The sequence below is a fragment of the Phragmites australis genome, chromosome 8, assembly GCF_958298935.1.
Source record: "Phragmites australis chromosome 8, lpPhrAust1.1, whole genome shotgun sequence".
In the NCBI taxonomy this organism is placed as follows: Eukaryota; Viridiplantae; Streptophyta; class Magnoliopsida; order Poales; family Poaceae; genus Phragmites; species Phragmites australis.
This window is the reverse complement of record NC_084928.1, coordinates 31,431,539-31,501,912: the sequence shown is the minus strand read 5'-3', so window position 1 is coordinate 31,501,912 and position 70,374 is coordinate 31,431,539. Positions and strand designations below refer to the sequence as shown.

The following is a 70,374-nucleotide window of genomic DNA, read 5'->3' as shown; positions in this document are numbered from 1 at the left end:
TGAAATGCATTGATATTATTTATCATTGTATATTCTCAAGAACTCGGAAACAGAAGTAACATAATTTCTCCCTCGACCTTTTTTTCCTTTTCTTTTTCTTTTTGCATCGGCACTGCTTTGACCATTGTCATAATAATTGTGATTTGTGAACTTATTTTCTAGCCAATCTGGCTAGATTGCTGGTAATTTGAATAATTTTGTAAATGTGACCTCTGGAAGCCTGCTGACCTGAGACCATCTGCGGGGCATGCTATGACAAAATATAACATCTTTGTAACAGAAATAATCACGAATTTTTCTCGAGAATACACAGGAGACCTGTGTATTAATATATTACAATGAAAAATAAGTTTACAACCACAACAAATACACAAATAGAGGGTTTCTAAACTGGGAAAGTAATAGGAATCCCTACCGCGCAAGAACGACAAACTAAAACTATTCTACCGGCCAGAAAACGAAATTATGGATTGCTAAGTTTGTAATGTATGTGAGAAAATTCCCAGTATTTCCCCTGCAACTAGCAGAAGGAAAACAAAGACAAATGAGAAATTTGTAGACCATTGCACTTGGCTGCAGTTATAAGCATATTTTGTAGTTGACATTTGGTAGTTGGTACCAGTTTACTGTTGGAACTTGTGCACCTCTCAGGATTCCATGCATGATGCATGTAAAGAATTTGGTAAGTTGGGGAAGCAGTTTTACTGAATTAGGAGGAATTAAAATCAGACGGTTCCACGGTTGACCTTGTGGTTTCTGTGTTCCACCCAGAATCTGAGATGGCTATGAGTGTGTGAGAACAGGGAATAAATCTGAAAATTTTGCTCATGTCCGGATGTCTTGCTATGGGCCATTTCTTGATCCTGGCCTATGAAAGAATCTTGAACTGTGGTCAAGCTTGTTTCCAGTAATAATAATAGAAGAAGAATGGTGGTCGGGTTTGTGGTAATTTTTTATCGTATTTAACATACCTATAAAGTATAAAGTATAAACACATCCATTTTGGGAGTTATAGGAGTTGTCCAATATATTATTTGGTGGAAGGAGCTTTTGTGCATCTTATCCTTAATTTATTAACTTCTTTCACTGAATTTGCATGTTCGTTTTGGTTGCTTTTGCTGTTATATCATCTTAATGCAATTTGTGTTCACCAAATAAATGCAGGATGTATCCTGTATCAAAGAATTGACGACGTTGTATGAAAGCGCCACGATTGAGGACTTGTATCTTGCATATGAGCATCTGAAAGTTGACGAATCTTCTTTGTTTGCCTGTATTGGGATTGCTGGCGCCGAATCTGGTGAAGACACAAATGGTACTAAGCTACCAATGCTAAGTTTTACCTTGGATCCAAAATAGATGTCGTCCTATAATATGTATGCAATTAAGATTTGAAATTTAGACCACTAATATACATCAAATTATTTAGGTTTACCATTTATCACATGAGAATGATATTAATAGATTCATTATAAAAAATACTTCTGTATCATTATAGTTTTTTTACCAATAGATACTTGAAAAAATTTGATGGTCAAAAGATGTGCGTAGAAGGCTGTTCGTGTCCTAAGCAAGTAAAATGAACCCGAGGTTACTAACAATAGCTCCTAACCTTATTTACTCCACATTGTAAATAAATTTGCATAGGCATTTTATATAGAAACTTGATAAAATGGGAGGTATAAGGGGGATGCTATTGATCAGGCTACTGAATTTTTTCAGTCTGTTCAGTCGACAAAGACGAAGCAGGGCCCTTGGATCTCCATCGTGCGGTCATCCTCTTTTTTTCTTCCTCTAGCAACTCACACACTATCTCTTTGAAGTGACAGGGCACCTCGCTCCCCCATGCCATCCGCCTCCTCCCATCTATGGGATCTGCTCCCGCCGCCCGCTGCCTCGCTAACCAATCCATTTTTGTGCTCCCCCGTCGCCAGTACCACCCACCGGTTATCCTCTGCAACCTGTGGCCGGTGGCGTCCCCGCCGTCCCACCCACCTCCTCAGCCGGGCTAGGTCTGCCTCCCAAGGACCTCCCTCTAAGCCCAACATCCATGGAACACCACTCCAACCCCGAAACCCCTCCTCCCTAAGGCGGGCGTTCGAAAGCTCATCGACTCAGTCGCCTGAGCAATAGGAAGTGTGGTGGTATAAAAAGAAAGATTGTGACTTTTTTCCTCGAAAAAGTGGAAATGGTGTTGATCCTGTTAAAGGAGTAGGAAAACCAAGTTCTAGTTTAGTTGTTCCTTCCTAGGATTGAGCTCGTCAGTGATCTTTTCCAAGGTGTCTAGAGAAACCTGCTTTGAACATGACATTCGCTGAACAACATAGATTTGTGAACACTTGAAGAATCTAGAATGACATTTTTGAACGGAGGTAGTACATAGAACTAGTCCTAGGCCGTAAGCATATCGTCCAATTGAGAATGGATATGGGGTTAATCAGCATTATGGGGTGTAATTTATCGAAGTTGTGGCTTTATCCATTATTTTGTCACAGTTTTTTTTTAATGTTAATGCTGTTGTTGAACTGCAGATGATGAGCCTGATATGGACCTTCATGGTATGGCTCCCATGGGAGGCCGGGGTCTATCAACAATGACCAGACCAACCACATGATATCTACCTTTTCAGGCGCCAACCCTTCCAAGGTGTGCTATATTCAGTGCTCTATGTTATTGTGCTTTTGACAAAATTTGCTGAAATTTCCTCATCTAATTGTAAATAGGAATCAACCTAGCTCCTGAAGAGAGGAGTCGTGTGATCCTATGAAGACAACATGTTGATGGCCGTTTTTCAGGAATATACCCGTTAAAGACCGTTGATGCACTGGATCAGCCCAATTATTATTCGTGTGCATTTTAACAGAAAGTTTGGTAGTTGCATTTTTCCGGAGAAATAGTGAGTTGATTGCTGGCAAGGGTGGATTTATTGAAGGCCATGTAGCTTCAGATGTATAGTAAAGAAAGTTGATTCGTGCAGATTTCTGATTTGTTGTAACTAGGTCCTTCAGGGCATTTCAAAAATCAGAAGATAGGATGACAGTAGAATCACAGATAAATTGTGCAGCGTCTAAGCACAGGGCATATGCAACACAATAATGAAACGTAAGCTTGTAACATTTTGATGCCATTATTTTCCCCAGATGATGTATAATTTTGTTATTCATAATAAATAGATTCACAGTTTTGTTGATTATGCACAACTGTTTATTTCCTTTTTGAGTAAATTATAGAGGCAAGCCAGGCGTTGCAAGAAGATCGTTCGATCCAATTTGCTGGCGAGCCTTGTTACTCATTTGAAATGTAAACATAGACATCACAGCTGCTGTAACAATGATCACTGTTTCTGGAGAGGTGGAGGGAGTTGTTTCCAGAATGGTTGTTACGAACTGTTGGCTATTGAACAAGTCCTGGGAACAACCAGGTGTAGGAATTGAAAGGCTGACCAAATCGCACTCATGTATGGTTGTGAATCAATCTGAGAAACCAAGTTGAAATATAATTTGATTTATTTTTATGAGTGATTGACACTATTTTTTATTTGGTTTAATGATCTTCGGTTTTGTATTAGTTTTGATGTGATTTGAATTGATTTGAGATTTTATTTGAGTATATTGATTATGGACTAATTGGAATTGGAGTTGGAGATATGTGTTTGCTTGTCTTATGGTGTGCAGGTGATGGATACAATTTAGTGATCGACGGTGGGATGATCGGGACCAAGCGGAGTGCTTGGTGCCAGACGATTAAGGAGGCCGGACGAAGTCAAGGGTGATACTAGCTGAACAAATGGAGGTTAAGAAAAGCATTGAAGGCGGATGAAAACGGTGTGTTGATAAAGTCAAGCGAAGGAGATGTCGGTGCAAGTGACAAGGCGACCCAAGAGATCGAGAGCGGGAGAGACTTGCTGGCGGTCAGGATCGCATGACGGAGTACACGCGTTGATATCGAAGCGCTTGCTTAAGTTGTAAGCAAGACGGTGAGTCACGTTTTGAGAAACGTGCAGGTGGTTTCGCGGTTTGGTCTCAAAACCGTGGGAAGACTAGAGGAGTATGTGGTACCATCGCGAAGCTTGCGTCGAGGTAAAGTTAAGTCGTGAAGGCGCCGCGACCGTCCAATGAATGAAGAAGAAAATGAATCAAAATACCTTCGGTGGTAGGTAGGAGTGTACTATAAGATAGGAGTATTTTGGGAAAAAGCTAGGAAACTTAGGGGTGAAGTTTTCTAGGTCTATAAATAGAGGGGTAAGGCTATGAGAGAGTTTGAACCAGCCGCTTGAGCCCCCTTTATCATCTATTTGAGAGTCTTAGAGCTAGGTTTTTAGAGTAGAGAAGGATGGATTTTTAGAGCAGAGAAGGATGAATGCTTTGCTTATGTAATAGGTGAGAGTTTTGAGAGATAAATCTTTGTAATCTGTCTAAAATAGAGCTAACCTCTTTGAGTAATAAAGTTTTTTTTTTTTGCATATGCTTGAATTTTCTCCTTCTAGTTTCCCTCTATTGGTTCCCTTGCAAGTTTGCAAGTTTTTTGGTTTTGATTTTCGTTTTGGTTTTTGGGCTGAAATTTCAGCACCTTGTGAGGTCATTCTTCTTATTGCTAGAGGCATAAAAACTCACATACGAGTATATGCTCATGAGTCTTGAGTACCTTTGCCTCTAGATCATCAACTTAGAGAGATTTTTTATCCGGTGATCTTTTATTTGAGCTGCAGTTTTTCATCTTTGCAGGGTTATTTTTCTTGATGCTAGTGGCTTAAACACCCACATACTCATGTATTTGAGTGATTCTTAAATCTCTTACCCCTAGACTATCATCTTATAAGATAACCTTGTCTGGTATCCATCTTCTCTAGTTTTTCTTGAAAGTTACGAGTTTTTTTTGCACAAAGACAAATGGAATGATCTTGAATGGAACCTATGATTCATATTCTATCTGTGGAGTTATGTTGTCATGAAACTAGTCTTCTTACTTTGTCTCTTTAATTCTTTTGCTTCCGCTTGCATTTTGAGGTACGTTGGGTGAGAAATAGGAAAATGTTATCTATTTCGAAAGAAATTTATTAATGTGCATATTCACCTGTTCTAGTCACCATTCTCGTTCCTACGCAATCACAACCACGGTCGAGACCAGATTTCTTGTATAGTACTTCCCTTGAATCAGTGCCTGCCATTGCCATATATTCATGTGAAACGAATGCCTTTTCTAGAATACAGGTCGCAGGATCGTGACCCTAGCCATCTTTGGTTCGCTGAGTCCTTGAATTGCCTGAACAAAGTGGAACCACATGATTGCTGCGGAAAGCCTTCAGAGGCATGAAGTTCTCTGCATCATTTTCTTTGGGAATTTAGCTCCATCAAGCGGTGAATCCGATGTAGTCGCTGACAAATGGCAACCACCTCGAGGAAACTATGCTTGAATCCACCTCGAGGAAACTATGCTTGAATCCGATGTAGTCGCTGACAAATTTGGCTACGGTGGTGCTGGTGACACCATCAAATAGCGGAGTATCGACGTCGTCACCGTACTGCAACACAGCCATCCCGTACAAGCTCCACGCAACAGGGCGCAGCCAATAATACCATCTCCTCCGGATAGGAATTTTCTGAACGTAGTGTTGAAACAAAACAGATGAGCTAGCTGTTAAGTCTGACAGTTCGATTTTTTGAAGTAAGTCGTTCAAAATGCAGTAGCCAGTAAGAGAGTAGGGTGAACTCACAGTTCCAGGGATAAAAAAACCAGAGAAGAGATTCCATGTGGTGTAGCACGAGGCGGTTACAATGGATGCTACGTCGTGGTTCGTGTCAACCCAATCGCCATCTACAATGGGGCTGTTTGGTTCTGGCCACTAAGAAGCTAAGTTAAAATTTAGTCACGTCTCGAAAATTTAGTTTCAATTTAGATCAAGGTTAAATTTTGGTCGTGTTTTGAAAATTTTAGCTAGTTAAATTTTTTCTATAACAAAACTAAGTAAAATTTTAACACCTAAAATGGCCGCTAATTTTTAGCTGGCTAAAATTTTAATTTGATATCAAATTAAATCCTACTTGATATGATCCTAATTTTAATATGATCAAATTTTGACTTGGCTTTGTAGGGGCAAAAACCAAACAACCGTAGCAACTGCCCGTTAGAACCTGATCATGGTACGCACTATCGCCCCATATATGCAATTCTGAACCGATGTGTAGGAGAGCTCAATTAAAACCTGCAGGAGAGACAGACTGGTGTGACGAACCTGTTCAAATGCATATGGGAAAGCTGAGTACATGCTGCAGCTCTTTCCCGGTTAAAGACCGTTCGCTCGACGGACACCAATGGCTGAACTGATGCGAAGTTGCGCACGCCAATGGTTAGAACAGACCCCATGGCGTCGAACAGGTCTTGTGGTTTCTCCCTGGATCAACAGGTCTTGTCGCTCCCCGTCTCCGTGGAGGTGTATTTTTTTTATAACGAAAACTTTTATTAAACTCTTGAAGTCACATCAAACTAATATAACTGAAAAAATCACATTCGACATCTATATAACTAAGATGCATATAGCTAAATAAAAACAAAAATAAAAAACAAACAAAACCCGAACACTACCACTCGAAACAGATAAGGAAAACACAAAAGAGCAGCTCTAAGTTGTTGATGCATCTATCCGAAGTCTAGACTGTCACCCAAACCAAATAAAGAGCATTCTGACCGTCCGCTCTAAGTGTGCACATGCAGTAGCCACCATAGTTCGTCGCTCCTATCGCTGCAGAATAGACCGAGAGCGGAGCCAGCGTATACAAGAGTAGATAACCTATAAAGAAGAGGAAAAAATACTTCTTGTTAGAGATAATCTCATTTCTACATAGCATATATATCAACATAAGGCGGCTACAACCATCATTAAGTCGGCTTTCTACTATTTACTCAGACCATGGAGCCAATTCCCAAACAAGTTGGTAGTGGTTCATGGTGGGTAAATATTGAAGGTCACATGGACTATAAACTATGTTGATCGAGCAAAATGACAGTTAAATAAGAGGTGTTAAATCGTCTCGTTCTGATGACAGAAGTAACACTTTTAACTTCCTTGCCTCTATATTTTGGCTAGGTTATCCTTGGTTAAGTGAACTATTTTGTGCAGGTACCACGCAAGCAGCAAGCGGGGGAGACTCAAGTCAAAATTTTGATTTTTAGGGTACCTTTGTAACACCCCAGACACCGTGAAAGCCTGGAATGTTACTAAAAACTACTCTACTTGACTTGCCAAAATTATAAAATTTCGGCAGCACCTCCTCTAAACTCGAGATAAAGCGGAAGCAACAACATAGATATAGGGTGCTTAAATAAAACCGCACACTAACACATAAGTATCCTAGCAAAACCAATGCATTAAGACATTAAATTTTTGACCTCCAACAAAGCAAACTAAAACAAGTTTACCAACGCTAAGCAACACTAGGAGCTAAACAACTCCAACACTTACATTATTATTACAACACCACTACTGCATTAATATGTGTGATTATAACATGTAGAAGTGCTGCTACTCCCATCCCGTCCAAGCAAGCAAGCATCAAGCACCTGAAAAGGTTATTAAGAGGAGTGAGATATAAAATCTCAGCAAGCAAACTGCTTTAATAAGCTATTTAAACTACAAGTTCATTAGACATCGATTTAAAAGAGAGTAACAATAGTATAAAAACAAACCAAGTTAGACATCCAAGATTATCATAAACCTCATCTAAAAGATTAAGCCACATCCTTATATCTTCTGGAGAGGCATTCGCTTCTCAACATCCACTTCAAGAATAGGAAATAATTCAATTAAGTATTGCAAAATGCAAATGCAATGCAAATGCATGTCCACTGCCTTTACACCCAACAAGGTGTAAAGCTGCACCGTACCCCTCCTCGGGTAACGTACGGCGCGTACCGGTACAAGTCACGGCCAGCAAACGGCGACATATTACTTCATATGAGGTGCAATGCAAATGAATGCATATGAAACTGTAAATACCACATCACCTCATAGCCTTCATCAACCACATACACCACCATAATAACAATCTTCATGGATATGAGAGCATAAGGCAACATAACCACATATAAACAAGTAATCGTGTCTCACCTCATCAAAACATCAATTAATCAGTTCATATTAATTGGATCATGGTTCTGAACATAAAATTTAGGTGGAGGTAGAATGAATAGCAAGTTAAAGCTAGAAGCAAAGCAACCTCTACGTTTACTTGCCTTTTTTCGATACAACCGACAGCCTTCAAACACGATCAGGAGCACCACCACCTGATTATGAATCACACATCAGCAAAATATTCATACAAGCATGCACATACAATAGGAAACACGATCCTAACACCCCAAGCCGTCGCTCAAAAGAGAACCACAAAAACAGCATATACATCCTTCTACTGATAAAGCAGTAGGGCTTCACATTTTCATATCCTTTTTTTTCTGCAACTGATATCATAGCAAAAAAATATACTTCTGGAAACTACACAACACTGGCTAAATCTTTCGTGGAGAAACCATATTTTTATCAGGTCAATATGAGCCTCTAATCTGCTGTTGAAAACAGCATTGAAAACTGTCCCGAAAAGTCTGACAGAAACCTTCACATTTTTCCTGTAATTAATACACAAATCCAAAAATTCTAAAAAGTTCACAGAAGCTATAAAACTCCATTGTCTACCACTTTCTAGTCATAGCTTTTTGTATTTGAAGCACCTAAGGTGGCAAAAACACACACTGAACATGACTGAACTTTCTGACGATGAAACAACAACAGCAACGTTTAAGAGGCCATAACTGGAGTTCTACTCATCCTATGACAACGTTCTCTACGCTGTTGGAAATATTATGAAAAACTCTATAACCTTTCTTCAGATCAAATCCTAAAAATATTCCAATATGATAGCAAAAAAACTGGTTTGATCTACTACTGTCCAGATTCTTGACAGAGAAAATCAGTCAAGTTGAAACGATGATATATCTCAAAATACAGATGCTATGAGGGTAATCTTGGTGTCAAAAGAAAGCTATTGAAGTCTCCTACAACTTTGTCCATGGTGGGAATTTTTTTTTCAGAAGCTAACATGCCCAAAAATGATGTTGAACAGGGACTGCACAAAACTGACGGTTTTCAGAACAGGGAGGAAACAGATTTCGACCAAACCTCAACCTAAGCCCCCTCTAAACTCGAGATCTAAACCACAAAAATCAACCCAAAAGGAGGGAATTAGGGTGGAGAATCCTCACCTAGAGCAACCACGAGCAACTTGACAAGAGCTCAGGATTTTTCTCTTTCTTCTCCTCCTTCTCCTTCCCTTCTTCTTCCCTTCTCCCTTTCTCCTCCTCCCTTGCTGCTGCACAGACCAGCAGCTCCACAATCCACAAGATGCAGATGAGAGGGGATGGGGAGGAGCTCAGCACAAGAAAAATAGGAGAGGAATTCCTACCTGGGTGAGAGGGGCACCGGCCCCCTTCTTCCTCCTCCTGATCTCCTCCCCCTTCTTTCTTATTTTCCCTTCTCTTTCTTCCTTCTACATGCAGTATAGAAAAAGGTAGTGTGGCTGCTGCTGTGGGGAGGGAGAGAGCAGGACTCTAGGGTTAAGAAGAAAAGGATGGTCTCTGTTTTTTTTCTCTTTGAATCTCAAGCGTCCAATTCGCAGTTTCATGTTCTGAAGTCCGAAGATAACATGTGAGTAGTCAAACGTAATCGTTTCGACGAGCCCTACGCATCCGTGGTCTCCGATCGTCCATCCGAGTGACGGGTCAAAAGGTTAACCTTTTGCATCTTCTTTAAAATGTTCGATCAACACTTATTTATATGATTTTTGGGGGCATTACAACCTTGAGTTTTCATATATGCTTATTCTGGGGTGGAGTATAGTTATGAAGCAAAGCCCGGTATAAGGAGCTAACACGGAAGTTTCCAGATTGTGTTAGATTTCACCGGAACTCATCACGCCCTTGTGACAATTTAATGAAGTTTAGTCAATGGATTAGATCATTCTAAGCTAACAACTTGGGACCCACCAGGCTCCTCTGAAAAGAAAAGTTTGGTGGGTTTGAAATTAGAACATTGGATACCGCATCCTCTTTTTCACGTAATATGTAGAGGCAGGGGTACTGCTCACGCAAAGGAGAATTTTGCATCCATCGATCCTCCCAGAATCTGATTAGGAACCATCTTTAATAATGAACAAGCCAAAGTGGAAAAAGGATGTGGTTCACCTTCATCAGCCCCGCCCAAAAGTACGAGTTTCCTGGTTTCAAAGCAACCTGAGCAAGAGGTTTGGAACCAATGTATTTGCTCTGCAACAACTCTTGCTAGGTCCCCTCTCTTATCTCCAATTTGTAAAGCCATTTGCACAAGAGGGCCTAATTTTGCACGTCAAGATCTCCGATCTTTCGGCTAGCACATGAGGCTCCACTTTGCTAGGTGATATTTTTTCTTTTGACTATCACTTTACTAGTAAAACCTAGAGTGAAAGTAGTTAAGTCGCTTTAGCACCTCCCGTAGAACAAGGAAAAATGGCATCATATATGTTGGGAGGCTAATGAGGACTGAATTAAGAAGCATGAGCCGTCCACCCATGGACATATGCTTGCTCATCCAACTGGTCAGTCTTTTCTCGAAGCGTTCCACAACCCCAAACTAGTCTGAGTTCTTCAACTTTCGGTAGTGATGGGAATTCCTAGGTACCTGAAAGGACAATGATGTCGTCTAGATGGGGGTGAATAGGCGTTTTACAAAAAATTGTCTCCTTTTATCGTTAGCCTAAACTTGCAGCGAAAAATAAACTAACGGATTTTTCACAAGTGAAAATCCTAAATATGCTAGACTCAACTAGTGCACAATCACCCTAAATAAGTGTGGTGGTTATAATACTGGGGTGAGAAAGATTACTCAAATCTAGCAAAAGATATGCAAAAAAATATTAATTAAAAAATCCCGAAAACACTGTTCACCGGAGACTCCAGGTTGAGCCGGATGCTTCGGGTTCAAAGCTGATTGTACAGTATTCGAAGTTTCCAAGTTAAATCCAGAACCTCCGGGTTCAACAGAGAATGAACTCAAATTGAATTAAACAGCGTCTAAAGGGTAATAGCTCAAACCAAGTGAAGTTATGTGTTCCAAGTGATGATTTCAAGTAGATCCATGGAGAACCTACAATCAAATGCATACAAACAAGTAGATCGAGTAAAATACACAAATATTAAGCAAAAACACAAGAACATGAAAACAAAAGAGGAGACATGCGATTTGTTTCCTAAAGTTCAGACACCTTTTCTAGAGGTTTATACGTCTCCATTGAGGGGCTCAGTCACACTTAAGCTGGGTCTCTCTCAACCCTTTTTCTCGCCAAGCTCGGCCACACTTGAGCTTGAGTTTCCACTCTTGATTTCTTCCCTTTCGGAGGTGAAATCAAAGCCTTTACAAATTTTCCGTACCACATAACAACTTAGGGTGCTTGACGGTGCCGCCTAGTGAAAGTGCATCTAGGCCTCTTAAGTGGGTTTTGGTTTATTGATGACAAAATGATTAAAGAACTAACATGCTTTTTGAGTTATGAACAGGTTTAAGCATTAGTTGTGAAGATAAGTGACTCTTGACGCTCGCCGAAAACAATTGAAGAATCAACGAAGAGTACTAAAAAGGATTTACATTCTTTTATTTTTGAAATTGAGTCTAGGATAGACACTCTATTTAGAAGGTTGGATTTGATTGCTTGGTTAGTGTCTCAATGCTCAAGATATTTCTTAGAACCAACTAGTTGAGAGACACAATCACTCACGGACATCGAGTTCATTCTGAAAAAATCCACTGGGTCCGGACACTCCGGTGTTCACCGGATACTCCGGTACTCAGTATTTAGGCCGGAGTCTCCGAGGTAGACTCCGGCAAAGAGTCTCGGTTATGGTTTATTCTTTTTGGAAAAAGACCGGAGTCTCCGGTGTCTACCGGACACTCCGGTATTTTAAGGGTTAATAGATCGGAGTCTCCGAGGGAGACTCCGCCAGAGAGTATCGGTTAAGTGATTTCTTTAAAAAGGGGGGACCGGAGTCTCCGGTGTCCACCGGATACTCCGGTAATTTTTTAGTGTTAACTGGAGTCTCCGAGGGAAACTCCGGCAGAGACTCTCGGTTAGGGTTTAATCTTTTTGTTAAAAGAAAAGAGAGACCGGAGTCTCCGGTGTACACCGGATACTCCGGTACCTGGAGAGGCCGGAGGGTCCGGCTGGTCTCTGGACTTAACGTTTTTTGAAGGACTGTCAGGACCGGAGATTCCGGTAATTTAACAGAACTATAACGGCTAATTCTGACATGTTCTGTGACCGTTCTGACGCCGTTTTTGGATTTAGGACCGGATACTCCGGTAAGCTCTGACAAAAACAGTAACGGCTAGTTTGTGAGAGAGGGCTATAAATGCGTCCTCACTCCATGGCATTTAGAGCTTGCTGTGGCTGGTAAACTTTAGACCTCTTGAGCACTTTAAGAGCATTCAAAGACCCTCCAACCACCTCTAGTGCAAAGTTTGTAAATTTTTGAGAGTTTGTGTTTGGAGAGAATGCAAGCCACTTGAGCAATTGAGTTCTTCATCGAGCATCTACTGCAATCATCTCTTTTGAAGCTTTGGGCTTCTAGAAGGAAAGGAGTTGCCTGTAGAGCACCCAAAACTTGTGGTGTGCCTCGGGTAGTTTGTAAACATCTTCGAATTGAGTAAGAATTTCTAGCTTGATCTTGGTGATCGCTAGAAGAGGATAGGGTTGGAAAAGACCCGGCTCTTTGTGAGCTCCTCAACGGAGACGTAGGCACTTCTTTGTGAGGTGGTCGAACTCCGGGATAAATTCACGTGTTCTTATTTGTGCTATTTACTTTATCGTGTGAATTTTGTGACTTGTCATATAAATTGCTCTAGTGATAATCTTGCTAGTGTTAAGTGTTATTTTAGCTCTGTGATATCCAGTAGACCTAGTATAAACCTTAGACTCTAGCTGTTATCTTTAATTCACATTTATTCTGAAATTCTCATTTAGGCCGGAGACTCCGGACTAGACCGGATACCCCGGACCATACCGGAGTATCCGGCCTTCACCGGAATATCCGGCAGTTTTAATCCGCTGTTTTTAGTTTTAATTTTCAGAAAAACCTATTCACCCCCCCCCCTCTAGGCACTTTCACCTAGCCGCATATGAGCTCTAAGCTCAAAGAGTAACAAGTGCTCAAGATAGGATTTAGCTCACTTACACTCAATTTTTCAATCTCTCAACCCATCATACTTTTCTTCTCAAATCTCAAACTAAAATGAAGTGGTAGGGAGTTCTTTTGGCTCTAGAAGGTTTTTCTTTCGTACCAAACAGTAGCAACAAAGAATGGGGGTGAGTGGGTATATACCCAACCCCCAAAAATAGCTGTAACACACATTTTTTTACTGATCTGGAGTATCTAGGTCAACCTGGAGTCTCCAGTTTGGCACTAGAATGCATAACCGAGAGCCTTGGCCGGAGTATAACTCGGAGGGTTCAGAACACAGAGTCTCCCTGTAAATCCAGAATATCCGAGTGAAACACTTAGACCCTAATATACCACTCGGCTCAGAACCTCACCTGGAGACTCCGGACAACCCGGAGTATACGAGTTCAGCATAGTTAGCTCTTAAAAAACGACGATAACTTTTGATCTTGAAGTCCGATTTCAACGATTTTGAACTCTATAGAAAGATTATTCAGAGGGCTACACATCCCAACTAAATTAATGACCTCAAACACATTATATCAAATTAAGAACACTCCGAAACCAAATTCAGACACTTCCACACCGGGCTCCTTAAGCTAACTCTAACTTTGAGTTGGTTAGAAAACTCTTGACCATTGAGACACGATAAATAGCTCATGTTGCATCTTTCCTAATAGTGCGACATACCTATGCTCAATTTTAAACTTAGAGGGTTGCCAACTTTTATATTATCGTCAATCCATCTCTTCTTGATTCTTCATATCATTGATGTGAATCACCGGTAGCTTCACATAACCTCGCACAATATAGGTGCAAAGCCTTCACTCGCTCTTCACTACCGGATGGTTCACCGCAGCTAAGTCTTGCTTACTTTTCACCGTCTTACCATAAAAAACCACATTGTATTCGATATCTTCAATCAATTCACTTTATCATACATGGAGTCCAATCTTATTCTTCACTCTTGGCATATAGAATATCTCAACTCAACTTATGCCTTCTTATGGATCCTAACTCTAACTCACTCTCAAGCACAAAGCACATATGTTAGTCCATAAAACTCAATTGATAACTTTTATTCCTTAAGTTACTTGATCTTCACAAGTAACTTATTAGCCTTCATGCATATTGTCAATCTTATTGAGCTTCTTCTCCTCCTTATGAGCATCACCTAGCATCACTGAGAGCTCATTCATCTTAATACACTTTCAATTTCCCCATTTATCTAGAGCTCATACATATCTCTCCTTTATGCATCACCTATAGAACAATCTACTAACAATTCTCAACAACATTGTTAATCTATAAGTATTATCATTAATTACTAAAATCATACATAAGGGCTAGATGCACTTTTAGTACCACATAGGTAACTCTCATAGCACACCCGAAAAGCTTGGCATATTGACTCGTACATTTTTGGGCATAGCCAAAACAAAATAATTCATTTTTAAAGAAATTAATTTTCAAGCCAGATAACTGCTTGAATGCGCAAAGTAGGGCCTTCAAGTTTGGAACTAATCTATCTTCGACGAGGTGTGGAACTAATCCGGCAAGCTGACCTTCTCTCTTGCCTCTCCTGATAACTACTGGCAACATATCATCAATGATATTAAAGAATATCGGGGGAGTGGATCACCCTTGTTCAGGCCTTTTTTTTGGGAAACTTTACCTAGGTCATCATTGAATTTTACAGCTACGCCTCCAGATATGAAGGATTCTATCCCAGAACACCATTTAGACAAGAATCCCTTCATCTGCAGCGACTGCAGTAAGGAAGGTTGCTTGATTTATTCATATACCTTTTCAAAGTCAAGCTTTAGTAAGACACCACTCATCTTTTTGCCGGGTATTTCATGGATAGTCTTATGCAATATTACGAAGGATTCTATCTGGGAACACCATTTAAACGAGAATCCCTTTATCCGCAATGACTATAGTAAGAAATGCCACTTGATTTTGTTATAAGTCTTTTTAAAGTCAAGCTTTAGTAAGACACCACTTATCTTTTTGCGATGTTTCTGGGGCCATTCTAATCAGTGCGCACTGAGACGGTAACTCACGGCTCCTTCCGACAGAGCCAAAATTTTCCATTTTTGAAAAAACATTCCCCCACAAACTTTTCATTTTTGGAAAACTTGTCAAAAATACTTTCCCGTCAAACTTTTCAAGACAAAGTTTTGCCCCAAAACTTTAAAAAAAGAGTTTTGAGAAAAGTTTAGCTCACAATTTTGTGTCAAAAAGTTTGACGGATTTTTTTTGGACAAGTTTTCAAAAAAATGGAAAGTTGTGGGGGATTTTTTTTTTCAAAAATAGAAAAGTTTGGCTGTCGGAAGGTGCCGTGTGGGGGCGTGCGACCTTTAATTAGGATTTTGCATGTTTCTGCCTCCTTTCGCATGGTGCATTCACAGATTAAGGGGTTATTTGGTTTGGGGTTAAAGGGAGCAAGTCAAATTTTGGCAGTACTCTAAAAATTTGGCATCTATTTGGCTTGAGGCTAAAATTTAGTCATGTTTTAAAAAATTTGGTTGGCCAAAATTTTTTGATAGCGTTTTTGAGCAAATCTCGGACGGTCAAATTATCCATCAAAATTTTTGACCGATCAAATTTTTGCTTGATCTTAAACTAAACATTATTTTAACTATTAAAATTTAGTACTGCTCCGATTTAGTTTGTAGCTAAATTTTAACTTAGCCTGTTAGGACTAAAAACCAAACAGCTCGTAAATGCTTGCAGGAATCCCAGATTCGCTGGATGGAACGCGCGGACGCTTTTCTGAAAGCCCGCTCCCTGGCGAACTGCGAATGGCCTGAACCCAGGTCCTCTGCTGGGCACTGTGCTTGAGCCGGCAGCTGCCACTGCTGCCGTGGTTGCTGCACCGGGCTGCCCTGCTCGGCCTGGGCGACGTTGCCGTTTCTGCCACCCCTAAGCTGGCGCGCCCATGCCCCCGGACGGCCGCCCCGTTCGCTCCTCCAACTGCAAGCCCGCCGATGCACCTGATCCCAGTGGGCGAGGCCCGTGCGACGGCTGTGCTCCAGTGCATGGAGCTTCAACCAGCTCCTACAGCGGCGGTGGCTGCACCGTGGGGGTTGCTGACTCCGCGCCGGCGGCGGCGCCCGGAGTCGTCACGTTGGCGTGCAGCAACCCGGCTACAGCTTCGATGCGCCACGTGGACGTGGACCTGTGACGACGCAGCTTTTAGATCATCTCTAATCATATTCTCTTTATTTCGTTCTCTTTCCGATTTCTCTACCCATTTTTATTACTTTTATTTTCTTTTATCTTCAACAGTTTCTATTCGAAGGTATTCGTGAAGGGAAAGAAGAGAAAATCCTGTCTTAAAAGAGAATAATCTTGGAAATCTTTTCGTGACGAAAACTACAAAGAGAAACCGTCGAAACGCTAAAAAAATAAAAATCTTATCGTGAAAAGATTTCGAACCCTGATGAAAAACCGTTAGAGATGATCTTATTGCTGATTCAGAGCAAGGTTAAACCAACTGAAGCTAAACACAGTAAAAAGAAAGAACCCCACACATTCCAAGGGCGAAAATTTCATTACTCGACAAAGCACATGGAATGTGTAGCGCGAACGGGGGAATTTTGCCTTAAAAAAGAATCCGACCAGAATGTACAGAATTTTTATAGCGATTACCAGTCAAAATAGCATGTTGAAATATTAGGTTCCATGTTACACATGCAGGAACATACGAGACGAATATTAGTTCTGTGCAGTTGATGCTCCAGGTACATGACTTGATTACTACAGGTAACATTTAAATAAATTACATGGTCGTTTTACTTTGCGATTAAGCCAAAATTAGAATAAATCCAGATGCCATTTTCCATATAATACAGTTTTAATATGAATAACCTTCCAGTTTTAGACACAGTGAACAACGAAACCTGAGTTTGGCACCAGTTAGGACGATACCTTTCACAGCTATGGACAGTGCTTCAGCAACAGATATGCAGTTAAATAAATAGAACAAACAAGTTTACTATTTGAGGAACCTACAACACTGCAGAATTTTTTTTAAAATAATATTATTTTATTAAAAAATTGTAAAAATAATATTCAAAGAAATATGCGCCAGTTGGCACTCTGATTGCCGACAGACCACCTATCGGCAATCGGAATGCTGACTAGTCCCTTATGGGCAACCGGATTGCCGACGTGTAATTTCCTAGGACCTGTCGTCACTCCAATTGCCGACAAATCCTATGTCCCGTAGACGATATTTAATGAAAAAATTATTTTTTTTTTCATATAATCTCGGATGGATATAATCTTTATATGAAAATTATACTTAGCGATGATATATATAATTTTGTAGTTGAATATTTTTCATTTGAATCCTTTTATATATCCAAAAGGTAGTTATAAATTTCAGATCTGAAAAACTACTTAGATCTAAAATTTCTAGCCATTTTTTATCAATTTATCCCAAGCAAAAATGGAGCCCAACTCGAGAGAGATTTAGGAGAGAAAAATAAGGATTTTCTAAAGAATTTTTGGGTGCCTTTGTGAAACATCTTATGAATACTTCCCGACAATAAAAATGAAGTTTTTAAGATAATGTGTTGATAATCTCTAACTTTGTAGAAGTTAATTATTTCTTGACCATCATACTCGGATTTGCTTCCGGGGTCATATCTTAAGATCTGGATATCCAATTGACATGGCATTAGTCGCAAATTTTTGTCTACTTTTACATACCAATGTTTCAAGTTATTCAGGATTTTTAAAGGTTTTTTTACCATTTTGAATTTTTAATAAAAATTTTAATTATAGCTTCCGTAATCATTCAACCCCTTCTAAGAATTACCTAGTTTGTGAGCACACTTCCTCCACGATGCCAGCTCAACCATCGTCATTATCATCGCTCAGAGCACTGAGGTGAGGTGAGGTGAGGTGACTGACCCACCAATAGCAGCATCTCCTCTCTTTCCCTCGCTCTCAGCACAGAACATCTCTCAAGACTTGGACCGCTTCAAAGAAAGCTTCAGAGCTTCTGCTTTTCGCATGGACTTGACTCTTGCTTGGCAGCAAGATCGATCACTCAGCAACGACTTGTGCAGGAAGGAGCTGATCGAAGAGCTAGTCCAATTGACGTGGACGGCTCCAATTCCATTCTCAAGTCTCCCCTTGTTGGTTGATTTATATGGTACTGCACTACATCTAGCTCATCTTGTCCCCAGTCTCCTAGCACCAGACAAGATCTCCAGTCTCCTAGCACCAGACAAGATAAGTCTACGCTAGCTTGTCACACTGAAAATTACTATATAATACTACTCTCTCTGTACGTATGGTGCGTTCCCTTTTAAAGCATATATACAAAAAGGAAAAGATATGGCCAATTCTTTTTTGCTTTGAATTCGTAAAGATGGCTACGCCGCATTCGCATCACGGTGCTCATCACTGGCACTGCATCATGAACTGGTATTGATTACAGGGGGAAAAAACTTGAGGTACTTACTGAATGCAAATTGCTTCCTCGCAAAAAAAAAAAGGGCTATTGCTATTGCTATTCCTCTTTTCGAATTTCAACATGTATGATGTATGCTAGTGTCCATAATCCAAGCAGGTCCATAGTGGCGAATGGTAAGGTACCTGACAAATGAAGCCACTTTAGCCAACCATTAGTCTCCTTTCGCAGCAGCCACAAAAATATCTGCAATGATATTCTACTTGGAAAGGAATCTCGTAAAAAAAGGAGAGAGGGAGAAAGAGAGAATTGGAGATATCTGAAGAGAGCACCATCAGGAGGACCCCATCATGCCTCTACTTGGAATCTCTTGTGGAAGTTGTGAGTCTCGTGATCTCGCGCGACTAATGGACGCACACAACGAACTGGACTGTCAGCACGTCAAACTATCTATGCTCTTGAAAGAAATTAATGATGTTTTTCCATGTTCATGAGGCTTCATGGACTTAACCATTGCATGGTTTATAGTGGCGGACGCAGCGAATTCATAAAAGGGGTTGGTCTTCTTCCTCCTCCTCCTCCATACGTTCTCTCTCTTCGTCTCCACCCTGAAGATCCATGTTGATGGTTAGGCTTAGGGGGCTATAAGGGAGTAGCAGGCGGTAGGGGGCTTGAGCCCCTCCCCTGAAGATCCGCCGTTGATGGTTTACTAGTTCAACGTATCCTATCAAAGTAAAGTCATCAATATCGAAAGGAACTCTACAAGGTAATGCAGAGCATGACTACAGCTACTCTTTTTTTTTTAAGAATGCATACAGCTACCTCTACAGAGTATATGTTGCAACGATTTTGAAGCAACGATTCTTCCATGATTCCTAGAAAAAATTCTAACGAATAGGCATGAGACTGGCTATTTATTTCAATAAAGCAAAAACTTCTACATACAGATACCCCGTGAGGCTACCTACGTATAAAACATAGAATCAATCTAGAATATAGCAATCAAAAAAGTACAAAAATATAGCATAATAAAAGAGATATACATATACGAAATTCACAACATGATAATGTAATTTTAGGAAGGATGAGAATGGTGAATATCTGAACTGGAGGGTGGAGGGGACCGTATAATCCAGAATTAGCCGTTCGTAGCAACGATATGAGAAAGATCAAGATGGTAACCGATTTGTGAAGGGATGTAAATAATTCTTGTATAGTACTTTGGTGTAAAAATAACGCAATAGAGGCGACCTCCATGGTAAACAACGACGGAGTCGACGTGCGGGCGGCAGCGCATCCTTTCCCGAAAGCCAACACTGTAAGCAAAGTGCAGGAGACGGCACACCCTCTAGATAAACACGGCACTGTAAGCGAAGTGCGGGAGACAATACACCCTCTGGAGAAATCTAGCGGTGAATATATGGAGGGCAAATATTAGAGGTTTAGATATGAAAAATAAATAATAAAATATTAAATGTATTTTTAGAATATATGAAAAATAAATATTGGATATTTAGATATGGAAAGAAAATAATAAGAGATTAAATGAATGCCTACTCTCCCAAAAAAGCTGCGCTAAACGCCTCACTCCTGCTAGGACCCAAGTTCTCGCTTACTTGTGGATCTTGCTTAGGAGGGAGGCGGCCAGAGAGTTCATGTTGGAAAATTCTTGTGTTCCTCTCATTTCATATTTCCCACTCCACAAGCATGCTGAGTGAACGAATAATTTCAGTATTTCAAATATGACCTGATTATGTTTAGAGGAGAGGCTTCCTGGGCTTAACCCTGGCCGTTTGCCGGTTCATGGTGTTGTGTAGTAAATCCATCTATATCGAAAGGAACTTCCCAAGACTAATTAGAAGGCCAAAAGTTGGCAGGAATCAACGCAATTCTTGCTTGTTTCCTAGAAAATCCATTTATTTAAAATGTGTAATTATTATGTTTAGGGGATAGACTAACCACTTACATAAAGTGTTCAATATTAGCAGAGATGATTTAATATTTTCTCTGTAGATTGTAAGAAAATATTAATGGTTGCATACGAATTAATGCATGGCTCGGTAAATACTCCCTCCGGTGTTAAAAACTTGACATTTTAGGCTTTCCTTCAATGGATGCAAAAAACTGACGTTTTAGACTTTTGAACATATTTTGAACCTATATTGCCGCTCCCATTACTTATAGCAGCACGCCTCTTTTCTTTCCAATGTATACATGCAATTAAGGAGTGCACATGTGCATATGCATATGCGGCGGTGACTGTTCGAGTTCTACTCCCTCCAGTAACTTGTAGCACACTGTCCTTCGCTTCGTCTACCGCGTCATCTCTCCCTATTTGCTTGGTCTCTCATACTACGGAAACTCAACAACACCATGGACATCTCCATGAAAAAGCTCTGTGACGCGGATGAGGACAAGAAAGTCCTCCTCATCATCCCTGACTCTGAGGACGATACGGAGCATGACAACCTAAATTACAAGGAGGTCTCGGCGGAGAAGGGTGAGAGTTACCAATGGCATCTTCAGTGCACATCCTAATTCTAATTAGAGACACTCTAAATTTAATTAGTCAGTGTGCACCAATGGACCAAGTCTTCTGACACCACTTTGCAGGCTTTGCAGCCACTCACTACACTACAACCGTTTAGTATAACTATACATTTAAACCATCTGATGTATTTTCGAACTTCCATATCCAAGTGATTTCAGTTATTGGATCCTAGGTTGTATTTGAATGGTTGTGCGTGTGGCAGTGTTCATTCTTTATCAAGATCATCTATATTTTGTGTAGCCTCTAGTGTAATAGTTGCGAAATTTTGTTTGCGAGGTGTGTGCAATAAGCAGTCACAAGCTCATTAACTCCCAATTAGCAAGGTGGCCCGTGCTTTTGTATCGCTAGCTTTTGTTGAAATGTTCTTTTCTGTACTCCATTTAATTGCAAATTTACATTTATACGATCAATCAATAAATCTCTTGTTTGATTTTTGAATTTCATTAACATTTTAGTCGAACATAGTTGTATAGACATATCTTTACCGTACAAAGACACGAACCATGCTCTTCACATGCTTACCTCCGTGACCGCAAGTTGCGTGGCCCAAACTCAACTCTTGACAGTTGCATCCTACCTTATTGATCATCGGCTTCATAGATATCTCTTTTTATTATTATAGATTACAGCTCCACCATATGTGACCTGTGGTTGTACATTGCTCCGTCATTTTTCTAACACCATTACTTCTTGCTATGCAACAACAAATTTATTATCAAAATTTTTAACTTCCCCGACGAATTAAATCAAATGTATCTCTCGCCGTCCTGTGACCGCAACATCCCTATAATAGGAGATAGAAATTCTACTAAATATCTATTCAATCTACTTACTTCGTTCCCTAATTAAGTCAACCGCGAGGTACAAGCCAGGAACTCGGGGTCTCAGATGCAAAGTAATAACCTGGTAACTGAACATGATGGAACTCTGACAGAAGAATGACAGACTGCAGCGCACCTGGTTGCAGGTAATAATGCAATAAGACTCTCTGGTCTCCTTGTGCTCTCGCTCTCCTTCCAACCTTCTCCCTGTAAATATAAATGCATGCGCAAGGAGAACTATCAGCTAAACACACAAGAGAGTTGCGAAACAAGGAAGTTATTTACAACCAAGCAAGGAGTAGAAAACACCTGAAGCCATGTGTATCGCTGCATGGATTTGGCAGGCTCACCCTGTGCACCAACTTCTCCTGCTGCTTAACAGAGACGAGTTCCACAGCAGGTACATGATTTTATTTGGTTCTATTGATCTTTGTAGTACCCCAATCTGGAAGTAATAGCTCTGCTGTATGAGGTTCTGTTTTGAAGATTGAGTAGCTTTTTTCCCTCCCGAGTTGCATATTCACTGACAGAATTTCCATGAACCACAAATCACATGTGATGCAAACGTTCATATCCAGACATGCATGCACTTATTCTTATGGATGGGCGTTGAGCACCAATGAATATTCGTAGATCCACACTAGTACAACTTAATTAACTAACTAGCCATGGATCGTCCATCCCTACTTATTGTCCACTCAGTTCTCAAAAGCAAAATCCTGTTAGAGAAACCTATAGAAAGGTATCCACTGCATAACAACAATGCTTGGTGTTCAGTGTTCATCACTTCATCTGTTGTTATCTGTTGTCCTTGATGAACTAATGCAGGCCTACAAAAGCAGCGGGATGGTGGGGAGAAGGATCAAAGAATATCCTTGGGGGCAGGGATGTGCTTGGTGGAGGAACATGGATGGGGTGCACCAAGGATGGCAGGCTTGCCTTCCTGACCAATGTGCTTGAGCCAGATGCCATGCCCGGGGCACGAACTAGGGGAGACCTGCCCCCCAGGTTCCTTCAGGTATATAGCGAAACATAGCAAAAGCTTCTTCCGGATCATTCAAGTTCATCTATCTGATGGTTGAGTTAATATAGATGATACGGTTTCTTGTACAACCCAAGTTGGTGTTTTCCACTATATATATATACATATATATATATATATTCTTGTCACAAAACCATTCCTTAGCAGCTGATTCAGTCGCTACCTGACTATTCCGTGCACATAGGAACGAACATATACATACCGCATTCCCATATAGAAACCAAAACCTTACCTTTGAGAACATTTTACTGCTAAACTATAGCAGGTATTTTATTTGGGGGTCTTATAATTAGAGCCCTTTTACGGTGGTTCATACTACCTGTAGGCAGAAGGTAGTATAAATTTAATCTAACTGTCCACATGATTGGATATTTCTGTAATTACGATAATAGTGTTAATATTTACTCACCATACCATTGAAGTGTATTTTAGTCTTTTTTATATATAATCCTCAAATAATCGTTCAAACAAATAGTTAGCATTCAGACCGATCTAAACATTAAACCTATAAATTTGCACGATATAACTAACATGCTATTTCTTTTTTCCAAAAATACTCTTATACTACGTATACTCTCTCACATACTACTCATACCTCTAAATAATGGGTAATATTCTAACCAATCTAGACCATCCAATCCAAAAAATAGACGACTTAATCCACATAATTTGTACCGTGCAGAGCAACAAGAGCCCATTTGAAGTTGCAACGGAAGTGGCAAAAGAAGCTGATGAATACAATGGCTTCAACCTTATTCTAGCGGATCTAACCACAAATGCCATGGTCTACGTGTCGAACCGGCCTAAGGGGCAGCCTGCGACGATTCAACTCGTCGCACCAGGGCTCCATGTGTTGTCCAACGCAAGTCTAGACAGCCCTTGGCACAAGGTGAGCAATTTCATGCCCAATTGGCAACTTGTAGAAATGCACGGATGCTCTTATTCGATATAGCATGTAGGATATATCACAAGGAAAAGAAAAACTAGAAAGCAGATGCTTCACAGGATCGCAGAGCAAACACTGAGCTGGGAAAAAAGTGTGAGAAAGAAACAGCTGAACCGTCTAAGGGAAGTTATAAGCAACAGTGCATTTAGCTCAATTAATAGCACAATATGTGCAAGAAGTAAGCTAAGATGATAATGCATTATTACAAGCTACTCTGTCTCTTATTAGAGCCTTATTCATATCGTTCTTGTGTTTGCATTTGTAGGCAATTCGCCTTGATAAGAACTTCAGGGAACTTGTTAGGAAGCATGGTGAAGATGAGGTTGAAGCAAAGGATATAGTTGAGAGGCTAATGACTGACACCACAAAGGCTGACAAAGATAAACTGCCAAACACCGGTTGTGATCCCAATTGGGAGCATGATCTGAGCTCTATCTTCATCGAGGTGCAAACTGACCAAGTGAGCAGAACATCTTTGACATAATTCCAGTTGCAAGTACATTCAGAGTCCAGTTACTTGAAAAACTATATCTATTAGCCTCTCAATCAATATCTGTTTAAACCAGCACATACTAAAACTTCAGCAATGAACTTATTTAAATTCTTTCACATAATTCTGTATTGGTGAAGGGGCTCTACGGGACACGGAGCACAGCCGTTTTATCAGTGAACTATGACGGTGAAGCTAGCTTGTACGAGAAGTATCTCGAGAGTGGCATATGGAAGGATCACACAGTGCAGTACCAGATAGAGTAGGCACTGCACGTGAAAAAGCTGGGAGCCTCCAATAAATAGAAAGAAGAAGAAGCCATTGTTGTGAATGTCAATTCTTCCCCAGTCACCTTCAAGATTATCTAATTATCCCTTAATGGTGCCAGTTGAACTATTTACTGTAATCAGATTTGTCACCTGAATGAAGAAAAAATCAAACAGACTTCATGTCAGAACAATTTTCTTGGTCATGTTTACTCTCCATATCGGAGCAAGCTAGTGTATGTTCAATTTTTGTACAATAGGTCAATCGCTACATTACTGAACCGTAAGATGCCGATACGCATTAAAGGTACTGAAACTCTAGAATCCTTCAACTGCAGGAGAAAAAACTCTGCACATATGTATATGGGAAATAAGTCTAGTGTGCCTCTTTTCTTCAATATGCTAAGTGATGTTGGTCATCCAGATTCCAGACACCGATTCTTTAGTCCTCTAGAGTACTGAAAATATCAGTCCAGAGTCCAGAGCTGTCTTCAAGACCTACAAAAGGTTTAGCAAGAAACCATGATACTGATGTTCCTGTGCAGTCAATTTCGGTAAAGATATCTAGAAACCTAACTGAGACTGACAAAGAGTACCATCACAGGACAGGATTGCAATAAAATGGAAAATTCACACGACTGTACAAAGACGCTAAGTTCTTCAGTCAAAACTTCAGCATGTATACAAGTAAGCTAGAAAGAATACTGAAGCCTAGTATTACACCCCAGTAGTTAAATACGACACTATCTCTCGCTCTTATGTGTTCTTCCCTACTGGCTTCTCTGGACAGTTTGTGTCGTCGCTCGCGGCACTGCTGGGGTATCCATCTTGTGTTCTTCTCTCATGAACAATTAGCTGCTCTAAACAATCTGGGAGCCCAGCTCACATCTCCTGCTGCTGATGGTCAGAACAAACGTCAAATTCTTTGCCTTCTGGAACAGTAATCACTGCAAACTCCGAGTGAACAAGTGCCGGATGATGACGGTAAGCTACAAAATCTGCACCGTACAGCAATCCAGACTCTACCACCAAGTTTTTCATCTAAGGTGTTTATACGCCTTGTACATCGTTGTGTGCATCAATAGAACAGAACTAACATAGCATATACCAAACAAATAATAAATAACAACAAATTACACAGGTAAACGGCATCAGTCTCAATTCTCAAATTATACGCACCACAAAATGGCAGGTGAGAACTATAGAGCAAACATCAGTGGAGTTAAATCTCAACACAACAGCCTGCATATCACCGTATACCAGTGTTACCTCAAGCCTCCTTTCGATCAATAGAACATTGCAAGTTTTTTCCTGAAAATACTTCCAAAAAAAGAGGATCTGATATGCTTACAGTGTAGCATTGCAGGATCAGGGCAAAGTTAAACCAACCGAAGCTAAACACATTTAAAAAAAGAAGGAAAAAAACCCACACATTCCAAGGGTGAAAATTTCATTACTCGACAAAGCACATGGAAAATGTAGCACGAACGGGAGAATTTTGCCTAAAAAAAAGAATCTGACCGGAATGTACAGAATTTTCATAGCAAATACCAGTCAAAATAGCATGTGGAAACATTAGGTTCCATGTTACACATGCAAGAACATGCAACATAAATACTAACTAGTTCTGTGCAGTTGATGCTCCAGGTACATGACATGATTACTACAGGTAACAGTTAAATAAATTCCATGGTCGTTTTACTTTGCGATTAAGCCAAAATTAGAATAAATCCAGATGACATTTTCCATATAATACAGTTTTAATATGTATCAGCTTCCAGTTTTAGACACAGTGAACAAAGAAACCTGAGTTCGACACCAGCTAGGATGATACCTTCACTGCTATGGACAGTGCTTCAGCAACAGATATGCAGTTAAATAAATAGAACAAACAAGTTTACTATTTGAGTAACCTACAGCGCTGCATAAGAAGAAAAGAAGACAGCGCACATTCTTCGGCTCCAGATTCCAGTGGACATAGACAAGAGTTTTCCATTTCGAATGCATTATCAAACAGATACCCCAAATTCTGGAGATGAAAACATCTAGATACAATGGCAGAAAACATGTTGAATAGCTGCCACCATGGCCAGAAAGTATATTCCAAGGTGTGCCCCCTGAGCCTTCCACATTTATATTCAGGAAACATGCAATTTTGCAACAGAAATAGTTTTGTAACATGGAACACTATTGTGGCCAACTAATGAGAGCTAAGAACCAGTTTGCACAATTTTGCCTACCATTACAGGAACAAACATATTGATATCAATGAGCATAAACGAGGTGCATCAAAAAAGCTAGCTTACTTATGCTTCATCAATCGAGACCGTAATATGTAAAACATTGAACTGCTGATCAACTGCAACCAAGGTCCATAGACCATAAGAAACCACCACTACCACCAAGTCTACAGCCCCCAGAAGAAAGGTGGCGGTTCATCTTCACCATCATCCGCGTTCTCCTGCATCTCAAAGAACCTGTGCCGAATCAGGCTTTCCTTGAGGGTATACAGAGTAATCTTGAGATGGCGGCCATCGCAACGGAAACTTTCCCACAGATCCCCGTTCATGTCATAATGCAACAGCTTCTGCTGGGGGGTAACCAGCACAACTCCCTCTTCTGACATGAAAAATACACGCCAGGGCTCATCAAAGTGAAAGGTGCTGACCTTCATTGCCGGCAATTCAATCTGGTGCTTGCAGACCCACTTATTGTTCTCGTAATCCTGCAGAAGCCAGAGCTCAACCATTGTGACATCGTCACCGCAGCTCAACATGGTAAGCTTGTTCTCCATCTCGAGCAACGACATGTGCTCCCGTATCACAGGAGGAGGAAACATCACCCCGAACACCTCAGTGACCGTGTTAAACACCAGTATCAGGTGGCCGTCCTGCTTCTGCGGTGGCCAGTGGAGGCTCCCACGGAGAAGGGCCGGCGGCCCGCCGGGTTGTTCCTTGAATTTGTACACATCTTTCTCTGATGGCAGACCAATTCCCCTCCCCTTCCTGGAGTCCGCCACCAGGATGTAGTAGTCCGTCCCGGGCCAGCTGCCTCGGTAGAACAAGGCCCGGTACTCTCCGGTAGGGTCGTGGCGGTAGAAACCGGCGAACAATGAGGAGTAGAGGGGCGTCGGGAGGCGCGTCCACTGGTGCGTGGCAGGGTTGCAGACGTACAAGCGGTCGTCGAAGCTGAGCAGGAGAAGCCCGTCGCAGGAGCCATGAATGAGGAACCGGCCGCACCACTCGTTGGAGTCGGTGAACCGGACGACGGACCGGAAGTCGTCGGCGCGGAGGTCGAGCGCCTCGACGCAGCAGTCCACGGCGTCCACCTCCTTGCTGCCGGCGTCGCGGAGGAAGGAGACGAGGGGCAGGGACGGCTGGCGGCGGTGGTGCTCGAGCGCGAACTCGGGGTCGGAGGCGAGGCGGAGCCAGGCCTTGCAGACGGTGCGTAAGCGGAGGACGGACCTGGAAGGCAGGCGGACGAGGATGTCCCTGATGAGCTCCTCGGGGATGTACGCGGTGGCGGAGGCAGAGGCGGAAGCGACTGGCTGCCTCTTCCTCGCCCCCGCGGTGCTCTCCATGGACGCCGACGCCGCGCTCCGATCCTGCAAAAGCCTTGCTGCGTCACCGGAATGCGTTCGTCAACAGGAAATGCTCCCAAATCTCCACGAATCGAGAGGAAATCGAGGCAGCTCACGCCGATTAATCAACCGAAACAACGCGCGATCCGGCCGCAGCCCGCAGAGACATCGAAATCAAAGGGGACTGGAGGCTTCGAGCGAGCACACCTCTGCCTCCCCCTCCCTCGAAATCGTCGTCTTCTTCCCCGCGATTCTCCCAGAACGAGCAAGGGGAGCGATGCGTTTGGTGGTAACGTGCGGGAGCCCCTCAAGTACGAGGTAGTGTGAAAACGCACGGCCCAGTGGGCCCACGCGCGTCCCTATTTCTTTCCCCTTATTACCTTTTTGCCTTTCCTATTTGTTATTTTTACTACGACTCATTCTAAATTTATTTATAATATAACTAGGTAAATACTCTTTGTTGCGACGGAAGCTAAAATTTTGTTCGACATAATATAGTTAACTGAAATATATACAAAATAACATAACATAACTACAATTAATCCAGCTCATACTTGGATAAAAGTAACAAGAATTGCATAAGGAGCCGCCAGCGTTGTCAGATCAAAATTGCAGAGATGTCAGAGGAATGTTGAAGCTCTGGTTGAGCATTTCTTGCACAGACACATTCCGAAGAAAGGGGAGCTCATGCTACCTATCTAAGCCATCCGGACGGCCACCCAAGCTAGACGGCCACGTTGTAAATATTTTTTTCTCCTCTTTTATCTTTATTACTTAAAAACACGTAGTGATTCTTGTTTCGCTTTCGGTATTTTTGACATCTGCGTTTGGCTCCGCTCCTCCGTGTGGGCCCATGTCCCGCGCCAGCGCTCTCGCACGCTACCACGTGCTCTTACGTGGACCCGCCTACCGCGCATGCTCTTGCCCCCGCTCTCGCGTTGCCACGTGCGCTCCCGCCCGCACTCCCGTACGTTGCCGCGACTGCTTCCATGCTGACCTACTTCCCGCATGCGGCCGCGCGGTCATGTTAAATACGAAGTATGTACTGGTAACTAGTTTAATATGAAACCTAGAACTCCTGCCTGATTAAAAAAAAAACATTCCGAAGAAAGAAAAGAACACACACGAAGGGCGTATGCGCTTCGGCAAAAAGAGCACTTGTATTTTCATAACTCCTCGTTATCAAATAAAAAATACTTTAAGATAGCATTAAGAACAACCATTATAAAAGTAGAAGCTAACATTCAGCACAACCGTTCTAAAGTAAAGACAATATTTAAAGCTAGCACTGATGAACCGGTTAGGAACCTCTGCTGTCTTCTATTTCAGGTGAAAAATTCCTTGCTTTATAGACACTCAGCAAGGAAAAGGAGGAATCATCCGGCGTTGTTCTTTTTATTTGACTTAAGCTTTTCAAGCAAGGGTTCCATTGTAGATTGTCTTTCAAATGCTCGCGTTGTTGCAGAGACATACTACTCAATTTTGTAAAGTTGTGTGTTCAAAGCAGTATAGCAATTAATCCTATTATCATTATCAATCAATTTTCACCATTAATTTATAAAATTGAATGTAGTACTACACTATTGAAACAATGCACGTGAATTAATTTGTTTATTATTTGATTCCATAATTTATGGAGCGCAACATATATTAGCTGCTTAATTTTAGAGGCTGGAATGAATAACGTAATTCATGGAGGAGAGCATTAATTAGCTCATAGATAGACTAATACTTGTGCGTTTCAGTGAAAATCCAAAAAATACACAAGATAACATCAGGCGCATCCATGCTAACTTCTACATGGTTGTAGTTCTTTCTCTGCAGAAATTCAATCATATCCTATGTGTATCTAGGTTGAGTAAAATTGTTTCAGTTGTCACGTAATCAGACCGCGAATTATCAATCACCAAAGATTTGGATGGATTATTTGTAGCAAAGCTGACCAGTGATCAATGAAGAAAGATATATGAATCCTATGTTTACTTCATCAGAAGTTAAGATCGACAGGTCTAAGTGAGTATAACACAGAAGATTACATAAGCAAGTACGATGAATTCATAATCACGAGTGCCGTCCAAGTCCCCAGATCGAGGCAATCCCTAAACCCAAACTCTCCGATCCGATCGATTCCGCCGTGATTGCCCTCCTCCTCAGCCCTCCCATCATCCACCGGGCATGCCCACTGCCCGCCGCTGCTGGGCCGATGGAGGAGAGAGAGGTGGTTGCGTACATTGGCGGAATTTTAATTGCGACATTGTTTGAACCGACATAGCAGGTCGACGGCTCAGATCGATCTGCTGATAGGCTCATATTCGCCAAGCGCTTAGTACTGGTAACTAGAAAATTGTGCACAGTTAGCGCACCAAATGGCCTGTTGCTGAGGTTGGAGTGTGCAATAAGTCTATAATATTTTGAATAAAAATATTTTATGTTGGATTATGTGTATTGTTTGATAAAGATGCTCAAAATGGAAACAACTACTTAAAAGCTAAATTCAAAATTGATCATACTTTGCATGTAAGTATGACCCAGCTGGAGAAATGACGTAGGAACAAATTCTGGTATTAATTTTGGAACTGTACAATATAGTGAACCTCATTCTCTACCACCGGATCAAGCCATGAAGCACAAATGACATCAAGATCACGCAAGAGCTTCACAAAGTATCTGATTGCCTGAAAGAGACAATACCGAGTTATTACACAGACACAAAGTCAGCCAGAATAAATTAATATCTAAGCGAAGGCGCCTCATCTCCCCTCAGCAGCCCGCCGGCGTCCATCCCGGGCCCGACGGCCACCTCCATGGCCACCCCTTCCGCAGGGCTGACCACCCAACCCAGCCCCTAGGCGTTGTGCTCTCCTTCCTCTCTTTCGCCTCACGCTCGTCCTTTTCGGCATGTTGGTCCGTCCAAGCTTGAACGCTGGAGAGACGGTAGCCCTTCCTTATCCGGCTTTGACGCGCCTAGTCCGGTGGAGTGGTGCTCCTTTCGTGATGTGTTGCTCTCCTCTGCTGCCTCAGAGGCAGTCTTGAAGGGTGGGAACTCACCTGTGGCGGCGCCGCAGCATTCTACCTCCCTGCGGCGGCGTCCCAACTCGGTGGCTGGCCGTGCTATTCGCTATGAGTTACACCATGGGCAGGAGGTGGCTCATGGTCCAGACGCGGATGATTGGCAAAAGGTAACTAGCCGCCACTTCCGAAGAAAAAGAGCTCCTCGCCCACCTCGCGGACCTCATCGCCCTGTGCCGACTGATCTCCGTGACAAGTGCTTCAATTGTTTTTTGACCTCCCATCGTGCGTCGGAGTGCCAGCACAACACTTACTATTTCTGTTGCCGACGGCCGGGCCACCGCTCCTACGCTTGCCCTAGGCGGCTCGAGTCTCATGCTCCATCGACTCAGGGGATGGCCGTCTGGCGCCACATCTCTCCATCTCATGCTACGGAGACAACACCTGAGGTGTGTGCTCCGTCATCTCGTGGAAGGTTGCTAGTTTGGCGCCAACTTTCACTGCCTATTGCTACGGCGACAACATGGTCCCAAGCTGCGGGCGGTCCAGCCATGGGTGAAGGTGCATGTCATGGTGCAGGCGGCACTGGACATTCTCGGCGACGCGCCCGATGCTGACGCTCCTCAAGCTTCCAAAACCGCTCTCCCCACCAGGCTGATGAGGTCGGTGATGGAGATCGTGCAACAACCTCAGAACCCATGTTGTCTCTGGTTGATCCTCATGCTCCTGTGAACTCCAGAGAGCAGCCCATGGAGAGGTGCATCCTCGACTGGTCTGATGCCCTTGCGTGAGCCGAGGATGATCTGCAGCATGCTTTCTTCATCTCTGTCATAGGCAACTGGCCGGCGATCTCCCAGAAAAAGTTCATAGCTGAACTAATCAATCACTTCAACCTGGACGTCAACTCCTTCACATTGACGCCGACGTCGCCTGAAGACTACTTGCTCCTATTGCCAGACAATCAAATGGCAACATGGGTTTTCGATGATGACAGGGCTATCAGAACTGCATCATTTCGACTCCACCTCAGGCGTTGGTCTCGGCAAGCCCATTCCATGGCTGGCTCCTTGCCCGTGCTGGTAGAAGTGGAGCTCACCGGCTTCCCGGCACACGCTTGGAGCGTGATCACGGCGGAACAACTTCTTAATCTGCACTGTTGGGTTCTACGTCTTCATCATAAGACTGCCAGTCGCTCAGACATGAAGTCCTTTTGGCTCACCGGTTTGTGCTCTCATCCTGAGGCCATTCTGGCATCTAAGGTGCTCGAGATCGTCGAACCACCAGTCGCCGTGGAAGAATCTCCTCCAATCAAAAGAAGCCTCGTCTACAACATCGGCATCTCCACTAAGATCGTGTTTCATCCAGCTGATGACGCCCCGAGCTCGCCTTCTTCAGATGATGATGATGGTCCTAGTTCTAGGTAGCGTCGCCGATGCAACTCCTCTTCTCCACATTCATGTGATAAATCACCGGCGCAGGGTGTCTCCACCGATGGCCAGGTGACTCGCATCCCGATGAGGAACCATCTGGGGCCCACTACTCTCCTTTCGAGCCAGGTCATCGATTCCCAAAGTGCCAACGTCTCACCTCCCTCTCCGAGCCCCAAAGCAGCGGATAATGGTGGCATTTCGGGCCTCGACCCCATTACTCATGCGGTGGCGGATCCCCATGCTCCTTCGATTCCCTCACTTGAGATCACAGTTGATCATGTGGGCCCTATGATTAATGATGGCCACTTGAATCCTGATGATATTGATGTGCATGCTACCATACAGAAGGAGGAGGTCCTTCCGAATCCTGCTTCTCTTGATGTGCATGCTGTTGGGACTCAAGGCGGCCTGGACCCCTCGGTGGCCCAAGGTGGAGCTTTTGAAGATATCGGCCCGGCTGCTCGCCTGTCTGTTGGGCCGATTGAGTCTTGACCAGTGGTCGAGTCTAGCCAAACCGAAGACCCTCTGGAAGCTGACGGCCTGGCTACTCCCTTGGCTCGGGAGCCATTTGTTCCCTAGCCTGTGGTTGAGCCCGGCCAAGCTGAAGACACTCTGGAAGCTGACGGCCCGGCTGCTCCCCTGGCTCTAGGGCCATATGTTCCCCATCCTGTGGTCGAGCCTAAGCTGACTGAAGCCTTAGAAACCAACGAGCCTGATTCCTCATTTCAAAAATCCTGGTGTGCTAATATCGCGCCAGCTCCTAACGAGTATCAATCCTCACTGGTGGCTTCCAACCAGGGTAGCTACTCTCGGTTTGGCAGCCCACCTCGAATGTATACACGGAGTAACAGACGTGGAGACTCTGGGCAAAGAACAGATAGCACCGGGCAGCGGGCAGATGGCGTGGCACATCATTCATCCCCGTGAACCCCATCTCCCCGGCAAGCACGACAGAACTTCATCAACAAGATTTCTAAGAAGTGCGTTAGGATTGTCCAAACGCCGTTTATTCCCAAGAGAAGACAAAAGACCTTACATCCAAGGAATGCCCCGTGTCACAGCAGGCGAATTGCAGGACTGGGGCTGGAATTTCCAGCTAAACCTGAGCCCAATCAGCATAAGAAAAAAGTTATGAGATCGCTAGGGATCATTGGAGAGTAAGAGAAAATCGGTTAGCAAGCTTTGCTTGATTATGCTAAATTGTTTGAGCAGCCTCTTTCTTCCTCACATGTTGAATGTACGAGGTGTTGCCTAGAGGAGGTAAATAGGTGTTTTCTGAAATTTAAAACTTTGCAGCGAATTAAACTATCTGGATAATCCGGGTCAACCCAGATACTCCAGGTCCAGAGGATTCGGGTTCTACCCGGATAGTATGGATGAAACAGAAAACGAAGCTTATAAAATTCTAAGTAAATCTGTTTGATATCAAGTGGTACCACAGGTTCCTCGGGATGTATAAAGGCTTTTCAAAGAATCACCTGCAGCTAAAAAAACACAAATACGTAGATCAAGGAAGATCACCCTAAAATAACTAGAACAACAAAGAAATCAAATGAGACACGAATTTATCTCCTGAAGTTCGAATCAAATGATCCTACGTTTCTGTTGAGGTGCTCACAAAGAGCCGAGTCTCTCTCAACCCTTATCCTCACCGAGCGATCACGAAGATCGAGCTCAGGGCTTACTCAACTTTTCTCTTTCCTTACGGAGATGAGAATAACCTTCACAAACTTCCCGAGACACTCCACAAGCTTGAGTGCTTACCGGGTGACGCCTAGCTATCTAGGAGCTTCAAACTTCAAGAGTAAAGAACGCGAGTTGACGGCTTGATGAAGTATGTACACTCAAGAAAAACCACGTGAAAAGCCACTCTTTCATTGCACTCGATGCTCCTATAAGGGTATATACATATAAGGAGTACATCATATTCGAACAGGGTACACTATATCTGTATTTAGCTACTCTGGATATTGCGAAACTGAATCTACAGATCCTGATACACTCGAACATCTAGAAGGCTTATACTAGAAAGGCCTGAAACGGTTAGTCAACTTGAGTACGACTAGTATCTATGTCAGATTCATCTATTTTACCTTAACCAACAAGTTAAAGGACTCTCTATCGATTACGGCTGAAATCAAGGCAGTATCTCGGTCCCATATAAGGTGGGGACTCAGATCCCCGAAGGAGAAGATATAATCCAGCGTATCTCAAGGCAAGCAACACCAAGACCCTAGCAATTGAGAGATTCGGTGACTTCAAACTTAGATTAATCTATATCCGATTTACTTAATTGTAATAGATTTAGATATATTATTTGTACTTAAGATACCAATGTACAATAATATTCACATAGAACTTATGATATTACTTTAATAGAAGACTAAACCTATTTACATTGTGTATCTTATTTCATACTCGATATCTAGTCTCGAATATACCATTTGTTCAATTTATTGACATATTATCGGACACCATCTTCAACACGCTCCGTTTCGGGCGAGCCCGGAGTCTCGAACGCCAGGCCGATGCGTCGTCGTCGCCGTGGCCCCTGATACGCTGCTCCTCGGCGAACCCCGCCGTCACCCTCTATAGTTCACTTTACTCGTCATGCAGTGCCACGCTGCCATCGCGGAGATACGTGGACGTGGTCGACTGCTGCCACCATCGGGGACATCGTGCTTTGGGTTGTCGATCGACCACTTGCAGATGTTGGCAGATGGGAGCACATTCTTCGGCGATCGGCCGGCACGGATGCCCAAACAAAAAAAGAGTAAATAAAAGCACCACCACCATAAGCTTACCTAAAAAGGGCCTCAGACGCTGTGGCTTCTATTATTTCCCGGTCTCCGGTCGACTCTAGATCTTGCTTTCATTAACACCCTCTTCAGAGCAAGGGAGTTGAAAAGAAAAAAAAAAGTAAAACGGGCATCATGGGGGCGCACAAAAATTCCCAGAAGAAGTCAAACCCCATTAAAACGAAAAAGAAATATAAAAAAGTGGTAATATGTCAAGAATGGGATTTGAACCCATGCCCTTTCGGACCAGTACCTGAAACTGGCGCCTTAGACCAACTCGGCCATCTTGACTTTGTTTGATAGAACTTGTGAACATTAGTAAAAATAATTAAACTCCAGCGCTAAAGCACCACCTGTCCAATAGCGTTGGTACCTCTACCCCTCGATAGTCTTCACAAATTTAGACAAGAAGCGCCTAATACTTCATCGTCTCCCCTTCCTAAAATCTGGCATGCACTAGTCAGGATTATGCCTCACGATAATGACAACAATATGATGAAACGTTTGGCACAGACAATGAATCCCATTCTTCACAAGCACGAGCAATAGAATGGAAAACATGAAAAATCAAGTCAACGAACAATATTTTTTTTCACTTTGTAATCGAACACACAAAGACGGATCAACCAAATGACAAATTTTTTTCTATCCTTTACAATTTCTTCACTATCTTCAAAATCTCAACTCTCCATCTAAAAAGAGTTCAATCCAAAAAGAAAAGGACCGAACCTCTCAGTCAAGCTTATGCTTCCGCACCATCTCATCACTTGGCGGCATCCCCTGCGCTTTCATGCCATCTTATCACTCGGCATCCTCTTCGATGGTGCCGAGCGCTCTCTTGATCGGCGGCCGCGTCATCAGCTCAGATTTCTTGGCATTTCTCGCCAGAGTCAGCGAAGTCGTCTCGAAGCCCTCAAGAGTTATTTGGTTCAGCGTCTCCTTGAATTCACCGTCGCCGTCGCCGCACCCACTCGCCGCGTGCGCCGTCACGACACGCACCTTCTTGATGCCAAGCCCGCGCGCGCGGCTGTGCTATGGCCGCCAGCACCTCGCCCGCGCGCGCGGCCATGTCAGCGCTCGAGAGCGGCCGCCCGAGCATCGCTGCGGGGAGGACGAAGTATATCTGCCCCGGCCGGAGCAGCTCGTCGCCGCCGACTGGTGAAGCGAAGCGCTGCTCCGGTGATTACTAGAGAGGCCTGATCCCATTAACGTTTTGGTGTACAGGAATGAATGTTTTGGAGTTTGGTTTGGAGACGAGTTGACCACGCGTACATATAGAGGACGAGAGGAGGCGCCGACGAGGAGGGAAAAGGTTGAAACAAATTGAAGTGTCTTTTTCACTTCACTCCCTTGGTACTTGCACTATTATGAACCTGTTGCTGCACTATTATGAACTTGTTGCTTCACTCCCTCTCGCTGTTTCTTCCTCCAAGGTTGAAAAGCACAAAAAAGCACATAAATTCTCCGTAATAACCTTACCCCGTACGTCAAAACACCACATCCACAGGGTCTAAGTCACAAAGTCCACGGGACAGGAAAAAAAAATCCACGGGACAGAAAGCAGCAGCACAGCACAGGGCCGGTTCGTTCCGGCACGCGTGAGTGAGGTCATGGGCTCGTCACGCACGAAACCGCTCGCTTCTGCCGTAGGCTGGCGGGCGCGTGCGTCCTCAGCCGTCCCGAGCAGCGGCAGCAAACCGGCAGCCGTGCCGGCGGGTGCGCGTCCACTCGAGCGCGTATCCGCGTTTGCACGCGACGCGACGGGCATTTCTTTACCCCCCCCCCCCCCCCCGTTCGGCGCTGCTCCCGGTTTCCTCTTTCGAAATCATGCTTCTGTTTCGCTAGGAAATGCTCCGAGATTACGTCGTGATAGCCTGTTTCATCCGTCGAGGCTTGGCTGATGGCTAACATCCTAGGCTGTGCTGGAAATCACCTGCGAAACTGCGTGCTGCGAGACGAGGAAGTAACGAGATCGCCGGCAACGGGAGTGGACACTGGAATTGGGTCCTGCTGTGCCTGCGTGCTGCAGTTGCTCCGCACTGGCTGTGGCCTTGTGGGGCTTGATCCCGAGAGCAGAGCCGATTGCGTACTCCTCATGGAGGCACGAGCTGCAGGTGTAGCCTCCCGATTTCACACGCGCGCGCAAAAAAAAAAAAAAAAAAAAACAAGGGAACGAAAAGAAAGAGAGCTGAACCAGCATTTTCTGAACCCTGTCGCTGTCCGGCAAGAAGAAAATTTTATAAAATCTTTTATATAATTTTTTTTATAAAATTCTAATTTATATTGTCTTTTCTCTAATTTAATAGTTAGGAGAAAAATAAAAACACGTATTGTGTTGGAAGAAGATATTTTTGAAAGACGCGATGTTATAAAATTTCCTTTCCAAAATTGATCAATTGATTCAATTCCTGACCTCCTTCGCGTCGATCCTACGCCGATTAGTACACCCGGTTCAGTTCAACTCGATCAGTGTGGCAGAGCCCAAGTCAAACCCGGCTTTGTATGATGTGCCGCGCGAAAGACGCCATCCCTAGCTGAAAAGGGGTCTCCGCCGCCACCGTAGGCTGGACAGCGACACTAGCGACTCCGGCAGGTGGCTACTCCGGCCGGGAACTGCACCTTTCAGGACTGCTTTCCTTCCAGCCGGCCGTCACGTACGGTTTCTTTGGGAAGGAAGATTGGCCTGTTACTCCAGGCAGCGAGTCGCTGTTATTGATTTTTGACCCTCTTATCTAAATACTCCTCCCGGTCATAGATTCTTACACTTTGATTAAGATCTAATTAAAATTTTAACTGTTAGAAACTTTCAAAATATTTAGTTTGAAAATATAAAAAATAATACTTATGATTTGTCTTGAAAACTGTTTTCATAATATTATATTTTTATTAGATATTATAATTATATTATAGTAAAAAATAGTGATCAAAGTTATATGTCGAAGACTGTGAAAAGTAAAAAAATACTATATGTTTTTTACCAGAGGGAGTATAAGTTTATTTAGGTTTATCTGAAGTCAAATATTTTTAACTTTAACCATCGATAATTTAAGAAAGTATATATATTGATAACATAAGATAGATGACACTGGATTCACCAGAAAAAACACTTCAATAATGACAACCTTTTCTATTTAAAATAATATAGTTTTATATGTATAATTAGTTCACATGACATATTAGAATGGAGAGTGTGTCAATGTTTTGATAAACTTATATTTCGGATCAGAGGAAGTAAGGTAGTGTTTGGTTTGTAGGACGGGATGAGATGGAGTAGATTCATTCTGTTTTTAGTTGTTTGGATGGTGAGTAATGGGATGAAATGGTTCGAAATTAGAAAATATTTTTCAAAGATTTAGGACAAAACCGTTAAAAAAAATAGTGAAAACAGTTATCCCACTTCAAACGTAACACTGACGATGGACCTAAGTTACTAAAATAAACTCGTTCTGTCTTACTCACCAAACAAATATTTATATATAAATAAATCATTTAATTCTTAAACATATAAATAGAATCATTGCATACTTGCTACCCAACCACTACCCAATATGGGGTTCCGTTGCCGTCGGATTGGTTGATGGTTGGTTGGTCTGTGTAAAACCTTGCTGAGGTCACGCTGGGCGCCGTTCGTTTAATACCAATTCAGCGAAGTTGGAAGGCTGAATAAATTTGCCAGTGGAGCCTCAGAATGTTTAAGCCTGGAAATCTCTAGTTCATCCAGACCTAATTTTCTTTGGTCTATCGTAGCATACCTCAAATATATATATCTATTCTAGAACTTGTCACGCTATACGGGAAAGGCCTAATTGGCTTGGTGGGTCGAGTTATACCCGAGGCTAAGTGTCTTTTAAAAAAAATAGTTAAGAATGATGATTAAAGTAAGGTGAATAGACGTTTTAGTAAATTCTTTCAAAATGGAGGATCTTCTACTTTTATCAGCTAAAAAAACTAATAGTGGAAACAAAACCGGTGAGAATTAAGTTAGTAAAAAAATATTAAAAAATATATGACTCTCGTGAATGTATATGAACCTACGTTTCATTTAAACTCATCTCACAAGTCATCATCGTAAAAGATAGCAACTTTGGGAAAGAAATATTCGAAATAAAGAAAAGATCACTGATAGAAAAAAAATTCTCTAAGTTGATAATCTAGAGGCAAGAGAATTCAAGTCCCACTTGTTTATATTGATATATGAATTTTTATGCCTCTAAAAATAAGAAAAACAACTTTACACAAAAGAAAAAAAATTCAGCTTAAAAATCAAAATAAAAATCTCATCCAAAAAAGAAAAACTCACAAGGAAGCAACGGAGCTAATTCACGGAAACTAGAAGGAGAAAAGCACATACAAGGGAGACAAATAAACTTCATTTTCTTTAAGAGGTCGGCTCTATGTTAGGTAGATTATAAAGTATTTTCCTCACAAAAAAGCTTTCACCTATTACAAAGACTAAGCTCTCATCTATCTCTTCAAAAACTCAACCACACAACTCTCTAATGGCTAGTTCCGTCTCTCCTAATAGCTTTACCCCTCTATTTATAGGTATTAGGAGCTTTATTGGATGCTAAATTTTTTTGTTCCTAAAATATCAATCTATTGTAGTGCATTCATACCTACTAACGAGGGTATTTTTATCCATTTTTCGCTCCGTCCATCGAACGGTCGTGGCTTCTTCACAACTTAGGTTTGCCTTGACGCTAGCTTCACGATGATACTACGTACACTAGATCCACACACGATTTTGAGGCTAATCGCGAAACCACATTGCACGCTTCTCAAATCATGACTCACTACTGCTTGCTTTGGCCCCAAGCAAGCATCCCGATGTCGACACGTATACTCCGTCTTGTGATCTTGAATATTGGCAAGTCTCTCCCGCTCCATATCCCCTTCGCATGACTTTATACGTCATCTTTACCCATCTTCTCATGTTTTGTTTGACCTCCACGTGTACAGTTCAGATCACCATTGACTCCGTCTGGCCTGTTCGTGTCCGACACCAATCTCCCTGGTTAGCCCCGATCTTTCCACCGTCGACCGCCAAGTTGCATCCTACACATCATGAGACAAGAAAATATGCATGGTCCTCGTGTCGTGTGGGTCCAGGAGTATCCCCTGTATGGTGTATAAACAGTTCGAACTATCGCGCTCTCAGTCATGAGCATGCTATTGTTTTATTTGCACCCGGTCGTAGAGTTCTCGTTTGTGGGTGATGGTCTGGATATGTGGTTGATAGTTCGGATATGTGGTTGATGGTTCGGTTATTGTGGTGGTGGATGAGTTGGTTCAGTTTTCTTATATGTTCAAGCATTTATGTTATAGTTATGTTGTAGTTTCATTTATGTTCAGTTGGTTATTGTAGGGTAGTATGTCATGTTTGGTTAAGTATAGATACTCACACATATATGTCTAGGTTGCTTATCGTATATATTTTACTTAACCTTATGGCATATCCTTGCTAACAGCTCAATGCATAATCCTTGGAGTCGGAATATTATATATCCATATTGTGTAAGTCTTGCGAGTACCTTCGTACTCAGGGTGCTGCCCTTAAGTTGTTGCAGGCTTTGCTACTACTGAGGATGAGGCTGTTTTTGGCTACTTCGTACCTGCCGATCAGGGTGGCGAGAAAGAGTAGTGCATCCTACTCTGAAGGTGGCGGGTTGAGACGGTACCTAAGAGTATGTGGCGCCGTTCTCTTTTGTTATTCATAAGTTTAGCTTTTCGCTGTGTAGTTCTTTTGTGGTTAGGAGTTGAGGGGTTTTGTCTCCTACTAACTCGCTTTTGTTGTAAATTGTTAAAATCAATTGCATGCTTAATACTTGTAATATAAATATTTATTACTCGCTCTTTATTAAGCTATGTTGTGATGTACATGTTAGAAGGTATGTGTTCCAATCTTTGAGCACAAAAACACGTGCCGGGACTACTGAAACGATATTCTGTTTAATCGTTGAAGTCATGATCATGTCAGTGATCAACTTAGTGATTAATTAGAATACTATTTGAACGGTTCCCCATAATATATACGACGTGGATCATCTATTACTTCAACTGGCACCTCATACATAATCATGTTCGATAACATCATATATTCTCCACATTAGCTCAACCATGCTTTACAAACATACCCATGCATATATCATCACATACAAAGCATATAGTAAACCAAATATAAACCAACTACATTTGTTGACAATTACTCATTACAAAGATGTGAGCATGGCCGATTTGATCGTTCCAAAAACAAAGCTGAAGACAATAGCATTCTTTTCAGTCATACAAATTTACAGAGTTGCAGCGTGAACACTGAACATGTGAACATAAAGTAACAAACATAGCACAAGGGCATTATTCCTTTCCCTTTCTTCCTTTTTCTTCCAGTAAAAACAACATACACGCTGTGTATACATATTAGGTTCCTGAAAGGAGATTAAAAAGAAACTTGAAGAAAAAACTACACACCACAACGCTAATAAACGCATTGGGTGGTGGGGGCAAATAGCCAAATACTACAAACCGAGACAAATACATGATGCTTATTCCCTTTCACATATCAATCTCGACCACTACCCAAACTAATTTAAGAACCCTACCTATGCTTCTATCTCCTTTCAAATTATGTCTACATGACTTGACAAACTTTGTCAATATATTCATATGTATGTACACATATACTTTCACCTACGTACATTATTGTGTATGCATATATACAACTATATGTATCAAGCTAGCTAATACTACTATCTAACAGTAACAGGTGACCTACCAGTGGGCAGTGGCACGCTGCAGATTGGATCGCTTCACTTTCTCAGACCTGAGTGACACATTGTGCAAGCTGAAGAGTAAAGTGAAAGCTGATGAGTGTGTTGCACCGGCGTCTAGCTAACCGTAGAACGGGGCGCGGTGCGGGATGCCCTTCCTCCTGGACGGCCGGCACCGGCTGATCGGCGGCGTCCCGGGCGTGATCGGCCCGGTGTTGGACTTGCTGCCCTCGTCGTCGGACCACCGGCACCGGATGCCCGGCCGGTCGAAGCGGCCGAGCTCGAACCCGGCCGCCCTCCGGAGCTTCTTGGGACTGAACGAGTCGTCGGAGCCGGACCCGTCGTCGCCGGAGCCCTGGCCGCGCTTCGGCCGGATGGCGAAGGTCAGGCTCGGGTCCCACTGCATCCCTCCCAGCTGAAAATAATTACACGACGCACGGCAGGAACAGCCATTCATCGATCAGTGAATGACTGCAAGTGGTTCAATCATGGTGATAATACACTAGTAGAAATGAGACTGATTAGCTGCGTGTTTGTTGGCCCCCCATTTTTCATGGCCGCAAGAGCAGCTGTCAGAGGAATCGGTGAAGTGAGCTGATGGCGACGAAAATAAACGCCATGATGGAGCGTATTATTATCCATCCGTCGTCATTGCACTAAGTGCGAACAGGGAGCACATCAACTCGTTGTCTAACTGACGTCGATTAGCTTTCCTAGTACTCTTTCTAGAGCTTGCAAAATGACTTCCTTTAGTTTTGACAAGGCAATCTCAAAATTACTAGGTAGTCCGATTCCTCGTAATGAAATTTCATGTCTTTTGCAGAAAACAATGTAGTTCCGTACAAGAAATGCAAGAAATTCAGGTTTTCCATATTTCCATGGCCTAATTAAAGCTTACAATCAGGATCTTATTCTTCTAAAACTCACACTCACTACTATAGAAACAGTAAAAGCAAGCATAGTGTGATAGACGATTTTTTAGGAATTGTTACTGACAAAGTACTTAGAGAGTTGTTAAAATAAACGTGTATGTAATATAACCAAATGGCTAGGTTTGCCAAATCTCACATACGGTTTTTGAAAGACATAATGAACCATATTTGATCCAAAAAAATATCAGCCTCTCGTCATTCTCCTTGTTCCACTTGTTCCACCAGCAGATACTGCTAAATTTTGCAACAATCAATATAACCATACTTGATAGCTATATAAACCCAAGCCCGACAAACAAACAAGGTGATTCGGTAGAACATCAGTTCCAGATGAGTCAACTTTATCCAGATAACGCACACTCTTTCTTTTCTAAGTGATAGGGGGTTAACTGGATAATAATTCATTTCTTGAAAGGAAGAAAAAGAATAAGAAGTGCATTATCAATGGAAGATCCTGAGCTGATGTCTCAAGTCTACCTACTCCCTGAAAGCAGCTTTATCCTAAACTAGAATAGTGTTCCAGCTTCAACTCCTAGGGCCACTTTATACATAGTGCCCATTGCAGCAATCAGATAGATAGCGAATAAAAAAAAGTTGGATAGCTTAATTTATTGAAACAGGCTTAATTTCTTACTTGCTACATTTGGGTAACTAAGATACCATTGTTAAAATGTCGCAGAAGATTGTGATTTAAGCTTAAGTACTCTATATTCTATAGTAAATGATCTATGCATGGTCTCGTTTTGGCTGCATTAACGGCTGCGCACGTACCAACGCACCCAAAGTTCAAAGGGCAATAATTGGAGAAAAAGGAATAAAAAAAGAGCAAAACTTACCATGCAAGTTTGCCCCATGTATCCATGATCATGGCAAGGCGAGAAACCGTTTCAAATGCCAGGATTGTACTAGAAATTTTGTTTGGAAGCAATTCAATTCATGCAGGATTCCGGAGAAATTCTTGGTACTACCTGGGGCCTTTATTATAGTTGCTCTACAGCTGTTCTAAGCTAAGTCTCAAAGAAGCTGCGAGAAACAGGAAAAAATAATTCAGTCTGTTATATCTGATATATCCGGTTTACTGGGTCTATCGGTAGATCCCGGTAAAAAAATTACCATATTTATCGATATTTTATTTAAATTTTATTTAATTAAATATTATTCGATATATCCAATAAATTATATTTTTCGACGACTTTCAGTAAATTTTATTTACCGTTAAAAAAAACCTTTCGAGAAACTAGTGTAGTAGTACTATCAAAGAAGCCATCGAGCAGGTCATGATTGGGAATGCTATTCTTAATTAGGACGGATCTCGATCAACGAAATCTATCAAAGTCCCGCTTCTGAGGGTACGAGTGATTTCACAGGGTCTTTGTAGGAGCTACATTGTTTCAACGAAATTCCTGTGTTCCAAACAGAGTCCTTCAGTTTAATTTTAGCGCACAATTTTACTGCACTCTCCTCCAATCAACATGCGCCGCCACAGACGACCAATGTGCATCCATGACCGACGCAGGAGTTCCATTCCAGGTTCTTCCTTGCCAATGCAGGCGGTCATCCGAGGTAGAAACCATGCATAAAAGAAGGCCCGCGCCGTTGCTGTGCGGTGCCGTACGTGCGCATGCGCGAACATTGCCTCAGACAAAAAAATACTGCTGCTGCTGCTGCTTGTACTATACTACGCAGCCTTTTAGAGAGAGAGAGAGGAGAGAGAGAGAGATGATAGAGAGAGGAACGAAAAAAGAAAGAAGGAATGGAACCTGGGCGGAAGAGAGAGAAGCAAAGAGGGGAGAGAAACGAAAGGAGGAGAAAGGAAGGGAATCACCGACCTTGCAGCCGAGGGAGCAGAAGCGGAAGGAGTCCGGGAGGCTCCGGCAGCAGATCTCGCAGGTGTTGGTGACGCCCTTGCCGGGCCTGGCCTGCGGCCGGCCGTTGAGGAACACGATCTTGGCGCTGTTGATCACGTACGTCTGCACGTGCGAGATGTCGATCAGCTTCCCCACCTCCGATACCCGGATCACGTTGTGGTACGACGACCGCCGTATCTGCATGCGTGCGCGCGCACAGGTTCTTGAGATCGATCAGCGGCAGCAGAGAGAGAGAGAGAGAGAGAGAGAGACGCACGCGCACACACACAGAGACAGAGAGAGAGAGAGAGAGAGGGGGGGGGGGGGATTGATTGGCTGATTAATCGAGAAGGAGACTGACCTGGACGACGCGGTGGTCGCGGTGGGCGGGGAGGCAGTAGGCGCAGAGCGCGTCGTCGGTGCAGCTGAGGCAAAAGAGGTTGCACTCGTTCTTGCTCAGCTCCGGGTGCATGCGGCACGGCACGAAGAAGCTCGTACCCAGCAGCGGCCGCAGCCACGGCGGACCCAGGTCCTCCTCCGACCGCACCATCGGACTCGGGCTCGCCACGCTCACCATCACCTGCAACGCATCTCCACCCGTGCACACATGTGCGTACACCATCGTCATCGTCTCCTCCAATTCAAATGCAAGTCTATGAACACACAGCTAGACCTACTGATCAGCTCAATTTGCCATACGCATCGATCCATACCCGCACATATACACGCATGCATGGAAATTAATCACGTATCAACTGCAAAGAAGAGAACTTAATTTACCATCGGCACAAGGTCCTCCAGAGCTGGCTGATGCTTATACACTAGCTACAGCTCTGTGCAACTCAACACCCTGCAGATTGCAGAAACAAGCAGCAACGACAAAGAATCAACCTGCCAAGTTCCAGGAGGAGGACGAATGCAGCAGACAGGGATGATAAAACATGCACGATGTGATGGAAGGGGCCGGGGCCCCGGCCCAGCCGGTTACCAACAGTATATCGACAGCAGATTAATCCTTTACCTGCTTCAGAGGGTAGAAGAATTCAGTGGCCGGATCGATAAGGGAGGAGAGGACGACGGCTAGACGGGGAGAGATGAGGAGGGGATCGATTCGGGGCTTCTGGAAATCCAAGAATTCTCGGCGGTATCGTGTGAAGTATATATCATCGCAGCCAGAGATATACACACACACATAATAATATCTTTTTTATTGTCTTTCCTTTCTTTTTTGTTGAGAGAGAGAGAGAGATGGGAAGGAAGAAAAATGCAATGGAACGGTGGAGGGCGATGTAAGCCGGTTTGGTTTGCATAGGAGACGTGTCGACGGCTCTTTCCTGCGATAGCTAAAGATCCCCAAAAGAAAACCCTTTTCCCGGCTCCACGCCCATCCTTTGACGTAATTGCTGAATTCTCCATCCGTTTCCTCCGATTTTTCGTCGTAAATCAAATATTCTCCGAGACATTAATTGATGGGGAAAAAAATCATCCTAGGCCACTCGTCGATTGTGCGAACGTGATTCTGTAAATGCATACGTAAGGTATACAAGGGAGGGCTTGTTTTGTGATACGAGAAGTTTTAGAGGTGTGGGTAGAAAAAAGAAAGAAACCGAACGGCAAGGCGGAGAAAAAGAAGAGGGAAAGGGATTCCCACGCCGAGCAATATTGACCGTCCGATAGGGACTGTGGCCTGTGGAGGATGGCCACCGGGGGTGATGAGGACCTTAGTGCTTCATGACGATGGGGCTCGTTTGATCTAACCTTTTTTTTCCAAAAAATAATATGAGTGAGTTCTTTATTTCCTCTATCCTTTTTCTTGCCTTGGGTATGCGCTCATTTGGATAATCTCTTCCAATTTATTAATCGCCACGATAATGATACCATTTGTGCAATGGCATCTTGGGCCCAAAGTCATGGTCAAGTGGATGAGCGTGTGGTGACCGTGACTATTTTCTAGCGCGTACTCAACAAGTGTGCCGCCATAAGTAGAGTACTGTACTTGATAAGAATATATCACCATTGTTTTGTTTTTGAAGAACTCTAGTAGGGGAATTCCCTACTGCGTGGTGTTTATTTAAAAATAAAATTGAAAGAGAATGTGTTAGCTGATAACAGCTTCAAACATTCTGTTTATGGTTCAAATCATATCACCTGTCGAGATAGCTGTTTTATTAGAGCAGGTTATCTGAAATAGCCATTTTATAAAAAGAAAATTTATATCAGTCTTGTTGGTCTTCATATATGGTAGATCACATGACTTTGTGATTTTTTTCTAATATTGCGTTACTTATTTTTTGCAGGGTGAATTGCATGACTTTGTGATTCACCTTATAGGGATTTTGTGTTGCATCATTCGTCATGGTCTGCCTTTTTTTTATCAGCACATATGTAGGCTAGCTACTTTTATAAGATATTGCGGTACCATTTTGGGGCTGAATTTATCAGCATATTAGTAGCATTTGGTTCATCAGAAAATACATAGTAGTAGCATTTATTTTCAAAAATACAATACTTAGCTACTTAATAAATACGGTTCTCGATTCATTTTAGACATCATTAATGATTAATAAATATGAAAATTAAGGTTCAACGAAAACAAGATATATTCTCGATAATGCTTTATGATTCTTTTTGTATGAATAGTAGAAACTTGAATGAAAGTTGGACTAGTCCACCATTCTAAAGTTTTGAATGATAAAAACTAATTCAAAGTGTAAATTCTTCACCTGGCTCCTCGTCCAAAATAAGATCCTAACTGCTGAGAATCTGGCAAGAAGGGGATGACCAAGTGATCAAACCTGCAAATTAATTTTGTGCAACGTATGATGAAACACCAAGTCACTTTTGCAACGAATGCATTTTTTACAAAACTAGTTTGGAGCAAACTTGCTCACTGGTATGGCACCACAAATATGCCTACTCTAAATGAATGCTCCACGATTAAGAGTTGGTGGAGGAAGTGCCGGATCAAAATTGACAGAAAACAGAGAAAAGATTTTGATGGAGCTAGCAGTGGTCTATTTTTGATGGAATATTTGAAAAGAACATAATAGAAGAATATTTTAGGGACAACAATGATCCTTTCTTTAGGTGGCTGGCTTGATTAAGGACGACATCCACTAAAAAAAGACAGGCCTATGCCCAGCCCTGAGCTTTTTTGTGTCATGTCTAAGGCAAATCTAAGGCGTTTGCCTCGACCAAGCTCAGTAGTGTTCATGTTTGTGTTTGTTCTTTTTGGTTTTGTGCCTTTGGTCAGCCTTCCTTGCACGCCCTTTGTTTGAGCCATTGAAACTTTGTTTTTTTGTTGCCTTATTTCTCCTAATATATCAACGGCAACGCTCGTTGAGGCCACTTTGCAAGTTGATCAGAAAAGCTTTGCAGCTTCGGTGTGTACCTAGTAGTAGTAGCAGAGAACCTTCACCGTTTCAGGCAGATAAGGCCAAAACAGGAAAAGCTAGGGCTACTTGTGTAACCTGTTCCTCACTCCCTCCCTTCACAGCCATCTATCCTAAGTGAATCAGTAACGATGCTCCGATCAATTTCTCTAGACAGCGATCGTCGATTATTCTACGTGACGCAGAGGAATCCATACTGGCCCAGCTAGAAGCAAAATACAAGGAACAGAACAGACCACACAGACGATTTTTTGTTCTATATGGTTTCTTCCTTCGAAATCAAAGCTAGAGATTTCTTTTTCTTTAGCACTAAGCTAGAGATTTCTGACCAAAAGAGATTGATTACACAGGGAAGTACCAGCCCTGAAGAATGTGGCATATTTGAATTGCAGGGGCTACAATTGGGGTTAGTAAACTCTAGTAATCCACCAACAAAGTAAGACCCAGTTAGGCAAGATGAAAAGGAAAGCTGAAAAAAAGAACAAAATGTGCTGTCCTCTCTTCTCGGAAAAAAGAAAGAAAAAGAACTACGCAGTTCTGTTCTTGATAGACCCGTGCGAAGCATGAATGAATAGATCATTCACCCATCAGTCAGAAGAGCAAAAGAGACAGCATCGAAACACCACCACTGGGAAATCGCAAGAGGCCAGCCACACTGTTCATCGACAGGCATGTGTTCAGATGGGAGAGAAGAGAAGCAGTGAGCCGTCAGCTCGGAGATGTGGCATCAGGATACGCGTCGCCTTTAATCCGGGACGCTGCACTCGTTTAACTCCGAGAAAGTAACGCGTATCCACCGGCCGGCCTCTCGGATTAGTCGTGACCGTCGAGTTCATTTCTGCTTTCCACTCATGGACCAAACTCCATCCACCGATCCACGGCCTCACCTCTGCAGAGCTTGGAAAATGACTCTGCCTTTCTCCCATGATGGTGATTTTTTTTTCTTTTTGAGAGAAGAAGATTTTTTTTTACCTCAACTATATAAAACATAAGTTATTTACCACGTTACCCCTTTCACTACTCTTCTCCTATCTAATGAAAGATTTTTTTTTTCAAATATTATTTGAAATCAAATTTCGATATCACTCCAAACGAATTAGTCCGTTAGTGCTTCCAAAGCGTATACAGTTCTCTATATTTTGAATTTATACTTAATGTTATCATATACAATATTTATATTTTCATTGTACCACTGAACACTTAGCTAGTATAAAAATTATTAAGAGAACGATTATTAGTTTCGACTTATGAACATGTGAAGTACATGGGCCGTTGTTGGAGCCCAAGAATTTGAGTTCCAAACTCAAGCCCGTTAATTCGTGAGCAGCGACCAAGTGTTGAGCATAGAGTCCTCTCAGAAGAAAGAAAAAAAGTGTCGAGCGTAGAGTTTCTCCCAAAAAAGGGTGATGAGCGGAGAACATAGAGGAGTGAAGATAAAAGAGACCCTTTTTTCCCAAGAAAATACACATTCGATTTATAACAGAAAAAGGAGGTGAGAACAACAAATTTTGAGGAGGACGATTCAGAATGCCCGCCAATTACTCTGAAGTCTGAACTTGCCACCTCGTTAGAGTTTCTAGCAAGCATCTGCTAGTTGAAATCTATACAGCAACTATATGGATATGAGTATCGGTATCAGGCCAATACGGATGTAAGGATATGATACTTTTTTAAAAACCCAATACATGAATACGTTCATGCACGCATGTTAACAGATGAACACTTGAATTACTACAATTATGTATCAGACCGACTAACACGGCAAGCCTATGGTCACCTCAATATGTACTCCACATGTAGGTGGCCTACTAACTCCACATTCTGCTGGGCTCTGAGCTCTCACCTCTCAAGTGTGCAAAAACTTTAGTTACTGACGGTGAAAAGAAGGAAGAAAAGGAGTCTCTCACCAAATTAGGGAAGGGATAGGGAAATAGAAGGAAGAAAAGGGGAGTCAGAGAGGAGAGAAACTCACCACTCACTATATTTAGGTGGAGGCTGTCGCCGGGCACCGGCTCACCGCCGTCAAGATTGCAAGTGGTGGAGATGCTAGAAGCGTAGCCGTACGAGCAGTAACTTTGAGGCGCCACTGGCTCGCACGGCACGACTACAATGGCTTGCACATCGTCGCCGGTGTGATGGCGACCGGTGAGAGAGAGAAGTGTGAGGCACAGGTGGCGACTGGGGAGACGAGTGGGAGGTGGTGTGGGATGTGTTTAGGGTAGCTAAAGGGCTGGAGTCACATTATTGGGTCAAGCCGTATCTAAAAAGTATCCTAAAATATTCTTGATGTATATGTATTTTATTGATTTAATTTTTTTCAAATACTCGGTCTATATATACCCACGCCGTATCAAGCCATATCCGTATCGGATAAGACAGCCGATACCGATACGACATCTGATTGGAGTATGGGTGTTTCCTATGTTGAAATGATCTTAGTATTGAAGGTCAAACAGAACACAGGATTCCACATAAACACAAACAGCTTTGACAGCTTTTTTCCTTCTCCAAATCGCTGCAACGCCAATCGATTAATCTTATCCAGAGCCCAGCCTTTTGCTGTCGCTCTGATCCAAGTCTCCAAGCCAAAGCCGTCATCATGGAAGGAAGCGTTAACCCGGCACCTCGCCTGATATCGACGTCGTCTATGCCTAGGTGTATCGACCTAGTAATGGCGAGTCTTACTAGCCCCTGCAAAACAACTTGAGAAAGCAATCTCCAGTTCTCCCTGGTGATGAAGTATCTGGTGTGAGTGTGGCATGCGTGCGCGTCTTGCTTTTCATCGGGAAAAAAGAGTCTAGGCATGATGAAGTATCATGTTTAAGAATGAACAAAACAAATGTGTGAATTATCGTGAAATCTGAGCCGTTCTTGCTGAAATCAGAAGGAGCTTTTCACCAACCTACGGTAGTGCCCCAAAAAGGAGAGAAAGGGACGCCAAAGGCTGCCTGTCCTTATATCTGAAAGTCATTGTAACGGGACAACGCAAAGGTGTAGGAAACATGTGCCTGAGTAGGAATGGTTGCCTGATATGCTCCTGCATCGTTTAGTGCAATCGTCTTGGGAGCACTAGAACTTGCCCGGATTTGGATACCTTATCATAGAATCCGGATCTAGCGAAACCAATGGATTTCACATGATCTTGTCCACGCATTATCGGCGCAACGCTCAGTTTCTGACTTCGTAGAGTGATGCATCTTTTCAGGGGACGCTTAAAAGTCAGATGAAATTGTTCAGGAAGAAATGATATAAATTCAGGCCTCCATGTCCAAACAAATCGTCACTGTACCACCATGTCATGGCATTTCTTTCTACGGATCACTGACAAGCAACTGAGCTCCCGGTCCCGGGAGCTCAATGGCAGGCTCCAACCATGTTCTGGCTCTCTAAGCTGCTGGTGACCGGGTCACTCTATGTTAAAGTATAAATGAATTATTCATATTTTCTTATTAACTTAGGTTTTTATGAGTTGATCGGTATATACAACTTAATATGATATCAGAGCTGATATCTCAAGTTCGAGCTCTACCTAACGCAATTTAATAAAATAAATTATCGCCTGCTCTTATTCCACGTCTAAATCCTGAAGGAGCCTTTAAGTGAGAGAAAACATTGAAGTATAAAGTGAACTATTCATTTTTTCCCATCAACTTAGGACTTTTAGATCTATAGATATTCCGGCGCACTACAACGGCTTCCCCGGCACCCGGCGCCCGTGGCGGAGCCCCCGGATCACAAGGGGCCTGTGCGTATGCCCGGTCCTTTTCGCGAGCGAGAAATCATTGCCATTGCTGGGAGAGCAACAAAAAGTCTGGAACCAAATCCAGCGTACCGGGTGGGCATCATGCTTTTAATGGTTTACACAGCTACGGATATGCAGTGATGGATCACGGCCAATATGTTAATTGCTTAGCAGCTGACAACTTCAGCACAGAAGAATCTCTTGGCAGATTAGTAGTACACAGAAGAGGCTTTTCCAAGTCTAGTCCAGGCTTCCTGTGTGTTTGGTTCATGGGATAGGTACAACACAAAAGCAGCATTTGGATTGGATGTTTGCAGCATAGGGAATACTTGAGCTGAGCTGCTATTTATCTGCTCATCTGGCTCTCCTCCCCTGCTAGCGTCCTGCACCTGCTGCTACAAGTATTCTGGGTACTAAAGCTGGCAGTAGTAGACATTTTATATAATCTCAAACAATGAACAATGATCAGGACAGGTAAACAAGATTCTAAAATGGTAAACAAGATCGATGAAACAGTGACAAGTAAACATATACCGTGCACTCTGATTCATGTTTCCATTATCAATAATTCAATAATGAGCTTCTATGAATGTAAAAGTTGGAAGTTTGGCACAAGTTTTTTTTTTTTTTTTTTTGTTCTACTAAAAGGAACTGAGAAAAGAGTCAGTTCTACCGCATCTATTGCAATTTTGGAGCCAAGGTGGAAGACTGCTTTTGCAATTTCACATGTATGTTTGGTTGATGGGACTTGAACTATCATGTTGCAGAGTTGCAGTGAGTTAAACCAGAAGGAAGATTACTTGGATGCTTCAATTGCTGCTTATCAACCAAAACAATACTCTGCAGAAATCTAAAATGGGAATATACAGCAGGCATGTAACTGTCCCTACTTGTTGGATGTATCAGGCTGTTCTGCAAGAACTGGTGTGCCAATTAATGTGGGGATTGCATATTGATGTATGTCATTCTCACTAGTCGTTAGGAGTATAAACTTCTGCACCCTCAAATAATACAGAAGATAGTTCTAAAATCATTTTCATCTTCCAGCAGAATGAATGATGTTAGGACTGAATAAGAAAGGGAAAATATTCTGCAAATTGGAGCAGAAAAATCTGCCCTTAAACATTGATGCGACATCAAACCAAAGTGACATAATGATTCATCTGTAGAACCTTAATCACCCTTAACATCCCAACATATCTGGCATGAGAATTTGGCCCACCAAACAATGAGCAAAACGTCAAACGCCATGACAAAGAGGGCAGCAGCTGGAGACAACACCAGTATACCACAGCCTCTCATGCAATGGGCCACAAGCCACATCCCCCAATCATACAACACTACAACCCATGCCCATCCTCCAGCAGTCCCTACATTTCTCTGCCTTTCTAGCTGCAGGACTACATAACAGTACCGAACAACTTTATGGCCGCAGGAATTTCAAAATCACCTTCACCTCTACAGATTATTCCAGTACGTGGCCAAAAACAGCTGATTTCTTGGGCTCCATGGATTATCTTATGGTTCCAATAAAATGAGGAGTTAAAAACAATGTCATTTCTACATTGTTGCAACAAAATTGTGAATAGGCAGAAGAGTTGCAACTTCCTCTTTCTATTTTATTAGAAATGCTGCACAGGCATATATTAAGTTCTCATGAATTTTTTTCACATTAGATAGGAACTCCAATAATAGAATACAGTGTATATGATGGAACAATAAAACAATGGAATTTACACGGATGCCATATTTGTTTACAAAAACCTTACCTTTGCCAAATAAATCAGAACCATAGCACCATTAGTGGTATACAGTCTGCCATTCCCTTGAAGTTGCAGCTTCGCTTTCGTTGCATCTCTGTCAGCTCATATAGCCCCAAATCATAAGTCATCGTTTGTTTGGCAACATCAGGAATACCGTCACCAAGCCACATGAATGACCGACGGCAATACATACTATACATTAGTTCTTTGTCTCTGTGGTCATTGTTATACTCGCACATTACCAATGGTCTTCCTCTCGAATTCACGAACAGCATTGGCGACACGCTTCATGCTATCATCGTAATACCAGGGTGTCTTCTCGGACCATGTTATGCCACCCTTGGGTCGTATGGAGACGAATTCGTGGCACACCTCACCGAGCACATTGATAGTGTTGTGGTAGTGGTAGTACCGGATGAGGTGCTCCGTCTTGTGCGTGGTGTTGCCGATAACATTCTCCGACATATGTACACCTGTGGCGTATGCATTCTTGGCCTGAATCGCATACTTCCTGTCTCTCCTCACCCCGGTGATTGAATTCCGGAAAACTAGCTTCTCAAATCCCCATTGGCTGCAGAAGTTTCCAGTAAGAATAATCAGTCTCTCAGAAATAATCACAGCCAAATGTAACAGAAGCGATGCAACTAAAACTGCAACAAGGACAAAGTAGGCTGCACCAATTAAATTGCAAGATGCGATTAGATTACTGAATTGGAGACTCCAATTCTCTAATTACGACTTATCAATTCCCTGGACGACTGAAAACATCGAGTAGACAGTGAAAATGAAGCTGCATTACATTAAATCCTCCTATGGATTGCTCAGATCAGAGTAGAATTGCAAGAGTGTGGCATCTTCACAAAACATGAAGAAGCGAACTTGAAACCAAACTGGCCCTTTTAGTCAATCAGAGTGACACAAGAAGCTACATTGCAAGTTCAGATTCTAATTGCGTGGTGCGGAAAAGGAGAAATCGTTCTACCAAATCATCATATTTGGGGCAAGAAACAGTCACCTACTTGGAGTAGTCGGCCTCTGGATTGCTGGGGTCCCGGACGCACAACCTGCTCGACATGGGATTCTGCTCGATGGTGAACTGAGTGTACGGCTCAAGCTCGGCGAGGACATCCTCAAGAGTGCGGCCGTCGGGCAGGAAGATGTACTCGTCGACGTCGAAGAAGAAGGTCCACTTGGCGGCGTGCCGGAACCGGTGCAGGCAGTCGTTGACGACTAGGAACTGGTTGTAGTACCAGCCGTCGTACTCGGCCTGCGCGCGCACGTCCTGCAGCGTGGCGCGCCCGGCGCGCACCCAGGGCTCCAGCGCGGCCCGCACGGCGGGACTCACCCCGCCAGCGTCATGGAACACGAAGTGCGAGCGCGGGCCGAAGAAGCGCGCGTGGTACGCCATCCACTCGCGCACCCGCACCGAGCTGAGGTTGCCGTACAGCGACGAGCCGCAGTAGAGGTAGTCGTACCTGTGCGGCGGCGTGCGGAACGCGGCCTCGTCGTAGGCGCCCGGCACCTCCTCCAGCGCCACGATCCGCTCGTGCCGGTCCGGCGGCGCCGGCGGGCCGTAGTGCGCGTACAGGACGAGCCGTCCCCCCGCGTTGTCGGCGTTGGGAACGCGCGGGAAGGTGCAGTTGACGACGACGACGGTGTAGACGCGGCCGTAGCCCCAGTCCGGGAGCATGTGGTACGTGTTGGCCGCGCGCATCGGCCGCGGCGGCGGCGAGGATGAGGAGGCGTTGTTCGGAGCGTTGGGCTCCCACTCGCAGCGGAAGAAGGGTTTGCCGTAGACGTGGATGGGCTTGGATGCGAGCCCGACGACCGCAAAGGTGTACGGCCCTCCGCGGTAGGCGCCCATCTGCACGAACAGCGCCGCCGCGCTGCCCACCGCGCGGAACTCCCGCCGCGTGGGGCCGGGCGGCTGCTGCCGCGGCGGAAAGGAGGAAGTGGAAGCGGTGGAGTTGGGGGTGGAGGTCCTCTTGGCGTGGACGGCCAGCGGGCGAGCCGGCAGAGACGCGGCGGGGTGCGGGCAGGCGGCGGAGAATGGGGATGCGAGGAGGGAGTGGTAGGGGCGGAGCTGCCATGCGGCGGCGAGGAGAGTGAGCACGGTGAGCGCGGCGAGGAAGGGCTTGAGGTCGAAGCAGAGGAGCGCGGGCGCCGGGCCGGCCGCAATGCCGGCGGCCGCGTCCTTACGCATGCTGCCGCCGCGGCCGAGCTAGCTAGCTAGCGGCGGGCTAGAGGCTGAGTGGGAGCGAGAGTGTGCGAGGACTGAGGAGCGGTGGGTGGCGGATTAATTAGCCGCGGCTTTTCTCGCCGGAACGTTACGGCGCTGGTCGATTGATGGCTGAGGGCTCTCGGTCTCGGTTGGGTCCGCGAGTGAGTATAGAGTTACTGCTACATCCGACTACTCCAACGTGGTTGGCTCCGTTCGGGAGTAGTTCTTGATTGTCAGAGTCCACTCCGTCTTTCATGCCTGAATGGCAGGGCGTTCTCTACCATCTTGCCAGCTAGCTATAAGAACGAATTATAATTTAATAAAATTTTACCGATTTTTGTGAAATTCGATTATTCCGTTTTTGAAAAAAAATCTGCTTTTGATAAAAAAAAAATCAGTTATGTTTGAATTTTATTTAAAAAATAAACCACACAACTCTCTTTTTCCTTGTTTTTTTCATGGACCGTGGATCCACTCCTTTAAGGGAAAAAGCTTGTACCATAGCACGTCAGCAGCATTACTGCGAGACCAAATTCATCAATTCCTCTTTAGCGCCGATCTCGTGGGCTCTCTCTCGCCTCCAGCGGCCACTCTAACGCCAGAGGGGGTTTGGGAGCTATAGGATTGGTGGCTGGTATACATCCCTCTTATCTAGTATTGGTTTAGGTAGGTTAGGGTTAGGTTTCCCTATGATGAGGTGTAGGTTGGGATACTTTTGTTTCTCCTCGGCTTCTCTGGTGATGGCGGCGGTGATGGCGTCTTTTTCGGCAATGGGCGAAGGAGGTTTGTTCTGCTCTACCTTTTGGTAGAAGGGTTGGAGCTTTTGTGTTGTTCCTGTTTGTGAGCTGTGCTTCCGGGTTGACGGCCTCGCCGGCGGCAACGGAATCGTGTTCTGGATGGCTTTGGCTAGAGCTGCGCTGAGCCGTCGCAGATCTATTTTCGGGCCACTCCTCCTGCTTGAGGGTTGTGGCGCCGGCTCCTTTTCCCTGCAACATCCGGTGAGGTAGTGATCGACGGTCTTTCAAAGGGTTAGATGTGCCCTGATGATGCTGGGGAGTTGGTTGATTGGGCAGCTTCCAAGGTTTGGAACCTCTCGTTGGAGTAGCAGTGAAGCTTCCTTCGGTTTTGGCGTTCATCTTCGACAACGACAAACAGAGAAGCAGAAATCACGATTGGATACGGCCCCTATGAACCTCAATGTAATTTTTCTATTTCCTAGGATCTTTCGTGCTCACTTAGGGTGTACTGTGCTGCTTTGGTTAATATAATTCCATCCATTCGAAAAAAAACCTTACTAGAACACAGATTGTATACTTCTTATTCTTTAGGATTTTTAAAATTTCCAATTTTTTAAAAAATGAACAGAATTTAAAACAAAATCTAAAGAATTCACAAAAATCAACAGTTCCAAACACGATAAAAAAATTTAAAACCAGAGGGCAGAATAATGAGAAGAGATAAAAGTTATACTACTGATTAGTAGATACTCTACTCATTTAATTAATTAATTTTATAGTCTATTGCATGTGAGTATACATAATTTTATAGATAATACTGCATAATAAACTATTGGAGAAATTATCTATTGATAATATATATATATATATATATATATAACTCTTATAAATGACATATTTCTATATTATTAGACCATCTTCCACCATATTCCCTTCATTTTGTTTTCTTCTCGATTCTTTTTCCCGTTCTTATTCCCTTTATTTTCTCTCATCTCCAATAGCTTCTTTTCGAAGGAATTTGTGAAGAGAAAGAATAGAGAATCTCATCCTGAAAGAAATGACCTTAAAAATTCCTTTATGATAAAAAAACGTGAAAAAAAACCGTTGAAACGCCAAAAAAAATAAAAATTACTTTGTAAAAGGATTATGGTCCCTAACAAAAATCCCTTAAAGATAATCTTAGAGATGCTATTGGTGTTGGCTCTAGTTCATCTCTCAAGTGAGGAAAAAATGCAAAAATCCTCCAAAAATCACTTGGATTTTGACTTTCTCCTCCAAAAATTGTTTTGTTGCAAACACCCCAAAGGTTTGGTTTTATTTGAAAAACACCCCCAAAAATTTAAAAAAATCACAAAAAAATTATAAAAAAAACTAGAGACAATTCTAAGACCTTTTGTGATTTTTTTTTCAAAAATAATATCATTTGCATCATATTTCATGGAGAGTAAGTTTGAAAAAAAAATCGTGTAGCTTATTTATTAATTCGAGTTAAATGCATAGTTAATTATTTACTAATTCAAAAATCATGAAACAAATTTTTTTAGTCTTCTTATATGATCCTCTATCTTCTAAAAATACATGAAATCTTGAAATAGTTATTGTAACATGCATAATTGAGTAAATATGTTGCAGATAGATTAATTCATAACTAATCCATAACACCAAAATTAGTTAAACCACTTTTTTCAATAAAGTCAAATTTTTAGGGTTTTTTCCATTTTTCCCCTCAAGTGACGAACCTGTTCAATCAGCGCGAGCTACGGCCTATAGCTAGCTGTGGCGAACCTGCTCAATCAGCGCGAACCACACGGATTCGGCGCTTCAAATTAAAGCTTGCTGTGCCCCGTCGTAACGCGGTCTACGTCTAACGAACACTTTAGGTAAGCACAGCGTCCTTTGTCGCCCAACAAACTTGCTTTCGGTGCCACAATGCGCCATATTAAGGAGCGCGCAGTGAGTGGCGTTGGAGTGCACACCACTGTACCGCGTCACGGCCCTCCATCCACCCTCGGTCCTGTCCCCTCCCCCGGCGGCCGGCTCTCGCAGTGACGAGCCTGTGTTTGGATGAGAAGTGAAGCGTTGACGTCCGTAACAGCAGGCAACAGTTGCACGCTGTGAGTAGTTCCAGTGGCACTCGGCGTCGCGTCCCGGCCGTCTGCACGTTGCACAGGGTCGGTCAAGCCCGGCGGCCGTAGAGCGGAGCGCACGGGATGGGCGCGTAGCGGCAGAGGCGCCCGGGCCGCGACGCAGCCAGAAGAACCAGTGGAGGATCCACAGGGGCGGAGTGGATCAAGCTCCCTTATCCTACCACAGGCGCATCTGGACTCTCTCCAAACCTTTTTTTTTAATTTTTTATATAAAAGATGATAAAGTGGAGGAGAAAAAAGAAAAAGAAAAAAAGAAGACCAGAACTCCTAGGTCCGTCGCTTGCCAGAACTAACAGGTGTCCGTGAACGTGGCTACAACCGGACGTATAGACAGGAGGATAGCCACGCGCGGAGCTTCACCAAAACAAATTTTATAAAATCTTATTTAATTTTTTTTTATAAAATCCTATTTATACTATCTATTCTAGATCTAATGATTAAATTAAAAATAAGAAACAAATAAATACATATCATTATAAAAAATAATTTTTTAAATATTAAATTCTATAGAATTTACTTCCTACTCCACCGACTCCCAACTTCGAGTGGCAGCGAGAAACACCAACCCCCCATGCCTGTCTGCCCGCCTGCCTCTGCCGCGCGTGTGTTTTACGTGCCCAACGGCGCCGGGCCCGGCGGCTCACCATGCGGCTCCTGCGGGCACCGACGGGCGGGCGCCGGTACGTGTAGTCGTGCACCGAACGGGCCGCCGCTACGGCCGGAGGGAGGCTTCGGTGGTTGTGGTTCTGCTGCGAGCCTTGCTCCGCAGCGCGCGTCGTCTGATCGCCCCGCCAACTACTGCTGCTCTCTCGCCAAAAGAATTCTGGGTCAAAAGTAGCAGCCGCCTTTTTGTTGCCATGGCACGGCCCGTTCGTCTCGTCGCGTGGCATGTATTGACCAAAACTAACGGCGAAAGAAAGCGTGAATGGGCGTGGCTTTTCCTTCTTTCTTTTGATTCCCTCTCTCGTTAAAACTAACGGCGAAAGAAAGAGTGAATGGGCGTGCCTTTTCCTTCTTTCTTTTGATTCCCTCTCTTGTTTTGATATCAAAGGGTAAAGTTAAGTCTTCCTTTACTTTTATTATATAAAATATGAATTGGTTTTCACGTCATTTTTTTCTCCCATCTTCTCTCATATAATAAAATCCTCTAAAATTTGAATAATTTATTTATTTTTATCATCTATTCTTATCTTCCAACCTTGCCATTTTATTACTATAGATATATGACTCATTTTACTAATAAAAATAAATAAAGAAATTAAAAGAGAAATTTGCAGATAATTTTTTATTTCTTTTTCATATCCTATATGAAATTAAATTATAATATCGCTCTTGACGTATTCATTAGAAAACACTTGTATAGTACATATATACTTAAATTTGTATTTAATATTACTATATTTAATATTTATATTTTTTTTCCAACACACGAGTACTTAGCTAATGGACATTTAAATGTTAAGATTGTCCTTAAAAAAACATGGAGTAACAAAATTGCTGAATATATGATCCATGCTCAATTAAGCTTATCAGTGCCCGTGCATCCATCTGCGGGGTATACAGATTTTTACAGATGAAGTTGATTATTCGCAAAGCGCATCGCTAGCTCGAAGTACCGTTGTATGATATCTGGCATTCAGAAAGATTTTTCGATCAAATTCAGTTCTTTTTTCTCAAAAATATTTCCTACAACTGTATGCTAGAAGATATGGATATGCAGAAGTGTACGCGAGGTGGATTTGATTGCCCAACAACTCTCTTGATCGGGTCGTGCAAGAACTGCCAATATATGTACCTTGAAAATTCTTCATCCATTTTGTAGCACAATAGACGTTTGAGTTGAAATGTACATTTCCTCAGTGTGTGCATACCAGCGTATCTTCCTCAAGGCTCCATAATAGTAAATCTGTTTTGTAAGCACGCAGGTGCATAATTTGCTATCCAAAGAACATAAGGCCGGCGGACTTGTTACAGAAATGTGATTTAGTTTGTATATGATGAGTTATTGATAATATTGTATTTGAAATGATTTTTGTGGTATGAGTTTATGTGTGTGAGATCTTATTTATAGGTAACCAAAGTTTGAATTAAAACACACTGTTTTAGAGTCTAGAAAATTATGTCTTATCGGAATATCTGGTGTGTGATTTTTTTACCACACCGGATAGTTCGTTGTTACGGTGAAATGAGTATCGGAGTATTTTCAGTGCTGAAGTAGAAATAAAATCGAAGTCCGGATGGTCCGGTAATGTACTTTGAGAGCACCGGAGTATTTTCTGCAAAGAGTGATTCTTGACGTCAAGTTTGATTATATACGTCGGATATTCCGGTGCTGAGATTGTGAGCACCGGAGAATACACTAGACTTTTTGTTGTAGAGAGGTTGCATAATGGTGGTTCGGTGGATTAACACACACTGGATTATTCGGTGATGGATATGAGATCATCAGACCTTTTTCTTGCAGAGAGCAAAATTTTTCTAAAATAGATAGTGTTACACTCATCGGATGATCCGGTGTTCAGCAGCAGAACACACCGAAATATCCGGTGTTCATATTTTCTGCAGGATGTGCTCTGAGTTGAAGTTTTTTATTTTGCGCTAAACTAGAGATGTTTTGGAGTGTGGAGAAATATATTTGCTTGTTTCAAGGTGTGCAGATGACGGATGCAACTTGACGATCGACGGCGGGTGATCGGGGCTAAGCGGGTGCTTGCTGTCGGACGATTAAGAAGAGTTGAGCGGAGTTAAGAGTAATCCTAGCTGTACACATGAAGATCAAGCAAAGCATGAAACGGAGGATGAAGATGATGTGTTGATAAAGTCAAATGAAGATGATATCGGTGCAAGTGACAAGGCTACTGTAACATCCTGAGTTTAAGCCTGCCAATTAGTGCAAATCTCACTCCAAATTGAAACTTTTTAGGGTAAATTAGGCTGATTAAGGTTAAGAAAATAGGAGTGTGGATGTATATATACAAGTATATGTATACTTTCGTAGTTGTGAGTTATGCTAAGTTGCAGCAGTATTCGAAGTGCACTAGGATCAAATTCAAAATATACTTTTAGATTCTATTCAGCGCAAATCCAAAAATTTAGTTGGATCCTTTGGTTCAAATCGTCTTGAAAATCTCGAGATCCAAGTTCAAATATTCAAAATAGAGTTGTTGAATCCAAAGTCAAAACCAAATTCAAATTCTCCAAATTTGAATTATTCCAAAACCTTTTCTTTCTCTCCTTCTTTTTCCTCCTTCCATTTTTCTTTTTCTCCCTGGGCCGGCTTTCCCCTTCCCTCTCCCTTCTTGGCCCAGCTGGCTAGCTCGGCCTCCTCTCTCCCACGCGCTGCGTCCGGCCCAGCTCGCTGCGTCGTATCGGCCCACTCACGCGCGCGCACTCATACGCCCTCGGCGGTCCGCTGAGCCACGCGTCGCTGATCCGCCCGCACGCGTCCGCGCGCCTCTCCTTCCTTCTCCCCTCCAGCGCGACGACGACATCGCCGGTCGCCGTCTCTCCGGGAAATATCTCGCGCACGCCCGACCACTCTCCGCAGTCCCCGCTCACCCTCTGCTCTCTCTCTCTCTCCCTGCTACCCATGCCTCTGCGCCGTGATTTCCGCGGCCCACGCGCTGGCCGGCGCAAAGTGCCCATGCTCCGGGGAAAATGGTGGGCGCCGGCCGCCACCTCGCCACCGACGCCCCTGTGACGCCAGCACGTGAACCGCCTCCCCGTGCCTTCCCTCCCGTCTATAAGTAGAGCAGCCTGCGTTTCTCTCTCCCTCCTTTTCTCCCCTTCGCCGCGCCACCGTACCACCACCACCGCCATTTCCGCCGCTGCAACCTCGCCGTCACCCCTTCACCGTCCACGTGCCGTCAAGGAGTTTCAGGACACTACCGCCGTCTCTGGGCCGCTGCTTGTTCACCGGAAGCTCGACTGGAGCTCGTCCGTGCCGATAGCCGAGCTGCGCTGCCGCCATCTCTCTGACGAATCGCCGGCCGCCACCCCGCCCGTCATCATTCCTGCGCTCGGTGAGCACCCCAAGCCCTAGCACCCCCTCCTAGATAGCGTGTAGGTGTCCTCGCGCTCTCCCTTAGCTTTTCACCGTGCGCCGCCGTGTTTTGGTTTCCGCCGCCGCAGTTGCGCTCGCCGCCGGCATGATTCTGCCCGGTGCTGTGATCCGGCCATCGTGCCATATGCTCTAGAGGCATTAGGCCTCTTTTCCTTGCAGGATTGGCCCCTCTCCGTGCGGGGGAGGTGCTGCCCAGTTGCGTCGCGCCGCCATCTCCTCTTCGGCGGTGATCTGGCGTCGTTCTCTCCGCCGGTCGCCGTCAAGATGATCCTTGCCGAGTCCGCCATGTCGCGTAGAAGCCCGGCGTTAACTCATAGTCGTGAAACTCCGGCGAAAACTCGATCCCGGCGAGCTTTCCGGCGCTGCGCCGCCGTGATTCCTCGCCGCCGGCTTGTTTCCCCTCCGCTCCGCCGCTCACGCGCGTTCGCGCGCTGGCGCGTTCGCGCAAGCCAACTGGGCCATGCCTCGGCCTGGCCAGCCGGCCTGGCTCGGCCCAGTGGCCGGCTGACCGGCCTGGCCAGCAGGCCGTGCACCGTGGGCCGGCCCAGCTCCTCTAGCCCGTTAGCTAGCCAGCCCAGACCCGAATGGGCCAGTACTGTGTAGTTATTACTGTGCAGTCCAAGCCCGGCCCAGGCCCATCTAGGCCCAAATTCGGCCCAATCTGAGCCCATTAGGCCCACTGGGTACTATTCATGTGGGTCCCACCTATGAATAGTGTCATTTCATAATTTTCCGATTTAATTTTATATTAAATCTTCCGGGAGCCGTAACTACTCCATTCTGGCTCCGATTTCGGCAATTCTTTCGCCAAAATTCATCTAAAATCGAGATCTAGTTATCTGTTGCATTATGATGTTTGTTAAGGCTCATTGGTTTTCCATTGGTGTGATTGGTTCTTCCCTAGTATAGCTCGTTAATGGTCGTAGTCGCAATTGCAGATCTGCCAGAATTCTGTGAGTGCTGCGCGGGAAGCATCAGAAGCGAAGAAGATCCTGATTACAACCAAGATTTTGAAGAAAACTCCGGAGAAGGCAAGTCCTATTTCCTTGATCATATTGAACCTATGTTTTCGAATAATATACATGATCAACTAAAATCGGACTTATTATCGCATGTGCTATATATTGCATTTCCTTCAAACTACTTGTAGTAGTTAACCCTATCAACACTGCCATGCCATACATGTCATCATCCAGAATACATATCACCCTAGGAATACCTGTTGTTAAATATATTAACGATGGACGACGTCTTGATATCTAGCATGCTTAGGATTGAATACATCTCCTCTGAGATGTCTTTTTTAAAATACGTCTCCTCGGAGATATTGCTTTTAAAACACTTCTCTTAGAGACCAATTTGCTATTATCAACAATAACTCATATACCATGATTCCTTGATGGTTGTGAATTCCGTGATGGTCGAGAAATCCTTGATGTCATGTGGGACATGGAAGGTGATGTGTAAAAATGGGTGAAAACTGTTTTGGCGCGGGCAGGTAGAGTGATCCTCCGGGGAGGATGCTCATGGGGGCTTGAGTTACATGATGGTATTCATTGCCCATGAAGATGCCTAGCCCGGCCGCTTAAGGACCGAGTCTTGCGCCGTCATGCTTAGTCACCCCGTGCAACCATGCGTCCTGTATGGGCAGGACTTGATTTTCCTTCACTAGACTGAGTTGGGCATCATACCAGGAGGCTGAGAGCAACGAGCAGCCAGGGGTCTATCTGTCCCGCTGTTTGGAGGTTCAGGGACCGGCTTAGGCTTAAAAATGGAGGCTGGCCTTCGGAACATGCAGCTCTGGAACTTGGCGTGTCTCGTGGAAAAGCCCGGCAGGAAAGGTGTTTGGAGAGTCTCGGTATGATTCGCTCCTCCGCTTGCAACGGTTGGAGGCTGAGCATATCGTATGGGTAAAGCTGTACAACCTCTGCAGAGTGTAAACCTATTCGAATAGCCGTGTCCACGGTCATGGACATGCAAAGCATTGACCTCACTTGAATAGACTCCGGGTGCGTGCATCTTGATGTGTGAGTGTGTGGACTAGATGTCCGTGTGATGTGGTTCCTGGCTCGATCCGCCAGAAGCTGTGTGGTACTAGAGGTACACCAGATGTGATAAAAGGGACTGCGGAGTGAGGTATAGCCCCTCCCAGGACTGAAAACCCCCAGATACAACTTGTTACCAGGTCACCTTCTAATACGTTGGGGACTTGAGGTGATACTCAGTACCAACAGAAGATGCCTGCCTTTGTTTCAAAAGCTTTGTTGCGTTTATTTCAAAAGGGTAACAGTGGAGAATATAACTTGATACCTGCATAAAACCTGCTTTACGCTTAAAACTATGCCGTAAAGCCTTATCCTTGAAATATCCATTATGCATTTATCAACCCCTTTGAAGTAATATAGGACTTGTTGAGTACCTTTCGTACTCACTCTTGCTGTCATTCAGATGAAGAAGCCGATGCTGACTTCGCCGGAGGAGAAGCCAGAAATGAAGAATAGTATCTAAAGTCGTGTTCGCACCCTCGTTGCTTGTGGCTTGAGCTTTTGTTCCGCTGTGTGCTTTGATGGCCGCTAGGCCAGATATGTAATATACAGTATGGGTTGTAACCTTTTGTACTCTAAACCATATTAATTATGCACGAAGTTTGACTGTGATATCATTCTGTTGAATTCTGTGCGTATCAGCTACTTGATCCAGGGACTGATACAGGAGGCACAGGGGAACCCGGGATCGGGGTCCTGACAGGCATGGTATCAGAGCCATACTTGGCTGTAGGACGTGACCTTAGGATAGTTTTGTCGTGTCGGTGTGCTTGTCAAAAAAAAAAAAAAAGAACTATGTTATAAAACTTCCTTCTCCGATACTTTCTGGCTGTTTAATTGGAGTTGTTGTTCTGGTTTTGATCTGCCCTTTTTCCTGGCAGATGGAGGACGAGGGTTGGACGACAGTCCGTTGTGAGCAGGTGCCGTACTTTCCCAAGATGTTGTGGGAAGCCTGCATGCGTTTGGGGTACACCAAACGTCCCGAGTACACTGGGCGCGAGTACGAGGAGTATGGCTCCCAGATGTGTGAGGTGTACCTACAAGTGTTCGACTGCTCGAGAGACGTCAGTTTGCCGCCGTGGCGCGTCCACACCGTAGGCGTCCGGTTCACTGATACCTACCAGTTGGCGGCCAGACAGGCCCTCCAGCACCTTTGTGGGAGTCACGTGCGGGAGGTGACTCGCGGACCTATGAGGCACCTTCCAGCGAGTGCTGGCCAGTACGTCGCCTGGTGCGCGCGTATGTCAGCGATGGAGGACTCCGGACGTGGAGACGTTGAGGACGACACCACTGCAGTAGTTACAGCCCAGTACGTCCACGCTCAGGAGCACCTGTACGACGACTACTACCGGCTGTTTGAGGGTGCCCATCAGAGGGCAGTGGAGTCGGAGATACGGGAGCGAGCTCTCCGTATCTTGCTAGACGAGGCCAGGGTCCAGGCAGCCGCCGCAGAGGACACCGTAGTGAGATACCGCGAGGGTTGGCAGAGAGCAGTGAGGGCCCACACACGGGACCTCAACAGAGGGCACGCCATGAGTGGCTCCCGGACCAGGACTACCGCAAGGAAGAGTACCTACCGTCTACCGGTGAGTCGGACTCAGGACGTCTTCATCGCAGGTGTTCCCCTCTTACCGGCTCGCATAGCAGAGGCCATAGCAGATGGCCGGGTCGGACCCTTCCCAGTCCCAGCAGCCACTGGAGGTTTAGCGCCTGCGGAGCCGATCCAGGATGGTGACATAGAGTTACCAGTCGACGGCTCCGAGGAGGAGGACCCCAGCGAGCGTGAGCTCGTTGATGACGACAACGACTTCGACATAGTCGGGGGCACCGGCCTTGCCACCACCCCGACACCAGCCAGGACTTACTCGCCTACTGAGTCAGCCGTTGGTAGTACCGCTGACAGGTCCCCAAGCGACACTTGAGGGCGTCGCATAACGTGCAGCTAGCAGTAGGAATAGGCCCTGATATAGCTTTTGTTGTAGATAACCATGTAGTCAGATGCTCTGCGAAGCACGCTTTTACCGTTGTGGATCGAGAGCTTTTGTACTAGTGACCTAGTTGAGATAGTCCTAGGTTTGTTTAGAACATGTTGCTTGTATATGATATGTGGTGTTGCTTCTTGTTGTATCTTTGATTGTGTGATTAGCAAGGATGTCCTTGCTTCTACCTTACTTGCCCCTACCTTATAGCTGTATCTCAGCTTTTACTCCCTCTCTTATCGCAGAAACAGATGGACTCGTTTGAGGGATCTGCCCGTCATCGTGCGGAGCGCCAGATAGTACCTGTTGGTGAAGTCCATAGGAGAGGATCTCGCTCGGGTAGTACTGATGGATCCCGAGGGAGGAATTCAGGAGAACAGTACAGAAGGAGAGATAGGAGTGCTGGTCCACAGCCCAGTCATGAAGTTCTCCAGAGCCACCACAGCAGTCAGAGGACCCAGCTGCCCCCACCACCGGAGAATGATCTGGTGGCAATAATGGCAAATCAGACCCGTCTGATGGAGGCAATCGCGCAAGCGGGATTCAATAACAGAGGTTATGGACCTCAGAATAAGATAGGAGAATTCATGAGAGTTAGACCTCCAAGCTTCGACAGTACTGATGATCCCCTTGAGGCTGATGATTGGCTCAGGGCAATCACTAGGAAGCTGCAGGTTATCAACTGTGAAGGCCAGGACAGAGTGAAGCTTGCCGCTCACCAACTCACTGGGTCAGCAGCAGAATGGTGGGAAAATTACTGCGAGGCATCGGCAGATGCCGAGGCCATTACCTGGGAGGAATTCTGTGAGGAGTTCAGGAGGTATCATGTGCCAACGGGGATTATGGAGATGAAGGCTGACGAGTTCCGTGAGCTGAAACAAGGGTCAATGACAGTGAACCAGTACATCCGGAAGTTCATCCGCCTTTCCCGCTATGCGCCAGAGGAAGTATCGACGGATAAGAAGAAGCAGGATCGCTTCAAGAAGGGACTGCAACGTAGTTTATATGTTCAGCTTGTGCCTGTTATCTACCCCGACTTCAATATCCTGATGAATAGGACCCTCCTACTAGAAGAAGCCCGTGCACCCATAGAGGCAGAAAGAAAGAGAAAGTTCGCGGATCGAAGGCCGCATGGCAATAGATCCCAGGGGACTAAATTCAACCAAAGACAGAAAATTCAGTATCCACAGCAGTCCACCATGCAATACCCGACTCCGGGATCCACATCCCGTGCAGCCACATTTACTTCTCGCAGTTCCAACCTAGGGCAGTCTCAGCAGAGCAGTGCTCAGACTCCAGTAGCAACACCGAAGACGTGCTTCATCTGTCATCAGCCAGGGCACTTCATGAAAGATTGCCCCAATGCCAAGCAGAACAATGCACCAGCTCGTTCAGCTCCAGTAGCAGGAGCAGGTCGAGGAGGAAATCGATCAGCAGGGCAATCACGGAACTATGAACGAGGCCGCGTCAACCACATTGACGCTCAGGAAGCTCAGGAAGCACCGGAGGTGGTGCTCGGTGAGTTCCCCGTCAACTCAACCCTTGCAACAGTTTTATTTGATTCTGGAGCTTCGCATTCATTTGTTTCTTCAAAGTTTGCTGCGCTACATAAGCTACCTACTGTGATACTTAAGAATCCTAAGTTGGTTCGATCTCCTGCGGGAAATATCTTGTGTCGTCTAGGATGCCCCCGGGTCAAACTCCATTTAAGTGGGGTAGAGTTCCTAGCAAACCTAGTAGTTCTGAATTCAAATGGAATAGATGTCATTCTGGGAATGGATTGGTTAACCAAACATACAGGCAATATAGCATGTGCTAGTAGAAGAGTTACTCTGGTTAATCATAAAGGAATCAAAATAGAGTTTGAACCCAAAGGACCCAAGTCTGACCCAATGGCCTGCGACTTGTCTATCCAGTCAGTGGAGGAAGTGCCAGTAATACAGGAATACCTTGATGTATTCCCAGAAGAGTTACCAGGTATGCCACCGGACCGTGACATCGAGTTCGTTATTGATCTCTTACCTGGAACAGCCCCAATTGCCAAGAGACCTTATAGGATGGCAGCCAATGAACTAGAATTGTTGAAGGAACAAATTAAAGAGCTGCTAACAAGCGGTTTTATTAGACCTAGTTCTTCACCTTGGGGATCACCCGTTCTATTTGTGGAAAAGAAAGATGGAAGTCAAAGGATGTGTGTGGATTACCGTTCTCTAAATGAGGTAACTATTAAGAACAAGTACCCACTCCCAAGGATCGATGATTTATTCGACCAGTTAAGAGGAGCCAAGTACTTCTCCAAGATAGATTTGAGATCAGGATACTATCAGTTAAAGGTTAGGAAAAGTGACATCCAGAAGACTGCCTTTGTAACAAGGTATGGGTTGTATGAGTTTACAGTTATGTCGTTTGGACTGACAAATGCCCCAGCATACTTCATGAATCTGATGAATAAGGTGTTTATGGAGGAATTAGATAATTTTGTGATAGTGTTCATTGATGATATTCTTGTATACTCAAAGAGTGCAGAAGAACACGAACAACATCTGAGGGTGGTTATGGAAAGGTTAAGAGCACATCAGCTATACGCCAAGTTTAGCAAATGTGAATTTTGGCTTCAAGAAGTGGCATTCCTTGGACATGTTCTAACAGCAGAGGGAGTATCAGTGGACCCTTCAAAGGTTGAAGCGGTAGTTGACTGGATTCAACCAATCAACGTTTCAGAAATCAGAAGTTTTCTTGGATTGGCAGGTTACTACCGTAAGTTTATTGAGGGATTCTCGAAGATAGCTAAACCAATGACCAAGCTTCTCCAGAAAGACGCTAGATTTGTGTGGAATGAAGCCTGCGAAGAGAGTTTTCAAGAGCTAAAGAAGAGATTGACTACGGCCCCAGTGTTGAAATTGCCGGATATCCAAAATGACTTTGTAGTATATTGTGATGCATCACGCCAAGGTTTAGGATGTGTGCTAATGCAAGATGGCAAGGTTGTGGCTTATGCATCCAGGCAACTGAAGTCGCATGAGGAGAATTATCCAACTCATGACCTGGAATTAGCAGCAGTGGTACATGCACTTAAGATTTGGAGACATTATCTTCTTGGGAATAAGTGCGAAATCTATACGGATCACAAGAGCCTGAAGTA

The 70,374-nt window shown here is 43.9% G+C and overlaps 5 protein-coding genes, 1 non-coding gene and 1 pseudogene across 14 annotated transcripts in view; 2 read left to right on the top strand and 5 right to left on the bottom strand.

The window, feature by feature from the left end:
* Positions 1-3,193, top strand: part of LOC133927057 (stromal processing peptidase, chloroplastic) — a 13,382-nt gene extending 10,189 nt beyond the window's left edge. For both annotated transcript variants that reach the window (XM_062373319.1, XM_062373320.1), the window contains 3 exons: positions 1,165-1,315; positions 2,532-2,646; positions 2,724-3,193. In XM_062373319.1, coding sequence (XP_062229303.1) covers positions 1,165-1,315; positions 2,532-2,614 — 234 coding nt within the window. In that variant the 3' untranslated portion in view covers positions 2,615-2,646; positions 2,724-3,193. The remainder of the gene's footprint in view (positions 1-1,164; positions 1,316-2,531; positions 2,647-2,723) is intronic.
* Positions 3,194-22,159: 18,966 nt separating this feature from the next.
* Positions 22,160-24,895, top strand: LOC133925962 (uncharacterized). The gene is made up of 5 exons (XM_062371696.1): positions 22,160-22,436; positions 22,865-23,054; positions 23,761-23,967; positions 24,290-24,484; positions 24,655-24,895. The coding sequence occupies exons 1-5, from the start codon at positions 22,354-22,356 to the stop codon at positions 24,778-24,780; spliced, it is 801 nt and encodes a 266-aa protein (XP_062227680.1). The 5' UTR covers positions 22,160-22,353; the 3' UTR covers positions 24,781-24,895.
* An 84-nt stretch (positions 24,896-24,979) lies between these two features.
* LOC133927055 (F-box protein At5g49610-like) lies at positions 24,980-28,661 on the bottom strand. Of its 3 annotated transcripts, none has more exons than XR_009911242.1 (3): positions 28,477-28,661; positions 27,087-28,384; positions 24,980-25,278 (listed from the first exon to the last, which is right to left on the bottom strand). XR_009911242.1 is itself a non-coding variant. In XM_062373318.1 (2 exons), exon 2 carries the CDS (start codon positions 28,358-28,360, stop codon positions 27,188-27,190), a length of 1,173 nt encoding a protein of 390 aa, XP_062229302.1. In that variant the 5' UTR covers positions 28,361-28,384; positions 28,477-28,661; the 3' UTR covers positions 26,848-27,187. The 3 variants fall into 3 exon arrangements, 1 of the variants encoding a protein (XP_062229302.1); XR_009911243.1 differs by lacking the exon at positions 24,980-25,278 and adding an exon at positions 25,340-26,022; XM_062373318.1 differs by lacking the exon at positions 24,980-25,278 and having other exon boundaries at positions 26,848-28,384.
* Positions 28,662-35,807: 7,146 nt separating this feature from the next.
* TRNAL-CAG (transfer RNA leucine (anticodon CAG)) lies at positions 35,808-35,888 on the bottom strand. Its single transcript has one exon. It is a non-coding gene; the product is annotated as a tRNA-Leu (tRNA).
* Positions 35,889-36,120: 232 nt separating this feature from the next.
* LOC133925961 (uncharacterized) lies at positions 36,121-36,780 on the bottom strand (annotated as a pseudogene).
* A 5,149-nt stretch (positions 36,781-41,929) lies between these two features.
* On the bottom strand, positions 41,930-46,335 carry LOC133927054 (protein RGF1 INDUCIBLE TRANSCRIPTION FACTOR 1-like). 5 transcript variants are annotated; one of them, XM_062373317.1, is made up of 5 exons: positions 46,165-46,335; positions 45,924-46,034; positions 45,505-45,734; positions 45,126-45,341; positions 41,930-42,779 (listed from the first exon to the last, which is right to left on the bottom strand). In XM_062373317.1, the coding sequence occupies exons 3-5, from the start codon at positions 45,718-45,720 to the stop codon at positions 42,486-42,488; spliced, it is 726 nt and encodes a 241-aa protein (XP_062229301.1). In that variant the 5' UTR covers positions 45,721-45,734; positions 45,924-46,034; positions 46,165-46,335; the 3' UTR covers positions 41,930-42,485. The 5 variants fall into 5 exon arrangements, with proteins under 5 accessions (XP_062229301.1, XP_062229299.1, XP_062229300.1 ...); XM_062373315.1 differs by having other exon boundaries at positions 45,505-45,723; XM_062373316.1 differs by having other exon boundaries at positions 45,924-45,993.
* Positions 46,336-53,365: 7,030 nt separating this feature from the next.
* LOC133927053 (galactan beta-1,4-galactosyltransferase GALS1-like) lies at positions 53,366-56,482 on the bottom strand. 2 transcript variants are annotated; one of them, XR_009911241.1, is made up of 3 exons: positions 55,060-56,482; positions 54,047-54,611; positions 53,366-53,794 (listed from the first exon to the last, which is right to left on the bottom strand). XR_009911241.1 is itself a non-coding variant. In XM_062373312.1 (2 exons), the coding sequence occupies exons 1-2, from the start codon at positions 56,241-56,243 to the stop codon at positions 54,266-54,268; spliced, it is 1,530 nt and encodes a 509-aa protein (XP_062229296.1). In that variant the 5' UTR covers positions 56,244-56,482; the 3' UTR covers positions 53,366-54,265. The 2 variants fall into 2 exon arrangements, 1 of the variants encoding a protein (XP_062229296.1); XM_062373312.1 differs by having other exon boundaries at positions 53,366-54,611.
* Positions 56,483-70,374: the final 13,892 nt, after the last annotated feature.

Excerpts from the sequence above, each read along its gene's own strand:
- LOC133925962 (XM_062371696.1), top strand. The coding sequence starts at position 22,354 with ATGTGTATCGCTGCATGGATTTGGCAGGCTCACCCTGTGCACCAACTT. Across the intron at positions 22,437-22,864 it reads AGAGACGAGTTCCACAGCAG|GCCTACAAAAGCAGCGGGAT; the intron begins GTACATGATTTT and ends GAACTAATGCAG. Across the intron at positions 23,055-23,760 it reads TGCCCCCCAGGTTCCTTCAG|AGCAACAAGAGCCCATTTGA; the intron begins GTATATAGCGAA and ends TGTACCGTGCAG.
- LOC133927054 (XM_062373313.1), bottom strand. The coding sequence starts at position 45,771 with ATGACGATGGTGTACGCACATGTGTGCACGGGTGGAGATGCGTTGCAG. Across the intron at positions 45,342-45,504 it reads GCGACCACCGCGTCGTCCAG|ATACGGCGGTCGTCGTACCA; the intron begins GTCAGTCTCCTT and ends GCACGCATGCAG. Across the intron at positions 42,780-45,125 it reads TCTGCTCCCTCGGCTGCAAG|CTGGGAGGGATGCAGTGGGA; the intron begins GTCGGTGATTCC and ends AATTATTTTCAG.
- LOC133927053 (XM_062373312.1), bottom strand. The coding sequence starts at position 56,243 with ATGCGTAAGGACGCGGCCGCCGGCATTGCGGCCGGCCCGGCGCCCGCG. Across the intron at positions 54,612-55,059 it reads CCAGAGGCCGACTACTCCAA|CCAATGGGGATTTGAGAAGC; the intron begins GTAGGTGACTGT and ends AAACTTCTGCAG.
- LOC133927055 (XM_062373318.1), bottom strand. The coding sequence starts at position 28,360 with ATGGAGAGCACCGCGGGGGCGAGGAAGAGGCAGCCAGTCGCTTCCGCC.